Consider the following 61,079-nt stretch of genomic DNA (forward strand, 5'->3'; position numbering starts at 1 on the left):
TGTATCTTGGTGTGTCTCTGCATGTCTGACTGTTGTGTCAGTTGTATCTTGGCGTGTCTGTCTCTGCATGTGTCTGACTGTTGTCTGTGTTGTATCTTGGTGTGTCTGTCTCTGCATGTGTGACTGTTGTATCTTGGTGTGTCCGTCGCCGTCTGTTGTGTCAGTGTTGTATCTTGGTGTGTCTGACTGTTGTCTGTGATGTATCTTGGTGTGTCTGTTGTATCTTGGTGTTTATCTGTGTGACTGTGTTCGTGTTGTATCCTGGTGTCTGCTTGTGTTGCAACCGAAGTGGCCTATCCTATTATTATTCGATTTTATTTTCTACGCGACTTTGCCGAAAGAACGACCAGAGAGTAAAAATAAAAATCAGCAAAGTTTGCCACGTAAATGAAGAACGTGCCCACCTCACAGCGCGTGCAAGTAAACGTGGTACTGGAATCGCAAACGCGAGTTTAACTTTTCAACCTCGATTCAAAGCTTTCGGGACTGCAGGAATCCACGCACTTTTGATTATTTCGGGTAAAGTCCACGTAGGCAGACAAACTAACAATCACTACGTTTCGATCTCCACTCCTGGAGGACGACCACTCGCGTCGCGATTCATCGCCGTAACTCGTCTCGACACGGTCACAAGCGCCGAACTAGCGACCACAAGATTTGGGCCACGTTGACAAAACTCCTCACCCGATGTGGCCGTGCCGGGGTCCAGCGACACGCATTTTATATTGACGCCATCTCATCACCACCACCACCACTAGGCTCGGTAAAAATGGACAAAGTGAAGCCCCTGGCCAGGGGGGCGGGGTAACTGTGGGGTGGAGAGGGTGTGTGGGAGGGATGCGTCCCCCTAAGGTAGTGAAAACAAGTGGGGGGTGTAGGCATTTTGAATTTTATTTTCTTAAAAAAAAAGGTTGCAGTGTGACGAACACAATACTGGCAAAAATGGTTCGGAAATGTCCAAGGGAATGAAATTTTTTAAAATTCTTTTTCACCCTCCCAGCCCCCCCCCCCCCTCCCAGATTTAGGTAAAGTTCGGTTTAAAACATTTCTGGGACAAACTTATTTTTGCTTTGCGCTGCAAACTCATACCCCCACTCCCCCAAACCCCTGCCCCCCCCCCCCCAATTTAGAATCTCTTTAAAAAAAAGCCTTTCCATAACAATAAAAAACCACAACAACGACAACGGTAGAAACCGGTAAAATAACAGACCCGCTACAAAAAGCACGTTACGTTTTTTTACACACTCGGGACTTATTTATTATTCATTAACTTTCAAAATGCGGATTACGGGTCGGAGGGGGTAAAAAGGAACGAGTGGGGGGGGGGGAGGGATAGGAGGAACCGATGGCGGGGCGGGGCTTCGTTTTTGCTTAAAAAAATGAAAACTCTACCAAATCAAGACATTTCAATAGCGAAAAAAATAATGCAACTACACAAAAAAAACCACAACGGGCGGAGTGGGGAGTGGGTGGGGGGGGGTGTTGTAACGGACCACGGCGGAACACGAGAGGCAAAACGTCGTGCCGCTCGCTCGCCGGGGACGCAGACCTCCAGCCTCCAGCTGACGGGGGAGGGGGGGGGTGGGGGGGGAGAGGAGGGGAGGCAGAAAAGAAAAGTTAAAAACCACGACCTGGGCAGACGACGCAGAGACGCGCGGACCGCGGACACAGAAACGCGGCGGCGGCAGCAGCAGCGGCGGCAAGACTGAGGAAGTCCCGAGGGAGGGGAGGGGGCGTCCACATTGTTCCTGCCGCGGTGGTGGCTAGGGGGAGGGATGCCAACGACCTCGCCCGGTACGTAGGAGGTCGTGGGTTCGAGCCCCGACATTACAACCCTGTGGGCCGGGGTGACCCGGGGGGGCTCCCCGCGTGACTCGTCGCGACGGGCTGGAACGCGACCATTCAAGGTCGCGTTCTTATGCGGCGAGGAATTTTTTTCTTTCCTCAATGCCAATGTTTGGGATCGATTGCTGCAACACCCCCCCTGGGAAGAGCAACTAGACTTCGGTCATCACGGGGGGGGACCTTCCTTTGGCCAGCACCAAAATGAGAATCTGAGCACAGCCAATTTGTGCCCCGGGGTACCGACAAGTAAGGATTGGCTTGGGACGACGGTGTTCCAATTTCCACAGGGTAAGAAGCAGCAACTTGGTCGCTGGGCCAGCGATAGCCATGCGGCTTACGAGGACACGTACACTTCAGATCCGGTGACGGTGCATGCCTGCATTAAAAAAAAATCGGTAATAATTTCGCCAATTAAAATTGCCACCCTTTCAAGCAATTGCAATTTTTGTACGGACGGCTTTCTAATGACATATTCGTGTAATGTGGTCCCCCCCCAAAACTGTGGAATCGGCCTCGCGCAAAAAGCAGGCTGCGGTCGTGAAAAATAATGGAAAGGTTTTCATCATCCAACCTCCCCACCTACTAAAACAAGGTCTCGCCGAGTAGCAGCACAACAGGGGGGGGGGGGGCCCAATCGTCACCGGGTTGAAAATTAGCTGGGATCTATTTTTTTTAGACAACAGGAACGGGGGGGGGGGGGGGGGGGAAGGGAGGGGGACTTCCACATCCTTATCGCGTAATCAACACCACCACCATTCATATCATCGTCGCCATAAAGGCAGGGCTGGGCAGGAAAGCGGTAGCGCTAAAGCTCGGCCAGCTCTTTTGACGCAATAATTCCCTCGCCCCAAACCACGGGACGACCCCCGTGCCACACGACTTTTGGGAAAAAATAAATAATAACCACTCTCGCGCGCACAGCAAAAAACCAAAAACGACGTAAAGTACCGGCCCCTTCTCAGAAAACGGGCGTAGCGACAACTTTACGCAGACGATAAAAAAAATACAAAACGCATGAACTTTCGTCTGTTTGTGGTTGTAGAGAAGGGACGCGAGACAACAGAACAGCGTTAGTTAGCAGCAGGGGGGGGGGGAGAAACACCCCCCCCCCTCCTCCGCCCCCCACGACCCACTCTCCCCTTTAAGGGGGGGGAAAAAACCTGGAAAAAGTTTAACGTTAACATTACATCTCGTTAACATTACATCTCGTTAACATTACATCTCGTTAACATTACATCTCGTTAACATTACATCTCGTTAACATTACATCTCGTTAACATTACATCTCGTTAACATTACATCTCGTTAACATTACATCTCGTTAACATTACATCGACGCATGGTTAACACGAGGGGTGGGGAGGGAGAGTAATAGCATAGCAGAAACACACACACGTAGTAACCCTGGCTCTCTGTAAAATAGGGGGGGGGGGAGAATGGAGGCGATGGTCGGTAGCTTTAAAGTAGCCTTACGTCAAGAACCAAGACAATTACGAATCTGTCGACAAGTAACAATGGGGGGGCCCCCCCCCCCCACTGGCGCTTTACGGAGCAAACCGGGGGGGGCGGGATGGACTGTAAACGAGAAACGGGGGTTGGGGGAGGTAATCGACAGACTTGGGTTACCTCCAGACAAATCCGGAGTTCCACTTTTATACACACGAGAGAGTGAGAAAGAGGGGGGGGGGAGAAGTCTCCTTTGCCGCTGCTTTTTAACAACCAAAAAAAACAACACCGTGTACGCACAGAGCAAGCCCACGACACAAGTGGCACGGGGATCGTCACCGCGGGGTGTAAGGGGGATATACTGGGGTTCGGGGTTTTGCCCACTCGTTGCTTGAGACCGACACTACAGAAGGGGGAGAGCACGTTTGACACTCACGGAGGACACAGCCGACTGTGGGGGTTAATTCGCGGATGCGAAAGGTCGCGTGCGTAACCTTCACGATTTAGGGCGGTCCGCAAAATTCGTGACATGGAGGGTAAATATAAAAATGTAAATCGTTTTGGTTCTTTCAGCATCACGCCAGGGGCATCATATAGATCCGAGGGGGGGGGGGCTTTGTTGAGATCGAAAATCGTTGCCACTTTACTAAAAGAACCAAAGAGTATGGATTCCTGCATTCACAAAAGTTTCAAGTCAAGATTAAGTTCGTTTCCGAATCGCGCTTCAAACTTCGGGAAACAAAACGCGATCTCCCCCTCCTCTAAGCAAGCAAAAATAAAAACAAATTTAAAAGGCCTGGAAACTCAAACCAATTTAAAAAAAGAGGTTTTTGCTTGTTGGCGATTGTGTTTGGCAACTTTCCGAACGCCGTCTTGGCCACAGGGCGCGCCGCTTTCCTGCCCAACACGAGAGAACCTGCGGTGGTGGTTTACCAGCAAGCAAGCGGGAGGTTTTTTCCCAACGAGCTAAACGACAAATGGCACAACGGTGAACTAACGCTCCGCGACATTCCGCGACACAACACATTATTGCCAAGCAAAACGCGCAGGGTTGGCGCAACCCGGTTTGCCGTTATTAAACAAAAAAAACAGCGCGCCAACCCCATTTCACATTAAAGCCTTCGCAATTTTCAGCGCCATAAAAACAAACAGGCATTTTTTAGGTTTTTTTTGTGTGTCCCTTACAAAGCAATCAGAACGCATCGAGACATTTCATTTTAAGGGGAACGTTCATTCAAAAAAAAAGAGAGGGGCATGGGAGAGGTAAAGAGGGCAAGAGGGAGGGAGGTTGGGGAAAAAGGTCGTAAAAAAATAGTTATTATCCGACGTTTACGATCCTGGTAAACTTGCAGCGACGAGACATAGGAAGCTACATTTGGGGGAGGGGGGGAGTTTGTTACCTGCAAAAAAGTGCAAAAAACACAGCGCTTTTAACCGTTAACAATAAACACTTTGACGCCACACGATTTTCAACTTTTACAAGTTTCGTTTTTTCTCTCGACGTCAAAGGGGAGGAGGGGGGGGAAGGAAAAACATTAAAAGCTCCCCGGCTATTTAACCAACGATGCCCGCTTTGTATCGCGACGTAAAAAAAAACTACATAATCGCCTCAACTCCGCGCTAGTTACTCGTTATTTTTGCCCCGCGGACTGCAATTCCTTTCTAGAGGGCGGCACGGACGATCGATCACTAACGGTACGATCACTAACGGTACGGACGATCGATCACTAACGGTACGGACGATCGATCACTAACGGTACGGACGATCGATCACTAACGGTACGGACGATCGATCACTAACGGTACGGACGATCGATCACTAACGGTACGGACGATCGATCACTAACGGTACGATCGATCACTACGTCGAGAAGACGGGAGGGAGGGGGATAAGGGGGTGGGGGGTAGAGGCAAAAAGTAAAAAAAACGCAAAGCTGACGCTACGGACGGCTAAATCGCTTGCGCGCCGTCCGTGTTTGGGGGAGGGGGGTGTGGGTCGGGGGTAGAAATTTCAGAAGGGAGAGAAGGGACGAGGAGGAAGGGGGGGGGGTGCCCGTACCACAAGCGCACGGTTGGGGGGGTTTTTTGTGGTTCCGGGCCGAGCGATCGATCGAGCGAGCGCGCAGTGAGCCCTGCGTGGAGGGAGCGGGGTGGGGGAGAAAGGGGGAGGGGTAGGGGGGGGGGGCACAGCGGCAGGAGAGGGAAGGGCGGATTTGGGTCCGTGATGGGTTTCTCCGTTTGAGCTCATTCCCCTTAAGCCCTCCCCAACCCACCCCCCCTCTCACCTCAGCAACCACCACCACCACTCACGCCTACAGATTAAAACACTCCACCCCACCCTCCCCCCCTACTCTCTCCCGCCTCTCTTTTGGTTGTACATGTCGTGTGTATCGTTTATTGTTAAATTGGAATCGGTTCCTATCGCCACTACTATTACATTGCTTTCATAGCTTTGTTTTGGCGATTTTGAAAACGCACGGATTAGCCATGTTTGTTTGAAGTACAGAGTCAGCCTGATAACTTTAATCTGTCTCACGGTTGTTGTTATCCTTCAACGTGCATCCCGCTGGGATTTTTGCACGCAGCGTTGATACGCGGTGCTTTTATGCGGAAGATTCTGCCGGGTTTTTTTTTTCTCCCCCTGGATGTTTCCCTGTTGCGCGTCGTCACTTCAAAACACGCTCCGTCTGTCGCGGCTCTCGCCCGAATCAACAGCCGCACGGTTCGCGGGGCTACAGCTAATAAATACAACCTGACAAAACACCGAGACTCTCCCAAGACGCTTGCCAACAAACTTCGGCACCACGCAAGCCCAACCACCTTCGCCTGTCCCCTCCTCCCCCCCCACTCCAAGTGACGACAGATGATCAACCTACTGGCGCGCACCAAACTCAATTTTGGGGAGGGCCGAGTTGATCTAGCGGAGAGGCCGGCACCGCGGATAAAAGTCGCCAACGCCCCGATCGCCAACCACACTATGGCGCTCTACCCCCCCACCACCACCACCCCATGTGGCTAATGCCAACTTCACTAACAGAATGCCCTGCGCCTTCGGGCACGAAAACCCCACGTGCCACGTAGCCCTAACAAGACACACCCCCGTTGGGTGGTGCAAGCTCACGAGCACTTTCTGGAAGGTCAGCAGCAGGAGGCCAAGCGCTATCTACGCCTGTCCGTCCACGTCTCTCCCCCCAGCCCCCCAAACCCGGTGGCTTTGCCGCAGCTGCTGCTGCCTGTGGTGGTGGGGCCTGGTGCACTCCGGGGACCGGGGCTATCACGTCAAGTGTCCAAGGCTCTCCCGGCAGAAGCTCAAGGGGGGTTGGGGAGGGGGCAAGAGCTTGCAGGTGCCATAGGGGACCGGAGATGACTGGCCGATGGGGGCATCACCTGTGCCAACTTGACGCACGCACACACACACACACGACGGCACGCACACAATGTAACTGGGTCCCCCCCTCTCGTGTTAGGATTTACACGTTTGTGGCGGGTACGTAGACGGCTTTTCGCAACTGCTGTAAATCAATAAATTCTACTTTTCGGCGGAGTTAGGCGATTTACTTTCACCGTCAAAACGCCATTTTAGTAAGACACGCGGTTGTACTTTCAATTTACTTCGGCAACTTCCGGAGGGACGTTACTGTTTTTCTAATACGACCTCTGCTTTCGATATTTAAAATAAATACATTAATCCATCTGCTTTATGCGCTTTTTCCAAGCGAGGTAACGCTTTTCCGCCGCCGGCTTAATTTAAACGGGAGCACAAAAACGTTGTGACGAGAGACGCTCGTTTTTTTTACGCGCACGTAATAAAAAAACCGCATACGGATAGAGGAAATAAAAAAGGATGGGGCTTTCTTCAGCTCGGCCGTTATATATATAAACATAAAGACCTCAGACCACGGGCCAGCGATTCAAAACCCTGTATACATGGGGAAGGGGGGGAGGGGGTGGAACATTTCAAAAGATCGTCATCGTCGTCACAGGCGAGTCGGTCAGCCGTCGGTCGGTCACACAGAGCGGCCAAAAAATAAAACGTTCCAAGGCAAACGTTTCCCCAGATCAAAACCAGCGGGCGAGGGCCGGGAGGGGTTGAAGGATGTTACTCCCAAAACGGGCGAGGATTTCACCCTCGGGACGACCGACCGTGGGAAGTTGACCGTGCTTATTCTTGAGCACGGGATGGGCTTTGTGCGGTGCACCAACCAAGTTCCAATTCGACGTGACGATTGCCAATGAACCGTTTTCGTTTTGGCAGGCAAGGCAACAGTGGAGCTACGCAAACGCTTTCAGAAGCGGACCTGTCTACCGCAAAATGACAGGCTAACCGAGTGCGGCTTATCGACACATGGAAATTTATAAATAAATACTTAACACTTAAGAACGCGTTATGTAGATTCCGAAAATGTTGGGGGCGGGGGGGGGGGAGAAAAATCCCCGTGGCTTCGGAGGGAGAAGTCGCAAACTTTAAACACGGGCGTTTAGGGGGTCGGGATGGAAGCCACGACCTTCCTCTGTATGCCAGGCGAGGTAGTTAACCCATAGAGGTTCTGTTGGGTCAGATTGCCATGTAAAATGAGTCGTTAAAACCCACCACCACCCTACGTGGCCATGCAGTAAGGGTTGTCGCGTGAATAGAACGTGACGATTGCGTGCGTTGCCAACGGAACGTGGTGATCCACTATTCTTCTACCTACGTGGACTTTACCGAAAGAGTATGGATTCGTGCAGTCACGGATGCTTCAAATCAAGACAGAATGTGCCAATTCGTCACTGTTATGGATGACATTGGTCGCGAAAGCCGACGTTGTTAAACCGTAGGGGGTTTCGGGCGAAGCTAAAAAGGGTGAAAAACACCTTTCGAAGGATTTGACTCTGAAAAAAAATGTTTGTGTATACACATCCACTGGTTTGTCGAGATTTGTAATAATGTTACTCTTTGGCCGGTCAGTGAGGAAAGGACGGGAGAGGGGGGGGTTGGAGGTGGGGGTGGGTTAGGTTTGTTGAACAAGACAAACACACACGTGTGAATAAAAACGCATTTCAGAAACGACAGTTTTAGAATAACACAAAATTGTACAAATTCTCCCAGGAAAAATACGGAAGCTAAAAAAATGCGTTAAGTCTTCTCAAATATCAGAGAAATTTATCTGTAAACAAGGGAGGATTACGTTAACAAAGTTTCACTTTTTTACACGTTTACAAAATACGGATTAAGTTTACACTTTAACCCAACACAGGAGCAGCGCTGTTAAGAAACGAGTAATTGAAATTAGAAAAGCAGACTTACACACCGGTTATTACCCCATAAAACAATTAACCTCGAAATTCAAGAATCGCATCAATTACCGTGGCCCGATAAAACACCAACTCACTCATTGGCATTAGTTTAACAAAACACATCGCAACAATATCACCATAGTCGTTTAGACACACGCTCGCCCATCTTAAAAAAAATGTATCGGCAATAGAATAATATCGACAATCTCCCGCACGTCTCCTTTCTCGCTTACCGTAGTCACTTTGTGGGGCCTCCTCCCTCCACCCCCCTTCCACCCAAACCCTCCAGTGCCAGAGCTCCCTCCCCTCCCAGCCTACCTCAACCAGACTCCCCCCCCCCACCATCCCTCCCCTCCACTCATCATCATTACCCCCATCCCCCCTCCTCGTCCGCCACCCAGGGGCTATCCCGCGCCGTCCCCCCCAAGACTGCGGGAGAAGAACGCGGGAGCCCAGGCACGGACGAGGAGCCGGACGGGAAAGCGAGGAGCCGAGGGGAGGACCTTCTCCGGTAGGGGGGGCCTCCGGCAGCAGGGAGAGAGGGAGAGAGACTCTGGCCCGGTAGGGGGGGGGGGTCACCGCACGTCAGGGGGAGCGGGTACGGGAAGGGGGGGGTGCACGCGGTAGGGAGGAGGCCCCACGTCGAATCCTTTGGGGGTGGTGGCCGCTCAGTAGGGCCGGTAGCTCGTCTGGTGAGTGCCTCCACGGCGAGGGGCCTTGCCGTAGCCGCCCTGCTGCCCTGCTGGGGATGACGATGCCGGGACAAACACAGGGCACAGGCTGATGAGTATAACGTATAGGCCAGCATGTATAGTGTACAGGCCTGTGTGTAATGTATATGCCAGCGTGTGTACAATGTATCTGCCAGCGTGTGTGTACAATGTATCTGCCAGCGTGTGTACAATGTATCTGCCAGCGTGTGTGTACAATGTATATGCCAGCGTGTGTACAATGTATATGCCAGTGTGTGTAATGTATATGTCAGCGTGTGTAATGTATATGCCAGCGTGTGTAATGTATATGCCAGCGTGTGTAATGTATATGCCAGCGTGTGTAATGTATATGCCAGCGTGTGTAATGTATATGCCAGCGTGTGTAATGTATATGCCAGCGTGTGTAATGTATATGCCAGCGTGTGTAATGTATATGCCAGCGAGCATCGCGTGTAGCCCACAGCGCGTGGCTACACCACCCCCCCTCACCCCTGGTACCTCCGTAGTCCCCGTAGCTGCCCTGTCCGTAGCCGTAGTAGTTGTAGCCCGTGTAGTCGTAGCTGTTGGGGTAGCCCCCGTACCCGCCGTAGCCCTGCCCGTATCCGCCGTAGCCCCCGTATCCGCCCTGGCCGTAGTATCCGCCGCCCCCGCCACCGCTGTAGCCCTGCGTGTAGCCCTGGGCGGAACCTGCCAAGTCGCCGGGCACCACAGCGGGGCCGTTAAGAGCGCGGGACGTGGGCCGTCAAGCGGCGGACGGCACCACCGTTCGGGAAGGGGGGGGTGGTGGTGGAGCAGTCCGGTGCGTTGGTTGGTTGGGAAGACTTCCCCGGGGGGGTCAGGGCAACAACTGCCCACCAGAGCCGTTCGCGGGAGCACCATTTGAATAAAAGAGCGACCGTCACCGCCATCGTCGCCGTGTAAAACTTAAAGAGCAAAGCGGCAGACTGCTGCTCGACGGGACGGAACCCACGACCCCCCCCCCCCCTCGTGTGTGTAGCAGGCGAGGGAGCCGTGCAGGCGCTCGTCATCATCGTTGTGTGGAAATTCATAGCAGCAGTCAAAACTCTTGAGGAGCAGTGGTTTGTAGAACCTTCACCGCACCCACATCATCCCCCCACACTTTGGCTCGCCATCATTTATAAAAGTAGCTGTAACTTGCGTTGCACCCTGTGCCTCAACGCGCTTCGAGCGTTTACCTTTAATATAAGTATAAATCCAGCATGGCTGGCACCCCCAGAAAGGGGGGATAAAGACGTGCGCAGCACCCCAGGTGAACAACCACTGCTCTCCAAATTCTTTGGGGGGGGCACGCCACCTCACGACCTGCAGGGAGGGGGGCTACACAAGGGGGGCGTTGTGGTTGTGTGCGTGCGCGATTGCCGTCAGTGTCCTTCACCTCCTCGCCCTCGGCCTCCGCGCCCGCCGCGGCCGCTCTGCTGCTGCTGGTAGACATCCTTGGGCTGGGCCAGCTTGATCTCGCACTGCTCACGCGCGTCGAGGACACACGGCGGAAACACGCGGGGGAATGGCGAGGTTGAACGGTGGGAGGCGTGAGAGTAAAGTCGTTGGGCGGTGGGAGCCAAGCGGCGGAGAGACGAGTAGAGCAAGACGAGGGGGGAGAGGCGGGAGAGCCGCAAGGGGAAGAATGGGATGGCGAGATGAGGGGGAAGAGAGGGGATAGAGCAGACGTGGGCACAGCACGGTCCCCCCCGGGGCGGCGTACACGCCCCGTTGGCCTTTTTAATCCGGCCCGCCGAACTTGTCCAAATATTAAATTAAATTTTACCCTTCTCCTGTGATGCCCCCGTTTCCCCATTAGATGGCGCACTTTGACCGGGAGTTGCGACACGTTTTTGAATCGTCCATGTTCGTGCAATCTGTTAAATTGCCTTGCAAACAAATGCTGTGCTACCTGTTAAAAGGCCAAATCCTTTCACGTAATGATGTTTACACGTCATTTATATTTAGTTCACACAAACACTCCGTCCATCTGTTCCTGGCCCGGTTACCCCCGTCAAATTTTAGAACCCATTGTGGCCCACGAGTCAAAAAAAAGTGCCCACCCCTGGGATAGAGGCAGGAGAAAGAGGGGGATAGGCAGGAGAGAGCGACGAGAGGAGGCGGCGTGGGGGGGGGGGTCCCGCCCCTCACCTTGCTGGCGCCCACATCGTGGAACTTCTTCTCCATGCAGCGCTTCACCGACGACTCCTCCTTGAAGGTGATGAAGCAGAAGCCGCGGCGCTTGCTCGTCTTGCTGTCCATGGGCAGCTCGATCGCCTCGATCTGCGCGCGCACGCACGGGGAGACACGCCCACCCTATAGGCCCCAACACCACCACCACTCAGGCCCCAACACCACCACCACTCAGGCCCCAACACCACCACCACTCAGGCCCCAACACCACCACCACTCAGGCCCCAACACCACCACCCTACAGGCCCCAACACCACCACCCTACAGGCCCCAACACCACCACCCTACAGGCCCCAACACCACCACCCTACAGGCCCCAACACCACCACCCTACAGGCCCCAACACCACCACCCTACAGGCCCCAACACCACCACCCTACAGGCCCCAACACCACCACCCTACAGGCCCCAACACCACCACCCTACAGGCCCCAACACCACCACCCTATAGGCCCCAACACCACCACCACCCTACAGGCCCCAACACCACCACCCTAGAGACCCCACCCCAACACCACCACCCTACAGAGACCCCACCCCAACACCACCACCCTACAGAGACCCCCCCCAACACCACCACCCTACAGAGACCCCCCCCAACACCACCACCCTACAGAGACCCCCCCAACACCACCACCCTACAGAGACCCCCCCAACACCACCACCCTACAGAGACCCCCCCAACACCACCACCCTACAGACCCCCCCAACACCACCACCCTACAGAGACCCCCCAACACCACCACCCTACAGAGACCCCCCCAACACCACCACCCTACAGACCCCCCCAACACCACCACCCTACAGAGACCCCCCCCCCAACACCACCCTACAGAGACCCCCAACACCACCACCACACAGAGACCCCCAACACCACCACCACCACCCTACAGAAACCCCCAACACCACCACCCTACAGAGACCCCCAACACCACCCTACAGAAACACCCCCAACACCACCACCACCCTACAGAGACTAGAGACCTCCCCCCCCCCCCCCCAACCAGAGACCCCCCCCCCACGCCACCCCCGCTCAAGCGAGAGCTTCCATCCACAGCGAGCGCCGCTCCACGCACCTCCCCGTAGCTGCTGAAGTACTCGCGGATCTTATCCTCGGGCGTGTCTGGGCTCATGCCGCCCACGAACACCTTCTTGACGGGCTCGCGACGCATGGCCTTCGCACGCTTGGGGTCTATCACGCGGCCGTCCAGCTTGTGGTCTTTGTGGTCCTGGACCTGGGGGGGCGAGATGGAGGGAGGTCATCGTCCGTTAACGCAAGGTCTCCCGAGTACTTTTACACACACTTGGCATGCATCTCCAGCATTGTGTCTATTACACGGACAGTAATACGAGTTAGAAAAATAATAGATCGACGCCTCGGTCGCAGCACAAGCAATCTTCGTCAGGTGGGACAATCACAGCAAGAAAAAAACTGCAGTGGTTGTAACCCACCCGACGACGCGATCTATTATTGACAACCTTCTAAACCGCTCACGATTATTAACGATAGCGTTAAGAGTTGGCGTGCCATCAAGAGTTTTGGCTTTTTATATATTAATAGCAGTAAATAGTAATGTGGTATATAGTAGCGTATATACACACACACACAATCGTATAGCTACTCTTAACGTCTGCAAATTTGCTCTTATGCGGGGGGGTACACGGAATGGTCCCCACGCAACTCTTGAGACCTTACACCGTACGTATAACTTTTGGCACCATACATAGCTTACCCATGCCAACGTATGTACACGCAATGACAGAGCAAACCGTGACAACTCACGTTTGTTGAACTCTGTGGCACTATATGGAGCCGACCGTGCTAATGCCTCAACTTCTTTTTGAGCCGTACGGAGCCACGAGTGCTAAAAATAGAACCGTCGCAAGCGCACAGGGATCGCCCCCCTTACCCTGTCGACGCTGCCAGGGTCCTTGAAGAGGACGAATCCAAATCCCCGGGACCGCCCGGTCATTGGGTCCACTTTGATGGTGCAGTCGACAACTTCGCCAAACTTGCTGAAGTAGTCCTTGAGGTCCTTTTTGGAGGTCTCCCAACTCAACCCTCCCACAAACATCTTCCTGTTGTGCACAAAGACACCCACACAGACGCGACACGGAGTGGGGGAGAGACACGGACACAGAGACGCACACAGTGAGCTGACGAAGGGAACCTTCACAGTATATAGCAGCGGTCATTAGGGTTATACCATTAAGAGTTACACGAAGGATGTGCCCTGGGTTCGCGAAAATAAATCAGGGTTATTATTCAAACACTCCAAACAAACATTCCAATTAGTCCGTTAACGTATTCAATTACGGGGCGATACAATTAATTTGCAGTTGTGCAACTTGCTCGCTATTAATACGGCACACACACCTTTGAGTTTCTCAGATAAATTTTCCTGTTAAAAAGTTTTCCCCCCGGTTACCTCTTTTAATATACGTATAGTTTACGGTATTATAGATCCGGATATTTTTGTTTTAATCAGCAACGATAGTAAATGGTGCGTAGCAATGTATTTCAGCCGGTCGTATAGCGGACGGGCCTCATATCGCAACGACGCTGGCTATCGTTCGATACAAGCCAACCAATCAGGAGGGCGCAATGGGAGGGGGGGGTGGGTGGGCAGAGTAACGCAAGGCCTCACAGCAAGATGGGCCACGATTCGATGCCAGACCCAGGCGCCTCTGTGTGTGGTGGCGATGGACTCTGCTGTGTGGCCTCCCCCTGCTCTGACGCATTGGATTCCTCCGTGACGTCTGCTTTCTTCCCATTGCTAAACGAAAGGAAATAATGTATAAGTATAGAAACACAAGTCAGTTCTGCCGCATTGAATGAAGGATTCATCGACGCGAATTGGGACGTTATGTCAAAATGTATAGAACGCGGTGACGGATGCGTGCTTTGAAGGGGGGGGGGGTAAAAAAAACCACATTTTTCTTCCGTGAGAGCGCGGTATATGCGAATCGGGATAATGCGTATATAACATTATCGCGTTGACGAAGCTACGTCGGCGTAGCGCGAGTAGGAGAATAAGCCGTTCGCAAGCAGCTGCCTACCATCATTCATCGCTGCACGAGGCACTGGGGATACTGCTGGAGTCGGGCCCTGCGTGTTACGCATCTCTAATCGCACGAGATTGGCCTTTTCACCCCCCCTATATTGTTTATCGTTAGTGGTCATCATTATAAACGCAGATTTTTCCCGCAAGGAAGCATGTTCCTACTACCAGTAGTATCAGCACAGAAGTAAGTAGCTACTGCTACTGTGCTCACAAGCAAGTAGGTAGCTACTATGCTGATAGTAGCAGCAAGTGGCTGCTACCATCAGCACTGTAGCACAGAGGGGGTGGGGTTGTGTGCTTGGTTGGTAGTGGCTGGCCCAGCAGCACCACCACACAAAAACCCCGACCGCCTTTGTCTCTCCCTAGTGCCGATGTTTTACTGCTGCGTCACACAACTGCTGCTGCGTCACACAACACAAGTGTACCCGGTGGTCAGCCTTGCAGCGCTTTAACCACTGCTACATCAATTTTGACTTTTAAAAACTTTCCACTTACGCGACTTTATACTCCAAACTAAAAGATTATTAACTACCCCGTGCTACTTCAGCAGTTTATTTTCTCTTGCCGTGGCTGTCCCCCACCTGATGACGATTTGCTTGTGTTGCGATCAAAACGTCCTAGCGATGTATTTTTTTTTCTACCTTTTACGTGGGACTTTAACCGAGTTAAATATTAACTACCGCACAAGTTGGTGGCTGGGAGATGTCCACTTATCCCGGACCGCCACTTAAATGTAAAGAGGGATAACAGCTCGAGTAGATAGAAAAATAACACTAATCGCATCGGCGTTTCGATCCCAACGCCTCGGGCGGGAAAAAAAAAATAATCCAGCAAATCGAACTCCTGAACCAGCCTAGGAGGGCCCAAACGACATCCTCCAACAAAGTTTAATGGAAATTTTTGTTTTATAACCTCTTGCTTTAGGCCGAACCGACCTAGAGGATGGCCAGACCCCAAGGAACAACACGTGGAGGGGCGGTTCGGGGCAACACACGGGGAACATTTCAGCAGAGCTGAGATGTTGAGATGTCGTGTTATGTAACCCAAGTGGGGCCTCGCATTACCAAAAAAAAGACCCGACTAAGATTTTAAATAAACGTGGATATCAAAAAAATCAAGTGTAACGTAACAAACGAAAAAAAAATTAGGCGGTAAAAAATAATAATTTCACGCGGGTTGGAAGTGTGGGTTCAAGAATTAAGGGGATTAATAAATGTGGCTTCAGAAAATGTCCATTTAAAAAAAAAACCGACCGCGTATAAAATGGCTGCCGGCCGTGGTTTGTAAAAAAACAAAATAAACCCCTTCGCAATCCGTCTGCATCTGCCCTTAAAAACACCGCCATCGGGACCCCCCCAAGCGTTCCCGACGGACGCGCAAAAAATACGACGATTTGTAAACACGACCGCGTAATTGCGTTTAAGAGTAATGATCTGTAAGCCGCCCGATGCCGTTGTCCGCGAACAAGGGGGCCATCGGCGCCATGCCTTCACAACGACACGAAATCCGACGGCATCCGACCGTCAAACATCACCATCGGCCCCTAACATCGTTACGGCTCGCGAGATTAAACGGGGCCCGTTGTGGAATGGCGATTATTGAAACGTTTCGTTGTCGGCTTAAAGCCATTCTCGTCGTTAAAAGTAAAACAAAACAACCTCCTTCCCTTCTTCCCGCCATTAACCAAACGTCATTGGGGGCGGGGGGGGGAGAAATCGGTCGGCATCGTGCGTTTTAAAACATCGCCATCGATCGTTAAAATGTTTACAATCGATTAATAAAATAAACCACGCTACTATTAAAACGATTTATATTCCCTCTTTCCTCAAAGCGCGTTGAAAAACACAAAATAATAAAAAATCGCTTTCCCGCGCTAAAGCGCCGCCATTCTCAATGCGCGCGCGCGGGCCGCAGTTTTCAAGGTCTCCCATTCCCCCCCCCGCGTCATCTTATTTAAAAAAGCCTACAACATTAAATCCGTTCGCATCCGCCGTCGAAGCGACGCCATCGACGCGTACAAACGCCACCGTCCTTTAGCCCGAACCCCAGCGGGCACAACGACGTCCAACTTAACAGTCTAGCTCCCACGAATCATCGCCATTTATTCGAACGAAAGCGACGGGCCGGTTGCTGGGGATGGGTCGGTCGATAGCTAACATCAGTAATGGCGGCGCTTGCCCGTCCGTCTCCCTCTCTCTCTACCGACACCGCAAATCCGCGGCCATCCGCCCCGAAACCGTCCCCAAGCGCTCCCGCCACACCGCGCGACGCCACCGCCACCACCCCCCGCGGGCCCCCTCGCCTGCCTTTTGTGTGGCCGAGGCGCTCGCTGAGCGCGGCCTCGCTTTTTCGAGAGGCGCTCTCCCATCATCATCGCTGCCATCGCCTCCTCCTCCTCGGTCTCATCCTCATCGTCGTCGTCGCCGTCGCTAGCCTCCTCGGCTTCCGCCTCGTCAACAACCTCGTCAACAACCTCGCCCACAACCTCATTCTCATCCACCACCGCCGCCGCCGCCTCGACAACCTCCTCCTTCACCAACACCACTACAGCCGCGTCCGCCATTGCTCCTTCACACCCCCCCCCCACCGCCCTTGTCGTTTGTGTGCCACTTTACCCGTCATCCTCCTCGCCCCGGCTCGCGTTGATCTTCGCCCCCTCCTCGTCGACGATCCCTCCGCCGCCCGCGCCGCCGCCGCCACCGCCGCCCGACTGTTCACCGCCGTGCCCGCCGCCACCTCCGCCGGCCACAACAGAGCCGGCAGCACCACCAGCCGAGCCAGGCCCACCACCACCGCCGCCGGTGCCGCCGCCGCCGCCACCGCCGCCGCCATCGCCACCCTGATCCATCATCTGATAGTCGTCGGCCGTCAGCTCTGAGAAGTCCTGAGCGCCCGAGCCCGAGCCGGGCCCTCCTGCTCCACCGCCGCCACCGCCGACAGAGTCGTAGCCGGCGCCGTTGGACGAGTAGTCTCCGTAGTCCGCCATCGTGTTTGCTTGATTTGTTGTTTTAAAAAGCGAGAGAAGGAAAAGGGGTGGGTGGGGGTTGTCGCGGTGGTGATGGCGTTGATTTTGTCGAGAAGACAAAGGCGGAGGAGGATGGAAGCGGATGGAAAACCGTGGACGGGGACGGGTGGAGGGTGTTGCTGATGACCTCCGCTGTTGCTGAGCGAGAGGGAAGGGGAGTCGTAGGGGGCGGGCGGTCGTCCTTATATAGCAAACGGATTGGAGGGGATGGGGCGGGGCTAAAAGGGGGGGGGTGGTTGGTTGGGGGGAGGAGCTACGTAAATTATGTTAACGATCCGGTGGGGGTGTGAAGGAGGGGGGCGCGGTGCGGCGGCGGCCGCAGCCTGTCGGCCAATGGGGAGTCCGGAGCGCGTTGATTGCGTTGGCGCGGCGGCCCGATTCCACCCCCCCCCCCGTCGCGACCAATCGGGAGCCGGTTTCGTTAATTATTCATTAATTATGTTAATGAGGCAAGAGCCCCTCGGCCAATAGAGGAAAGGCGCGCGTGCGAGCCCACGGATTTTAATGAGCTCGAGCGTTGGTCACGTCCATGGATTGTAAACAGGTGGTGGGGGGAGGGGTGGCATAAATTATGTTAATGACACGAGATGAGAAACGACCAATTGGGAGCGGGTCGCAGCAATTATATTAATGTTCCGATTTAAAGCTTTCGTGACTGCAATGATTCATCTTCTTTGGTTCTTTCGGTAAAGTCACGTGACTTTACCGAAAGAACCAAAGAAGATGAATTATATTAATGCTCAACGCGCGATGGTTTCGTCCATGAATTGTAAGCAGATGGGGGAGGGAAAAGAGAGGGTGATGGTATAAATTATGCTAATGAGGTTGCGCGAGAGGTGGGGGCGCCTCGACCAATTGGCATCGGGCCGAAATAATTATGTTAATGACGCGTCTCGACTAATGGTGAGACGCGCGCACGCCATCGACGGCTCATGAATATTAATTTTGATGTGGCCAATGAGCGTTGGGCAGGACACTTCGTGCAGGATCAGGAGGAATCCGATAAGCTGTGAAGCTCTTTCGCTCACAGATTTGGAAAATAAAAATCATAAATTAAAATAAAAAAATCAAAACCGCTTTTGTTGCGATCGAAACGTCGTGGGGGTTTTTTTGCTTTTATTATTTTCAAAAAACTTTTAATTTTTATTTAATTATTAACTACCTCGCCTGGTCTACAGGAGGTTGTGGGTTCCATCCCGTGACCATGAAGATGCCTGCTGCTGCTGTGTATTTATAGTCTGTGTCTCTCTCTCTCTCTCATCATCACCACGTGACCTGTACCCCTATAATCACATTCATCACCACGTGATCAGTACCCCTATAATCACATTCATCGCCACGTGACCTGTACCCCTATAATCACATTTATCATCACGTGACCTGTACCCCTATAATCACATTCATCGTCACGTGACCTATACCCCTATAATCACATTCATCATCACGTGACCTGTACCCCTATAGTCACATTCATCATCACGTGACCTGTACCCCTATAATCACATTTATCATCACGTGACCTGTACCCCTATAATCACATTCATCATCACGTGACCTATACCCCTATAATCACATTCATCATCAGGTGACCTGTACCCCTATAGACACATTCATCACCACGTGACCTGTACCCCTATAATGACATCACGTGACCTGTACCCTTATAATCACATTCATCGCCACGTGACTTGTACCCCTATAATCACATTCATCACCACGTGACCTGTACCCCTATAATGACATCACGTGACCTGTACCCCTATAATCACATTCATCACCACGTGACCTGTACCCCTATAATGACATCACCACGTGACCTGTACCCCTATAATCACATTCATCACCACGTGACCTGTACTCCTATAATCACATTCATCACCACGTGATCAGTACCCCTATAATCACATTCATCGCCACGTGACCTGTACCCCTATAATCACATTCATCATCACGTGACCTGTACCCCTATAATCACATTCATCACCACGTGACCTGTACCCCTATAATCACATTCATCATCACGTGACCTGTACCCCTATAATCACATTCATCATCACGTGACCTGTACCCCTATAATTACATTCATCGCCACGTGACCTGTACCCCTATAATCACATTCATCATCACGTGACCTGTACCCCTATAGTCACATTCATCATCACGTGACCTGTACCTCTATAATCACATTCATCATCACGTGACCTGTACCCCTATAATCACATTCATCATCACGTGACCTGTACCTCTATAATGACATCACCACGTGACCAGTACCCCTATAATCACATTCATCACCACGTGACCTGTACCCCTATAATCACATTCATCATCACGTGACCTGTACCCCTATAATGACATCACCACGTGACCTGTACCCCTATAATCACATTCATCATCACGTGATCAGTACCCCTATAATGACATTCATCACCACGTGACCTGTACCCCTATAATCACATTCATCACCACGTGACCTGTACCCCTATAATCACATTCATCATCACATGATCAGTACCCCTATAATCACATTCATCATCACGTGACCTGTACCCCTATAATCACATTCATCGCCACGTGACCTGTACTCCTATAATCACATTCATCATCACGTGATCACCCTATAATCACATTCATCACCGCGTGACCTGTACCCCTATAATCACATTCATCATCACGTGATCAGTACCCCTATAATCACATTCATCATCACGTGATCAGTACCCCTATAATCACATTCATCGCCACGTGACCTGTACCCCTATACTCACATTCATCATCACGTGACCTGTACCCCTATAATCACATTCATCATCACGTGACCTGTACCCCTATAATCACATTCATCATCACGTGACCTGTACCCCTATACTCACATTCATCACCACGTGACCTGTACCCCTATAATCACATTCATCATCACGTGACCTGTACCCCTATAATGACATCACCACGTGACCTGTACCCCTATAATCACATTCATCATCACGTGATCAGTACCCCTATAATGACATTCATCACCACGTGACCTGTACCCCTATAATCACATTCATCACCACGTGACCTGTACCCCTATAATCACATTCATCATCACATGATCAGTACCCCTATAATCACATTCATCATCACGTGACCTGTACCCCTATAATCACATTCATCGCCACGTGACCTGTACCCCTATAATCACATTCATCATCACGTGATCACCCTATAATCACATTCATCACCACGTGACCTGTACCCCTATAATCACATTCATCATCACGTGATCAGTACCCCTATAATCACATTCATCACCACGTGAACAGTACCCCTATAATCACATGCATCGCCACGTGACCTGTACCCCTATACTCACATTCATCATCACGTGACCTGTACCCCTATAATCACATTCATCATCACGTGACCTGTACCCCTATAATCACATTCATCATCACGTGACCTGTACCCCTATAATCACATTCATCACCACGTGACCTGCACCCCTATAATCACATTCATCATCACGTGACCTGTACCCCTATAATGACATCACCACGTGACCTGTACCCCTATAATCACATTCATCATAACGTGATCAGTACCCCTATAATGACATTCATCACCACGTGACCTGTACCCCTATAATCACATTCATCACCACGTGACCTGTACCCCTATAGTCACATTCATCATCACGTGATCAGTACCCCTATAATCACATTCATCATCACGTGACCTGTACCCCTATAGTCACATTCATCATCACGTGATCAGTACCCCTATAATCACATTCATCATCACGTGACCTGTACCCCTATAATCACATTCATCACCACGTAATCAGTAGCCCTATAATCACATTAATCACCACGTGATCAGTAGCCCTATAATCACATTAATCACCACGTGACCTGTACCCCTATAATCACATTCATCATCACGTGACCAGTACCCCTATAATCACATTCATCATCACGTGACCTGTACCCCTATAATCACATTAATCACCACGTGACCTGTACCTCTATAATCACATTCATCACCACGTGACCTGCACCCCTATAATCACATTCATCATCACGTGACCTGTACCCCTATAATGACATTCATCATCACGTGACCTGTACCCCTATAGTCACATTCATCATCACGTGACCTATACCCCTATAATCACATTCATCACCACGTGACCTGTACCCCTACAGTTACATTAATCACCGCGTTATCTCCATATATATAAAAGGCAAAGGTGTGAATGTGTGTCCGTTCAAAATGTGGGGAGCGATAGTGTAGCGGTTAGCGCTACGCTGCGCTATGAACCTGGCGACCCGGGTTTGATTCCCACTCACGGCCAACACCGGTGACGATTATCTGAACCGGTCTCGGGCCTCCCCTAGGTCGACTCAGCCTCAAATGAGTACCTGGTGCGGTGTGTAAACATCGCCACTAAGGAGACAAAGGCGGTCGGGCGTGGTGCTGGCCACCACACTCGCTCCCCACAGTCTGTTAAGGCTATATGGGGGATCTGTCGTGTGTCTGTGTGTGTGTGACTGTGTGTGTGTGACAACCCCCTACCTCCTCGCCGTGCCGGACGGGCAACTCTCTCGTGGACAGTGCTGCGGGGGAAGGGCCAATTCCGATTGGCTCCTCCCCTCATGGCGTCTGTGACCACCAAAGGGGCTAAACGGGGGCTCTGGACGGGTGCGAGGGGCTGATAACCCTTCCACCTTCAAAAAATTACCAGGAAACTACGACTTAACTATGTAACTAATAAGCTTGTGCCGGAGGCCCCGGGGGGACAGGCATCTATGACGTCTCCTGGCCAAACCCCAAATGGCGGAGCCAGGAGATTGAATCTCAACCCTCGGGGCTCCTCCAGAAACAATGAAATGCCACTTCGTGTGGCCACGTGGAATGTTCGAACGCTCACTGCGGAGGAGAGGCTGCCACTCCTCTGTCGGGAGCTGGACCGGTGCCGCCTGGATCTCTGTGGCATTCAGGAGGTCCGGTGGACCGGTTCTGGCTTCTGCCACCATGAAGGGTGGACAGTTCTCTACTCGGGGCAGCAGACTGTCAAACAACAGGGTGTGGCTCTCCTTTTGAACAAAAGAATAAAGGGGGCGTGGGAGCGTGGCGGTGAGGTATGGGAAGCTGTAAGCTGTAAGCCCCAGGCTACTTTCCCATCAATCGGAGGCGAGGATTGGTGGTCGTGGTTACTTATGCCCCCACTGAAGACGAACATCCGTGGAGGGATGCAGGCAAAGCCAATGAGTCAGATGCCTTCTATGACCTCCTGTCACAGGTGCTGGCTAAAGTGGCCCCTTGGGATAGAGTCATCTTGTTGGATGACTTCAATGCCGGAATTGGTCATGATGCTGGCACCTGGTCTGGAGTGATTGGAGGGCATGGGCCGGATCAGCTTAATAACAACGGTAGGAGGCTGCTAGATTTTTGTACAGCCCATCGGCTTGTAATTACCAACACGCTGTTCCGGCATCGGCGCATCCACACAACATCATGGATGCATGCCGGGTCCAAGCAAGAACATCTGCTGGACTACATAGTGACGGACCAGCGGATGCGAGCCCATGGCCTTGCCAACAGGACCTACCGTGGAGCTGATCTGCCCTCTGACCATCGACCTGTCATCTGTAAGATGCGCCTGCCATTCTTCCGCTCCGGTGGTGGGTGTACACCCAGGACTCCATTCCAACCAAAAGTGGCCTGGTCTCAATTATCTGATGAAAGTTGCAAGCGAGAATTTAATCATCGCCTGTGGCTGGGGTTGGCATCGTTCCCCCACTCCTCCTGATGTCGAGGGTAAATGGGCGAAGTTTAGGACTGTGACTCATGCAGCTGCAATGGCTGCTTTGGGTACGTGGTCCAGACCTCCCCAGAGACCCTGGCTGACAGAGGAGGTGGTCAGGATGGTTGAGAAAAAGCGACAAGCCCACTGTCATCGGCTACAGAATCCCACGTCAGAGATTGAGGAGGCTTACTCTTTGGTTCTATTCGGTAAAATCTAGAAATGAGGAGGCTTACCGCAGCCTTCGCTTGGAGGTTCGGAGAGCCGTGAGGCGCTGCAAGGATGGGTGGTGGTCGCGGGTTGCTGAGGAGATGGAGTCTGCCTCAGTGGCCCATGATCACAAATCTCTATTTAACTCCATCAAAAAAGTAACCTGCAGCGCCATACCTATTACCATCATTAGGGGAATAAACGGTGATCCAATCTCCGACCCCCAGGAACAGGTTTGCAGATTTGCTGAGCATTTCTGTGAGGTCCTGAGGGAGGGAAAATCCCTCAGCCAGGAAAACATCGTGGCACAAAGTGAGGATGACACTGCTGAGGCTGCGGTGCCTCAAATATTGGAAGAAGTCATCCCCTGTGAGTGGCTGGCTGAAGTGCCATCTGTTGAGGAAGTACTGAAGGCAATCCGGAGTCTGAAACCAGGAAAGGCACCGGGCAGAGATGATCTCCCAAGCGAAATGCTGAGGGAGGGTGGCGTTTGTGCACAGACTGCCCTATATGACATCATAACAACAGTCTGGACCACTGGACGGGTTCCACAGAATTGGAAGGATGCCCTGGTGGTCCCCCTCTTTAAGAAGGGGGATCGCACAGACTGTAACAACTACAGGGGCAACTCACTCCTCAGTGTGCCGGGAAAGGTCCTGGCAAGGATTATTCAACATCGCCTTGCCAGGCACGCTGAGGAGAGGCTTGCAGAGCCCCAATGCAGTTTCAGGAAAGGGCGGTCCTGCACAGATGCCATATTTTCTGTCCGTCTGCTACAGCAGAGGTGTAGGTAATTCCAGCAAGATCTACATCTCTGCTTTATTTACCTGGTCAAGGCCTATGATACCATCAGCAGGCCTGGGCTCTGGGTTGTTCTTCGTGCTTTTGGAGTCCCTGACCCTCTGCTCACAATCATTAAGGACCTTCATAATGGTGACCGGGCCTGGGTAAAACTACGTGGCCGGGAGTCAGAGCCATTTCCTGTACACCTTAAGGTGCGACAGGGATGTCCTCTGGCTCCCATATTATTTAACATCTATTTTGAGCACGTAGTTCGTGAAGCCTTCAATAGCTGTACCGGGGGAATCTCCAAATGGTACAGATATAATGGGAGGCTGATCGATGCCTGGGCGCAGTCAAGGGATGGCTCCTTATTGCTCGACCACGTTATGTATGCTGATGATTTGGTAATAGCTGCTCATTCAGAGGAGGAGTTGGAGACGCTGCTGCTGAGACTGGAGCGTGCCACTAAGAGATGGGGCCTTACCATCAGCCCCACCAAAACTAAGCACCTGCCTGGGTATTTTGTACCATCGGACACTCCACCCCCACAACTCCCAATCGGTGATGGGGCAGTTGTGGAGAGAGTGGAGAGTTTCCCATACCTGGGCAGTGTCCTTATGACCGGCTCCAGTTTAACAGCAGAGGTCTCACTCCGAATCAGTCGAGCGGCAATATCTTTTCATCGGTTGCGTAACGCTGTGTGGAAGCTACCTGGTCTGTTGCTCCGCACTAAGCTTCAGGTCTTCTCGGCCACGGTCATTCCCTCCCTTCTCTACGCTTGCGAAGCGTGGACCCCCCTAATGGAACATCTTCGCCGGTTAGAAACATTTAGGCTGGCCTGCCTACGATCCATCCTGGGTTTAACCAGACTGGATTGTATGAGGAGCTCACAAATCCTTGAAAGATCTGGGCAAGGTCCCATCGGTGCGCTCCTCCGGCGGGCAAGGCTGCGATGGCTGGGTCATGTAGCCCGCATGCCCAGCCACCACATGCCCAGCCACCACATGCCGAAACAGTTTTTGTTCGGCCGGATCGAGGGGGCTATATGGGCGCGGCACGGGCTAGAGAAGAGATGGAGTGATGTGGTACAGGAGGACGTGGAGCTGAGTGGACTTGCCGATGACTGGTACCAGCGGTGTCAAGATCGGCCTCTGTGGAGGAGGCTCGTGAAGGACGCTTCTCTGCAGTTGGAGGCAGTCGCCCTCCAACAACAACGGAGGGCGGAGGAGCGACGCTCACAACAACCAGCGGAGCGCCGGGTGGCTAAAGCAGAGCAGGTTGGCACAGTAGGGGGCACAGGTGGTGCATCAGCCAGTTATTTCAGTCAGTCGACCCGTGGCACCTGGGTCTGCCCCGTGACCTCCTGCCAGCGGGCGTTCGACACTTCACGTGGCCTCAAGGTGCACATGGCCTGGCACAAGCGTCGTGGTGACGTCACCGCCACTTAGTGGCGAATGGCGGTTGTTGTTGTGTGTCTGTCTGTGTGTCTCTGTGTGTGTGTGTCTGTGTGTCTGTGTGTGACTGTGTCTGTGTGTGTGTATCTGTCTGTGTGTGTCTGTGTGTGTGTCTGTGTGTGTGTGTCTGTGTGTGTAGCGGTTAGCGCGCTGCGCTATGAACCTGGCGACCCGGGTTCGATTCCCGCTCACGGCCAACACCAGTGACGATTATCTGAACCGGTCCCGGGCCTCCCCTAGGTCGACTCAGCCTCAAATGAGTACCTGGTGCGGTGTGTAAACATCGCCACTAGGGAGACAAAGGCGGTCGGGCGTGGTGCTGGCCACCCACCCCCTCGTGTACCGTTCCGGCCTTCATAGGTGCTCGCTAACAGCACTTGCCCCTACAGTCTGTTAAGGCTATACGGGGGATCTTTATCTTTGTCTTTGTGTGTCTGTGTGTGTGACTGTGGGGGGAGCGATAGTGTAGCGGTTAGCGCTACGCCGCGCTACGAACCCGCCGACCCGAGTTCGATTCCCGCTCACGGCCACCACCGGTGACGATTATTTTAACCGATCCTGGGCCTCCACTAGGTCGACTCAGCCTCAAACGAGTAACTGGTGCGGTGTGTGAACATCGCCACTGGGGAGACAAAGGCGGCGGGTGTGGTGAATCCAACCACCCTGGCGAAGCCGGGTGAGTAGAGCTAGTACAGCTCACACAGCTAGTACAGCTCACACAGCTAGTAGAGCTAGTAGAGCTAGTACAGCTAGTACAGTTAGTAGAGCTAGAACAGCTGGTACAGCTAGTACAGCTAGTACAGCTCACACAGCTAGTAGAGCTAGTAGAGCTAGTACAGCTAGTACAGCTCATACAGCTAGTACAGCTAGTAGAGCTAGTACAGCTAGAAGAGCTAGTACAGCTCACACAGCTAGTACAGCTAGTACAGCTCACACAGCTACTACAGCTAGTACAGCTCACACAGCTAGTACAGCTAGTACATCTCACACAGCTAGTACAGCTAGAAGAGCTAGTACAGCTCACACAGCTAGTATAGCTAGTACAGCTAGTACAGCTCACACAGCTAGTACAGCTAGTACAACTCACACAGCTAGTACAGCTAGTACAGCTAGTAGAGCTAGTAAAGCTAGTACAGCTCACACAGCTAGTACAGCTAGTACAGCTCACACAGCTAGTACAGCTCACACAGCTAGTACAGCTAGTACAGCTCACACAGCTAGTACAGCTAGTACAGCTCACACAGCTAGTACAGCTAGTACAGCTCACACAGCTAGTACAGCTCACACAGCTAGTACAGCTAGTACAGCTAGTACAGCTCACACAGCTAGTACAGCTAGTACAGCTCACACAGCTAGTACAGCTAGTACAGCTCACACAGCTAGTAGAGCTAGTACAGCTAGTACAGGTAGTACAGCTCACACAGCTAGTACAGCTAGTACAGCTCACACAGCTAGTACAGCTCACACAGCTAGTACAGCTAGTACAGCTCACACAGCTAGTTCAGCTAGTACAGCTAGTACAGCTCACACAGCTAGTACAGCTAGTACAGCTAGTACAGCTCACACAGCTAGTACAGCTAGTACAGCTCAGACAGCTAGTACAGCTAGTACAGCTCACACAGCTAGTACAGCTAGTACAGCTCACACAGCTAGTAGAGCTAGTACAGCTAGTACAGCTCACACAGCTAGTACAGCGAGTACAGCTCACACAGCTAGTAGAGCTAGTACAGCTAGTACATCTAGTACAGCTAGTACAGCTCACACAGCTAGTACAGCTAGTACAGCTCACACAGCTAGTACAGCTAGTACAGCTTGTAGAGCTAGTACAGCTCACACAGCTAGTACAGCTAATACAGCTAGTACAGCTCACACAGCTAGTAGAGCTATTAGAGCTAGTACAGCTCACACAGCTAGTAGAGCTAGTACAGCTAGTACAGCTCACACAGCTAGTAGAGCTAGTACAGCTCACTCAGCTAGGACAACTAGTACAGCTAGTACAGCTCACACAGCTAGTACAGCTCACACAGCTAGTACAGCTAGTACAGCTCACACAGCTAGTACAGCTAGTACAGCTCACACAGCTAGTACAGCTAGTACAGCTCACACAGCTAGTACAGCTCACACAGCTAGTAGAGCTAGTACAGCTAGTACAGGTAGTACAGCTCACACAGCTAGTACAGCTAGTACAGCTCACACAGCTAGTACAGCTAGTACAGCTAGTACAGCTCACACAGCTAGTACAGCTCACACAGCTAGTACAGCTAGTACAGCTCACACAGCTAGTACAGCTGGTACAGCTAGTACAGCTCACACAGCTAGTACAGCTAGTACAGCTCACACAGCTAGTACAGCTAGTACAGCTCACACAGCTAGTACAGCTCACACAGCTAGTACAGCTAGTACAGTTCACACAGCTAGTACAGCTAGTACAGCTCACACAGCTAGTACAGCTCACACAGCTAGTACAGCTAGTACAGCTCACACAGCTAGTACAGCTGGTACAGCTCACACAGCTAGTACAGCTAGTACAGCTCACACAGCTAGTACAGCTCACACAGCTAGTACAGCTCACACAGCTAGTACAGCTAGTACAGCTCACACAGCTAGTACAGCTGGTACAGCTCACACAGCTAGTACAGCTAGTACAGCTCACACAGCTAGTACAGCTCACACAGCTAGTACAGCTCACACAGCTAGTACAGCTAATACAGCTCACACAGCTAGTACAGCTAGTGCAGCTCACACATCTAGTACAGCTAGTACAGCTCACACAGCTAGTACAGCTAGTACAGCTCACACAGCTCACACAGCTAGTACAGCTCACACAGCTAGTACAGCTCACACAGCTAGTACAGCTCACACAGCTAGTACAGCTAGTACAGCTAGTACAGCTCACACAGCTAGTACAGCTAGTACAGCTCACACAGCTAGTAGAGCTAGTAGAGCTAGTACAGCTCACACAGCTAGTACAGCTAGTAGAGCTAGTACAGCTGGTACAGCTCACACAGCTAGTACAGCTAGTACAGCTCACACAGCTAGTAGAGCTAGTACAGCTAGTACAGCTCACACAGCTAGTGCAGCAAGTACAGCTCACACAGCTAGTAGAGCTAGTACAGCTAGTACAGCTCACACAGCTAGTGCAGCAAGTACAGCTCACACAGCTAGTAGAGCTAGTACAGCTAGTACAGCTCACACAGCTAGTGCAGCAAGTACAGCTCACACAGCTAGTAGAGCTAGTACAGCTAGTACAGCTAGTAGAGCTAGTACAGCTAGTACAGCTCACACAGCTAGTAGAGCTAGTACAGCTAGTACAGCTCACACAGCTAGTGCAGCAAGTACAGCTCACACAGCTAGTAGAGCTAGTACAGCTAGTAGAGCTCACACAGCTAGTGCAGCAAGTACAGCTCACACAGCTAGTAGAACTAGTACAGCTAGTAGAGCTAGTACAGCTCACACAGCTAGTAGAGCTAGTAGAGCTAGTACAGCTAGTAGAGCTAGTACAGCTAGTAGAACTAGTACAGCTCACACAGCTAGTACAGCTAGTACAGTTCACACAGCTAGTACATTTAGTACAGCTCACACAGCTAGTACAGCTAGTAGAGCTAGTACAGCTAGTAGAGCTAGTACAGCTCACACAGCTAGTACAGCTAGTACAGCTCACACAGCTCACACAGCTAGTACAGCTCACACAGCTAGTACAGCTAGTACAGCTCACACAGCTAGTACAGCTAGTACAGCTCACACAGCTAGTACAGCTAGTACAGCTCACACAGCTCATACAGCTAGTACAGCTAGTAGAGCTAGTACAGCTCGTCTGTAACGCATGACACGAGAGACGTTTTTCAAAAATGTTTTTTAAAACACGATTCAGGTTTGGGGACATCGGGCTGTGTGAGTGAGTGAATGGCTGAGTGAGTGAATGACTGAGTGAGTGAATGAGTGCATGAGTGAGTGAATGAGTAAATGACTAAGTGAGTGACTGAGTGAATGAGTGAGTGAATGAGTGAGTGAATGCGTGATCGAGTGAGTGAATGAGTGAGTGAATAAGTGAGTGAATGAGTGAATGAGTGAGTGAATGAGTGAGTGAATGAGTGAGTGAATGAGTGAGTGAATGAGTGATTGAATGAGCGAGTGAATGAGTGAGTGAATGAGTGAGTGAATGAGTGAGTGACTTAGTGAGTGAATGAGCGAGTGAGTGAATGAGTGAGTGAATGAGTGAGTGAATGAGTGAGTGAATGAGTAAATTACCAAGTGAGTGAATGAGTGAGTGAATGAGTGAGTGAATGAATGAGTGAATGAGTGAGTGAAAGAGTAAATTACTAAGTGAGTGAATGAGTGAATGAGTGAGTGAATGAATGGGTGAGTGAATGAATGAGTGAATGAGTGAATGAATGAGTAAATGACTAAGTGAGTGAATGAGTGAGTGAATAAGTGAGTGAATGAGTGAGTGAATGAGTGAGTGAATGAGGGAATGACTAAGTGAGTGAATGAGTGAGTGAATGAGTGAGTGAATGAATGAGTGAGTGAGTGAATGAGTGAGTGAATGAATGAGTGAGTGAGTGAATGAGTGAGTGAATGAGGGAATGACTAAGTGAGTGAATGAGTGAGTGAATGAGTGAATGAATGAGTGAGTGAATGAGTGAGTGAATGAATGAGTGAATGAGTGAATGACTAAATGAGTGAATGAGTGAGTGAGTGCATGAGTAAATGACTAAGTGAGTGAATGAGTGAGTGAATGAGTGAGTGAGTGAATGAATAAGTGAGTGAATGAGTGAATGACTAAGTGAGTGAATGAGTGAGTGAATGAGTGAGTGAGTGAATGAGTGAGTGAGTGAATGGGTGAATGACTAAGTGAGTGAATGAGTGAGTGAGTGAATGAGTGAATGAATGAGTGAGTGAGTGAATGAGTGAATGACTAAGTGAGTGAGTGAGTGGATGAGTGAGTGAATGAGTGAATTAGTGAGTGAGTGAATGAATGAGTGAATGACTAAATGAGTGAGTGAATGAATGAGTGAGTGAATGAGTCACAGGTCCCCGTCGTAGATGAAACGGTTTCCCTCTGACTGCCTGCCCTGGTAGATGTAGCGGCAGTGAGCCATCACCCCTACACTCAGCACGGGGGAGGGGGGGAGAAGGGGGGGAGGGAGAGGGGGGAGGGGGGGAGAAGGGGGGGAGGGAGAGGGGGGGAGGGGGGGAGGGAGAGGGGGGGAGGGAGAGGGGGGGAAGGGGGGGAGGGAGAGGGGGGGGGGAAGGGGGGGAGGGAGAAGGGGGGGAGGGAGAGGGGGGAGGGGGAGAAGGGGGGGGAGAGGGGGGGGGGAAGGGGGGAGAAGGGGTGGGGTGGAGGTGAGGTAAGAACGGTGCACCGAGCCTGGCACCAGTAACATCCTTCACACAACTTGTCTCTCTGTGTCTCACTGTGTCTCTCTGTGTCTCACTGTGTCTCTGTGTCTCACTGTGTCTCTCTGTCTCTCTGTGTGTCTCTCTGTCTCTCTGTGTGTCTCTGTGTCTCTCTGTGTGTCTCTGTGTCTCACTGTGTCTCTGTGTCTCTCTGTGTGTCTCTGTGTGTCTCTGTGTCTCACTGTGTCTCTCTGTGTCTCACTGTGTCTCACTGTGTCTCTCTGTGTCTCTCTGTGTCTCTGTGTCTCACTGTGTATCTCTGTCTCTCTCTCTGTGTCTCTGTGTCTCACTGTGTGTCTCTGTGTCTCACTGTGTCTCTCTGTGTCTCACTGTGTCTCTCTGTCTCACTGTGTCTCTGTGTGTCTCTGTGTCTCACTGTCTCTCTGTGTCTCTGTGTCTCTCTGTGTCTCTGTGTCTCACTGTGTCTCACTGCGTCTCTCTGTGTCTAACTGTGTCTCTCTGTGTCTCTCTGTGTCTCACTGTGTCTCACTGTGTCTCTGTGTCTCACTGTGTCTCTATGTCTCTCTGTGTGTCTCTGTGTCTCACTGTGTGTCTCTGTGTCTCTCTGTGTGTCTCTGTGTCTCACTGGGTCTCTCTGTGTCTCACTGTGTCTCTCTGTCTCACTGTGTCTCACTGTGTCTCTGTGTCTCACTGTGTCTCACTGTGTCTCACTGTGTGTCTCTGTGTCTCTCTGTGTGTCTCTGTGTCTCACTGTGTCTCTCTGTGTGTCTGTGTCTCTGTGTCTCTCTGTGTCTCTCTCTGTCTCTCACTGTGTCTCTCTGTGTCTCACTGTGTGTCTCTGTGTCTCACTGTGTGTCTCTGTGTCTCACTGTGTCTCTGTCTCTCTGTGTCTCTCTGTGTCTCTCTCTGTCTCTCACTGTGTCTCTCTGTGTCTCACTGTGTGTCTCTGTGTCTCACTGTGTGTCTCTGTGTCTCACTGTGTCTCTGTCTCTCTGTGTCTCACTGTGTCTCTCTTTGTCTCACTGTGTCTGTGTCTCACTGTGGGGAGCGATAGTGTAGCGGTCAGCGCTACGCTGCGCTACGAACCTGGCGACCCGGGTTCGATTCCCGCTCACGGCCAAAACCAGTGACGATTATCTGAACCGGTCCCGGGCCTCCCCTAGGTCGACTCAGCCTCAAATGAGCACCTGGTGCGGTGTGTAAACATCGCCACTGGGGAGACAAAGGCGGTCGGGCGTGGTGCTGGCCACCAACCCCCTCGTGTACCGTTCCGGCCTTCATAGGTGCTCGCTAACAGCACTTGCCCCTACAGTCTGTTAAGGCTATACGGGGGGATCTTTGTCCTTATCTTTGTCTCTGTGTGTCTCACTGTGTCTCTGTCTCTCACTGTGTCTCAATGTGTCTCACTGTCTCACTGTGTCTCTCTGTCTCACTGTGTCTCACTGTGTCTCTCTGTGTCTCTCACTGTGTCTCTCACTGTGTCTCTCTGTCTCTCTGCGCGGTACCTTTGTGGTCGGAGGGTTGTCGCTGTGAGGCCGGCAGCGGTGAGTACGGACCGCGCTGTCTTTCTGTCCGTCTCTGTCTCTCTGTCTGCACCACCACCGCTGCCTCCTCCTCCTTGTCTATCCGCTGCACTTGCACCATGGCACAGAGACACAGACACACACAGACACACACAGACACACATACAGACACACACAGACACACAGACACACACACACAGACACAAACACACACACACAGACACACACACACACACAGACACACACACAGACGCACACACAGACACACACACACAGACACACACACACAGACAGACACACACAAACACACACACAGACACACACACACAGACACACACACAGACACACACACACACAGACACACACACACAGACACACAGACAAGCGCTTGGGGATCCCGCCGGTGTCTGTGTTACTGTATGTCGCTGTGTGTGTGTGTCTGTGTGTGTGTGTCTGTGTGTGTGTGTCTGTGTGTGTGTCTGTGTGTGTGTGTGTCTGTGTGTGTGTGTGTATGTCTGGCAAAACAACCTCCTACCTCCTCGCGGTGCCGGACGGGCAACTCTGTCGTGGACAGTGCTGTGGGGGGAGGGCCAATTCCGATTGGCTCCTCCCCTCATGGCGTCTGTGACCACCACAGGGGCTAAACGGGGGCTCTGGACGGGTGTGAGGGGCTGGTAACCCCTCAACCTTCAAAAATTTACCACTAAACCACGACTGAAATATATAACTAATAAGCTTGTGCTGGAGTCCCCGGGGGGACAGGCGTCTATGACGTCTCCTGGCCAAACCCCAATTGGCGGAGCCAGGAGATTGAATCTCTACCCTCGGGGGTCCTCCAGAAACAACGAAAAGCCACTTCGTGTGGCCACATGGAATGTTCGAACGCTCACTGCGGAGGAGAGGCTGCCACTCCTCTGTCGGGAGCTGGACCGGTACCGCCTGGATCTCTGTGGCATTCAGGAGGTCCGGTGGACCGGTTCTGGCTCCTGCCACCATGAGGGGTGGACAGTCTCTACTCGGGGCAGCAGACTGCCAAACAACAGGGTGTGGCTCTTCTTTTGAACAAAATAATGAAGGGGGCGTGGGAGCGTGGCGGTGAGGTGTGGGAAGCTGTAAGCCCAAGGCTACTTTGGGCTCGCCTTCCCATCAACCGGAGGCGAGGAGTGGTGGTTGTGGTTACTTATGTCCCCACCGAAGACGAACATCCGTGGAGGAATGCAGGCAAATCCGATGAGTCAGATGCCTTCTATGACCTCCTGTCACAGGTGCTGGCTAAAGTGGCCCCACGGGACAGAGCCATCTTGTTGGGTGACTTCAATGCCCGAGGTAGTCATGATGCTGGCACCTGGTCTGGAGTGATTAGAGGACATGGGCGAGATCAGCTCAATAACAACGGTAGGAGGCTGCTAGATTTTTGTGCAGCCCATGGGCTTGTAATTACCAACACGTTGTTCCCTTCTCTACGAAACGTGGACCCCCTTAATGGAACATTTTCGCCGGTTAGAAACATTCAGACTGGCCTGCCTACGATCCATCCTGGGTTTAACCAGGCTGGATTGTGTGAGGAGCTCACAAATCCTTGTAAGATCTGGGCAAGGTCCCATCGGTGAGCTCCTCCCGCAGGAAAGGCTGCGATGGCTGGGTCATGTAGCCCGCATGCCCAGCCACCGCATGCCGAAACAGCTTTTGTTCGGCCGGATCGAGGGGGCTAAACGGGCGCGGCACGGGCTAGAGAAGAGATGTGGTACAGGAGGACGTGGAGCTGAGTGGACTTGCCGATGACTGGTACCAGCGGTGTCAAGATCGGCCTTTGTGGAGGAGGCTCGTTAAAGACGCTACTGGGCAGTTGGAGGTAGTCGCCCTCCAACAACAACGGAGGGCGCAGCATAGCGCTAACTACTACACTCCCCATACTACCACACTCACACTACACTACACACTACACTACACAATACACTACACTATACTACTATTATACACTACACTATACACTAGACTATACACTACACTACACACTACACCACACTATACACTAGACTACACACTTCACTACTCACCGGCCCCAGCCTCTCCGCTTCCCTCCGCTCGGCCTTCGTCACGGGGAGAGCGTCCAAGAAGCGCAGTCCGGGCAGAGCCTTCACTACAGCACACCTAGAGACAGACACACACACATAGACACACAGTGATACACATACAGTGATACACACACAGTGATACACACACAGTGATACACACACAGATACACACAGTGATACACACACAGGGACACACATACAGATAGACACACACAGTGAAACACACACAGACACAGATACACACACAGTGACACACACACAGACACAGATACACACACATAGACACACGGTGATACACACAGTGATACAAACACAGACACAGATACACACACACAGATACACACACACAGATACACACACAGTGACACACACAGACACAGATACACACACATAGACACACGGTGATACACACAGTGATACACACACAGACACAGATACACACACACAGATACACACACACAGACACAGATACACACACAGTGACACACACAGACACACACACAGTGACACACACACAGACACAGCTACACACAAATAGACACACAGTGATACACACACAGTGACACACAGACACACACACACAGTGACACACACACAGACACAGATACACACACATAGACACACAGATACAAAAAAAGACAAAGATCCCCCATATAGCCTTAACAGACTGTTGGGGCAAGTGCTGGTAGCGAGCACCTATGAAGGCTGGAACGGCACACGAAGGGGTGGGTGGCCAGCACCACGCCCGACCGCCTTTGTCTCCCTAGTGGCGATATTTACACACCGCACCAGGTACTCATTTGAGGCTGAGTCGACCTAGGGGAGGCCCGGGACCGGTTCAGATAATCGTCACTGGTATTGGCCGTGAGCGGGAATCGAACCCGGGTCGCCAGGTTCATAGCGCAGCGCGCTAACCGCTACACTACCGCTCCCCACTCAGTGATACACACACACACAGTGACACACACACAGATAGATACACACACATAGACACACAGCCACAGATACACACACACAGATACACACACACACAGATAGATACACACACACAGATACACACACACAGTGACACACACACAGATAGACACACACACAGTGATACAACAACAACAACTGCCATTCGCCATTAAGTGACGGTGACGTCACCACGATGCTTGTGCCAGGCCATGTGCACCTTGAGGCCACGTGGAGTGTCGAACGCCCGCTGGCAGGAGGTCACGGGGCAGACCCAGGTGCCACGGGTCGACTGACTGAGATGACTGGCTGATGCACCACCTGTGCCCCCTACTGTGCCAACCTGCTGTGCTTATGCCACCCGGCGCTTTGCTCGTTGTTGTGAGCATCGCTCCTCCGCCCTCCGTTGTTGTTGGAGGGCGACTGCCTCCAACAGTAGCAGCGTCCTTCACGAGCCTCATCCACAGAGGCTGATCTTGACACCGCTGGTACCAGTCATCGGCAAGTCCACTCAACTCCACGTCCTCCTGTACCACATCACTCCATCTCTTCTCTAGCCCGTGCCGCGTCCGTTTAGCCCCCTCAATCCGGCCGAACAAAAGCTGTTTCGGCATGCGGTGGCCGGGCACGCGGGCTACATGACCCAGCCAACACAGCTTTGCCTGCCGGAGGAGCTCGCCGATGGAACTTTGTCCAGATCTTTCAAGGATTTGTGAGCTCCTCACACAATCCAGCCCGGTCAAACCCAGGATGGATCGTTGGCAGGCCAGCCCAAATGCTTCCAACCGGCGAAGATGCTTCACCAGGGGGGTCCACGCCTCGCAAGCGTAGAGAAGGGAGAGAATGACCATGGCCGAGAAGACCTGAAGCTTAGTGCGGAGCGACAGACCAGGTAGCTTCCACACAGCGTTACGCAACCGATGAAAAGATATTGCCGCTCGACTGATTCGGAGTTAGACCTCTGCTGTTAAACCAGAGCCAGTCATAAGCACACTGCCCACATATGTGAAACTCTCCACTCTCTCCACAACTGCCCCATCACCGATTGGGAGTTGTGGGGGTGGAGTGTCCGATGGTACAAAATACCCAGGCAGGTGCTTAGTTTTGGTGGGGCTGATGGTAAGGCCCCACCTCTTAGTGGCACGCTCCAGCCTCAGCAGCAGCGTCTCCAACTCCTCCTCTGAATGAGCAGCTATTACCAAATCATCGGGATACATAACGTGGTTGAGCAATAGGGAGCCATCCCTTGACCGCACCCTTGACACACACACAGTCATACACACAGTCATACATACACACAGTGACACACATAGAGTGATACACACAACAACAACAACCGCCATTCGCCACTAAGTGGCGGTAACATCACCACGACGCTTGTGCCAGGCCATGTGCACCTTGAGGCCACGTGAAGTGTCGAACGCCCGCTAGCAGGAGGTCACAGGGCAGACCCAGGTGCCACGGGTCGACTGACTGAGATGACTGAGATGACTGGCTGATGCACCACCTGTGCCCCCTACTGTGCCAACCTCCTGTGCTTTAGCCACCCGGCGCTCCGCTCGTTGTTGTGAGTGTCGCTCCTCCGCCCTCCGTTGTTGTTGGAGGGCGACTACCTCCAACTGCCCAGTAGCGTCCTTCACGAGCCTCCTCCACAGAGGCCGATCTTGACACCGCTGGTACCAGTCATCGGCAAGTCCACTCAGCTCCACGTCCTCCTGTGCCACATCACTCCATCTCTTCTCTAGCCTGTGCCGCGCCCATTTAGCCCCCTCGATCCGGCCGAACAAAAGCTGTTTCGGCATGCGGTGGCTGGGCATGCGGGCTACATGACCCAGCCATCGCGGCCTTGCCCACCGGAGGAGCTCACCGATGAGACCTTGCCCAGATCTTTCAAGGATATGTGATCTCCTCACACAATCCAGTCTGGTTAAACCCAAGATGGATCGTAGGCAGGCCAGCCTAAATGTTTCTAACCGGCGAAGATGTTCCATTAGGGGGATCCACGTTTCGCAAGCGTAGAGATACACACACACAGTGATACACACACAGTGATACACACACACAGTGATACACAGATAGATACACACAGTGATACACACACAGTGATACCCACATATGCACACAGTGATACACACACAGTGATACACACACACAGTGATACAACAACAACTGCCATTCGCCACTAAGTGACGGTGACGTCACCACGATGCTTGTGCCAGGCCATGTGCACCTTGAGGCCACGTGGAGTGTCGAACACCCGCTGGCAGGAGGTCACGGGGCAGACCCAGGTGCCACGGGTCGACTGACTGAGATGACTGGCTGATGCACCACCTGTGCCCCCTACTATGCAAACCAGCTGTACTTTAGCCACCCGGCGCTCCGCTCGTTGTTGTAAGCGTCGCTCCTCCGCCCTCCGTTGTTGTTGGAGGGCGACTGCCTCCAACTGCCCAGTAGCGTCCTTCACGAGCCTCCTCCACAGAGGCCCATCTTGACACCGCTGGTACCAGTCATCGGCAAGTACACTCAGCTCCACGTCCTCCTGTACCACATCACTCCATCTCTTCTCTAGCCCGTGCCGCGCCCGTTTAGCCCCCTCAATCCGGCCGAACAAAAGCTGTTTCGGCATGGGGTGGCTGGGCATGCGGGCTACATGACCCAGCCATCGCAGCCTTGCCCGCCGGAGGAGCTCACCGATGGGACCGTGCCCAGATCTTTCAAGGATTTGTGAGCTCCTCACACAATCCAGTCTGGTTAAACCCAGGATGGATCGTAGGCAGGCCAGCCTAAATGTTTCTAACCGGCGAAGATGTTCCATTAGGGGGGTCCACATTTCGCAAGCATAGAGAAGGGAGGGAATGACCGTGGTCGAGAAGACCTGACTAGTGAGTGTACTAGTGAGTGAGTGTACTAGTGAGTGATTCTACTCGTGAGTGAGTGTACTAGTGAGTGAGTGTCTTAGTGAGTGAGTGCACTAGTGAGTGTACAAGTGAGTGAGTGCACTAGTGAGTGTCCTCGTGAGTGTCTTAGCGAGTGTACCAGTGAGTGACTGACCTGTATATCCGATAGTCCGCATCTCCCCACTCCATCCCGGACAGCTCGTTGGGGCAAGCGGCGTTCCCGAGTAAGCTGAGGTAGCGCAGCGCCGGCGTTGACACCGCCAGCGTCTCCAGCAGGGGGCGTAGTTCCCTCACGTGCGGTAGCCACGCCCCCCGTGGGCTGTCAAGGGGGGTAACTCTGTGGGGGGCTGCGTGGGGGGCTGGGGTACAATGGGCAGGGCCGGTGACAGACTACGCCAGTGCGTAGGGAGGGGGGGGGCGTAGCTTTAGCTCTAAAGGGGGTCCATGAATAAATAAATGAACCCCCTTCTTTGGTTCTTTCGGTAAAGTCACCACGTAGAATGAGAATAAAATAATAAAATGAAACAATAAAATTCTCACGACGTTTCGGCCACAACACAAGTGGCCTTCTTCAGGTGAAAGGAACAGACCTGTCGGGACAACAGAGCTTCAATGAACGCTGCTAAGATTCGCAGCGTTCATTGTAGCTGGTTGAGAGAAGTGAGGCACCTTGACAAAGGGGTTTACATATCAAACAGGAGAATTTAGCATTGAAACAGTTGAAATTCTCCTGTTTGATATGTAAATCCCTTTGTCAAGGTGCCTCACTTCTCTCAACCAGCTTAAAAGACGCTGCGAATCTTAGCAGCGTTCATTGAAGCTCTGTCGTCCCGACAGGTTTGTTCCTTTCACCTGAAGAAGGCCACTTGCGTTGTGGCCGAAACGTCGTGAGAATTGTATCGTTTTATTTTATTATTTTATTCTCATTCTACGTGGTGGTGACTTTACCGAAAGAACCACGGAAGATGAATCCTTGCAGTCACGAAAGCTTTCAATCGAAAAATGAACCCCTGTCGCCGCCGCCGCCGTGAATCTTGACTTGAAGCGTTCGCAGCCGCAGGGAATTGGTGCCCTCTGAGGGTCTTTCGGTGAAGTCCGCGCAGATGGAAGGAGAAAAACGATCAAATAAGATCGACAAAAATCACGAGCTGATCGTCTCCAGGCGACTAAGATGAAACGTCGGAACGAGCGGATTTTGTTCCTTGCACGGCAGTAAAGTTATATACTTAGCTCTTTCGGTAAAGTCACGTTGAAGGGAAACAATAAAATAATAAAATATATATAAAAGCAGTAAAGTTGTTGTAATTTTTGTTAACCTGCGAAACGGCCGGGGACTTGCGACCAAATCGCGAACCTTAAACAAGCCGGTCGTTGGTAAGAGTCGAAGGCGGTGTAGTACTATAGTAATAGAGCAAGTGCAGAATCTTGATTGAAAGCTTTTGTGACTGCAGGGATCACCTCATCACCACCATCATGAACTCATCACCACCATCACCACCATCATCACCATCACCGTCATCAACTCATCACCATAACCATCACCACCATCATCACCATCATCATCAACTCATCACCATCACCAATGCGTTCAAACTTTCAATTCTGTTTCAGCGATTCTGCACTTATATTCTTGGTTCTTTCGGTAAAGTCACCACCAGGTAGAAGGGAAACAATAAAATAATACAAATATAAAACAATAAAATTCTCACGACGTTTCGACTGCAACACAAGCAATCATCAGCAGGTGTGAAAACCACAGCTATATATTTTTTTCTTTTTTAAAATTTTCTTTCTGTGGTTTTCACACCTGATGATGATTGCTTGTGTTGCAGTCGAAACGTCGTGAGAATGGTATTGTTTTATATATTTTTTTATTTTATTGTTTCCCTTCTACGTGGTGGTGACTTTACCGAAAGAACCAAGAATATAAGTGCAGAATCGTTGAAACAGAATTCAAAGTTTGAACGCATTGGTGATGGTGATGAGTTGATGATGATGGTGATGATGGTGGTGATGGTGATGAGTTGATGATGGTGATGATGGTGGTGATGGTGGTGATGAGTTCATGATGATGGTGATGAGTTGATGATGGTGGTGATGAGGTGATGAGTTGATGGTGTTGATGGTGATGATGATGATAGTGATGAGTTGATGGTGATGATAATGGTGATGATGGTGATGATGATGATGAGTTGATGACGGTGGTGATGTAGGTGACAGGATATCCTGTTCTTGTTCATGGTGAGCGTGTGGAGCGAGGGCAGAACAGGGATCTCAACGTGCTCCGTCAGCTCGTTACTGTCCAGGAGGAGCTCCTCCAGAGCCGGGAAGGAGTCCAGCCCGTGCAGGGAGCTGTCACGCAGCACACAGACACAGGCAAAGGTCCCCCGTGTAGCCTCTAAACAGACTAGGGGCAAGTGCTGTTGGTGGTAGTGGTGGTGCCGATGGTGGTGCTGTTAGTGGAGAGTAGCAGCACCTGTACACGGGCAAAGGTCCCCCGTGTAGCCTCTAGCAGGCTGTAGGGGCAAGTGCTGTTAGTAGTAGCACCTACACACAGACAAAGATCCCCCAGGTAGCCTCTAGCAGGCTGCAGGGGCAAGTGCTGTTAGTAGCAGCACCTACACACGGACAAAGATCCCCCGTGTAGCCTCTAGCAGGCTGTACGGGCAAGTGCTGTTGTTAGTAGCAGCACCTACACACAGACAAAGATCCCCCAGGTAGCCTCTAGCAGGCTGTAGGGGCAAGTGCTGTTAGTAGCACCTATACACAGACAAAGATCCCCCGTGTAGCTTCTAGCAGGCTGTAGGGGCAAGTGCTGTTAGTAGTAGCACCTATACACAGACAAAGATCCCCCGTGTAGCCTCTAACAGATTGTAGGGGCAAGTGCTGTTAGTAGTCGTGGTGATGGTGGTGGTGATGGTGGTAGTAATGGTAGTGATGGTAGTGATGGTGATGGTAGTGATGGTGGTGGTAATGGTAGTGGTGGTGATGGTAGTGATGGTGGTGATATTGGTGATGGTGGTGATGGTGATGATGGTGGTGATGGTGATGATGGTAGTGTTGATGGTAGTGATGGTGGTGATGGTGGTGATGATAGTGATGGTAGTGATGGTGATGGTGGTGATGGTGATGATGGTAGTGGTGATGATGGTAGTGATGATGGTGATGGTAGTGATGATGGTGGTGGTGGTGATGATGGTAGTGGTGATGGTAGTGATGGTAGTGATGATGATGGTAGTGATGGTGATGATGGTGATGGTGATGATGGTGATGGTGATGGCAGTGATGATGGTGATGGTAGTGATGATGGTGGTGGTAGTGGTGATGGTAGTGATGATGGTAGTGATGATGATGGTAGTGATGGTGATGATAGTGATGATGGTGGTGATGGTGGTGATGATGGTGATGGTAGTTATGATGGTGATGGTGGTGGTGATGATGGTGATGGTAGTGATGATGGTGATGATGGTGATGATGGTGATGGCAGTGATGATGGTGATGGTGATGGTAGTGATGTTAGTGATGGTGATGATGGTAGTGCTGGTAGTGATGATGGTAATGATGATGGTGGTGCTGGTAGTGATGGTGGTGATGGTGGTGCTGGTAGTGATGATGGTGATGCTGGTAGTGATGATGTTAGTAGTGGTGGTGATGGTGGAGATAGTGATGAAGATGGTGGTGATGATGGTGCTGGTAGTGATGATGTTAGTGATGATGGTGATGGTGGTGATGATGGTGATGGTAGTGATGATGGTGCTGGTAGTGATGATAGTGATGGTGATGATGGTGGTGATGTTAGTAGTGGTAGTGATGGTGGTGATGGTGGTGATGGTGGTGCTGGTGGTGCTGGTAGTGGTGGTGATGGTGGTGATGGTAGTGATGGTGGTGATGGTGATGTTAGTAGTGGTGGTGATGGTGGTGATGGTGGTGCTGGTAGTGATGATGGTGATGATGTTAGTAGTGGTGGTGATGGTAATGATGTTAGTAGTGGTGGTGATGGTGGTGATGGTGGTGCTGGTGATGGTAGTGATGGTAGTGGTGATGGCGATGGTGGTGATGGTGATGTTAGTAGTGATGGTAGTGATGATGGTGATGGTAGTGATGATGGTGATGGTGGTGCTGGTAGTAGTGGTGGTGATGGTGGTGCTGGTAGTGATGGTAGTTATGATGGTGCTGGTAGTAATGATAGTGATGGTGATGATGGTGGTGCTGGTAGTAGTGGTGGTGATGGTGGTGCTGGTAGTAGTGGTGGTGATGGTGGTGATGGTGGTGATGGTGGTGATGGTAGTGATGATAGTGATGGTGATGATGGTGATGTTAGTGATGGTGGTGATGGTGGTGATGATGGTGATGGTGGTGATGGTGGTGCTGGTAGTAGTGGTGGTGATGATGGTGCTGGTAGTGATGTTAGTAGTGGTGGTGATGGTGGTGATGGTAGTGATGGTAGTGATGATGTTAGTGATGGTGGTGATGGTGGTGCTGGTAGTGATGTTAGTAGTGGTGGTGATGATGGTGATGGTGGTGCTGGTAGTAGTGGTGGTGATGGTGGTGCTGGTGGTGGTGGTAGTGATGATGGTGATGGTGGTGCTGGTAGTAGTGGTGGTGATGGTGGTGCTGGTAGTAGTGGTGGTGATGGTGGTGATGGTGATGTTAGTAGTGGTGGTGATGGTGGTGATGGTAGTGATGATGTTAGTGATGGTGGTGATGGTGGTGCTGGGTGTCCCCACTCGATGAGGTTGAAGCTGACGTCGAGGCGCAGAGTGGAGGGGCCGAACCTCTCAGCCAGGAAGCTGGGGATCATCGTGCAGGCCTGGTGCAGGTAGCACACCTACAGTCACAGTCACACACAGACACACACAGACACACAAACAGTTACACACCTACACACAGTCACAGTTACACACCTACACACACAGTCACACACAGTCACACACAGTCACACACACCTACACACAGTCACACACTCTCACAGTTACACACAGTCACAGTTACACACCTACACACACCTACACAAACACAGTCACACAGTTACGCACAGTCACAGTCACACACAGTTACACACACAGTTACACACCTACACACACACAGTCACACAGTTACACACACACAGTTACACACACAGTTACACACACACAAAGTTACACACACAGTTACACACACACACAGTTACACACAGTCACACACACACCTACACACACAGTGACATACACACAGTTACACACAGTCACACACACACACCTACAACAACAACAACCGCCATTCGCCACTAAGTGGCGGTGACGTCACCACGACGCTTGTGCCAGGCCATGTGCACCCTGAGGCCACGTGAAGTGTCGAACGCCCGCTGGCAGGAGGACACGGGGCAGCCCCAGGTGCCACGGGTCGACTGACTGAGATGACTGGCTGATGCACCACCTGTGCCCCCTACTGTGCCAATCTGCTGTGCTTTAGCCACCCGGCGCTCCGCTCGTTGTTGTGAGCGACGCTCCTCCGCCCTCCGTTGTTGTTGGAGGGCGACTACCTCCAACTGCCCAGTAGCGTCCTTCACGAGCCTCCTCCACAGAGGCCGATCTTGACACCGCTGGTACCAGTCATCGGCAAGACCACTCAGCTCCACGTCCTCCTGTACCACATCACTCCATCTCTTCTCTAGCCCGTGCCGCGCCCGCTTTGCCCCCTCAATCCGGCCGAACAAAAGCTGTTTCGGCATGCGGTGGCTGGGCATGCGGGCTACATGACCCTTGCCCAGATCTTTCAAGGATTTGTGAGCTCCTCACACAATCCAGTCTGGTTAAACCCAGGATGGATCGTAGGCAGGCCAGCCTAAATGTTTCTAAACGGCGAAGATGTTCCATTAGGGGGGTCCACGTTTCGCAAGCGTAGAGAAGGGAGGGAATGACCGTGGCCGAGAAGACCTGAAGCTTAGTGCGGAGCGACAGACCAGGTAGCTTCCACACAGCGTTACGCAACCGATGAAAAGATATTGCCGCTCGACTGATTCGGAGTGAGACCTCTGCTGTTAAACTGGAGCCAGTCATAAGCACACTGCCCAGGTATGGGAAACTCTCCACTCTCTCCACAACTGACACACACCCAGACACACACACACACACACCTACACACACAGACACACAAAAACACAGACAAAGATCCCCCATGTAGCCTGTAACAGACTGTAGGGGCAAGTGCTGTTAGTGACCACCTATGGAGGCTACCGGCACTGTGACTACACAAAGGGAGGGGGTGGGTGGCTACCACCACCACCACCACGCCGTCTTTGTCTCTCCCCTGTGCTGGCAATGATTTTACAGAACCAGGTTCTCACTTGAGGCTGAGTCGACCTAGGGCATGCCCCGGACCGGTTTAAATCATGGGTTGTACTGCTGCTGTACCAAGCTAGGTGCATGAGGAGGAGGTCACGGGACAGACCCTGCAGGTGCCATGGGTTGTACTGCTGCTGTGCCAGGCTAGGTGATGATGGTGGTGATCATGGTGATGATAGTGGTGATGATGATGGTGGTGATGATGGTAGTGATGATGGCGATGATGATGGTGATGATGGTTATGGTGGTGATGGTGGTGATGATGGTGGTGATGATGGCGATGATGATGGTGGTGATGATGGTAGTGATGATGATGGTAGTGATGATGATGATGGTGGTGATGATGGTGGTGATGATGGTGGTGATGATGGTGGTAATGATGGTTATTGTGGTGATGGTGGTGATGATGATGGTGATGATGATGATGGTGGTTATGGTGGTTATGGTGGTGATGATGATGGTGGTGATGTCTCCACACCTCGTGACCACGTTCTGTCTTAACGACGGCCATGCCCCCATCCAGCTCCTCCACACAGGGCTCCATCCTGCAGTGACACACACAGTGACACACACAGTGACACAAACACACACACAGACACACACACAGACACACACAGTGACACACACACACAGTGACACACACACACACAGTGACACACACAGTGACACACACACACAGTGACACACACAGTGACACATACACACAGTGACACACACACAGTGACACACACACACAGTGACACACACACAGTGACACACAGTGACACACACACACAGTGACACACACACACATACATTCACAGTGACACACACAGTGACACACAGAGTGACACACACACAGTGACACACACAGTGACACACACAGTGACACACAGTGACACACACAGTGACACACACACAGTGACACAGTGACACACACAGTGACACACACAGGGACACACACAGTGACACACACAGTGACACACACAGTGACACACACAGTGACACACACAGTGACACACACACACAGTGATACACACACACAGTGACACACACACACAGTGACACACACACACAGTGACACACGCACAGTCACACACACAGTGATACACACACACAGCGACACACACAGTCACACACACACAGTGACACACACACACAGTGACACACACACAGTGACACACACACACACAGACACACACACAGTGACAGACACACACACAGTGACACACACACAGTGACACACACACACAGACACACACACAGTGACACACAGACACACACACAGTGACACACAGTGACACAGAGACACACACAGTGACACACACACAGTGACACAGTGACACACACACACACAGTGACACACGCAGACACACACACAGACACACACAGTGACACACACACAGTGACACACACAGACATATACACAGTGACACACACACACAGACACACACACAGTGACACACACAGTGACACACACACACAGACACACACAGCGACACACACACAGACACACACACACAGACACACACAGTGACACACACACAGACACACACACACAGACACACATACAGACACACACACAGACACACACAGTGACACACACACAGACACACACACAGACACACAGTGACACACACACAGACACACAGTGACACACACACAGACACACACACAGACACACACACAGACACACACACAGACACACACACAGTGACACACACAGACACACAGTGACACACACACGGACACACACACAGACACACACAGTGACACACAGACACACACAGTGACACACACACAGACACACACACAGTGACACACACACAGTGACACACACACACACAGACACACACACAGTGACACACAGACACACACACAGTGACACACAGTGACACAGAGACACACACAGTGACACACACACAGTGACACAGTGACACACACACACAGTGACACACGCAGACACACACACAGACACACACAGTGACACACACACAGTGACACACACAGACATATACACAGTGACACACACACACAGACACACACACAGTGACACACACAGTGACACACACACACAGACACACACAGCGACACACACACAGACACACACACAGACACACACAGTGACACACACACAGACACACACACACAGACACACATACAGACACACACACAGACACACACAGTGACACACACACAGACACAGACACACACACAGTGACACACACAGACACACACAGTGACACACACACAGACACACACACAGTGACACACATAGACACACACAGTGACAGCTGGCTACCTGCACCACCACCACCGCTCCAAACTCTCTCGCTCGCTCCACTTCCTCGCCCCCACGTGACCCACCCCCCGTAGCCCCCACCTTCCATCCCCCGTAGCCCCCACCCTCCATTTCCCCCTCCAGCCCCGATTCTCTAGCCCCCACCCTTTCACCCCCCCAGCCCCCACCCTACATCCCCCCCAGCCCCCAGCCCCCACCCTCCATCCACCCCAGCCCCCACTCTCCACCCCCCCCACCCTCCATCCCCCCCACCCTCCACCCCCTCAGCCCCCACCCTCCACCCCAAAGCCAACCAGCCTCACCCCCACGTGACCATCCACCCCCTCAGCCCCCACCCACGCCGGCACGTGACCCCCCTAGCCCCCCACCTCCAACGCTCCAACCCCCCCCCCATAGCACCCCCTCCTCCCGCATCATCCACGTGACCGCCCGCCAGCGCGTGACAGGGACCACGAGGGGGGCGGAGGCGTGGGGGGATGAGGGGCGGGGTGTGGAGGGTGACATGGGGGAGGGGTGGAGCGGTGGGGGCTGGGGGGGATGAGGGGCGGGGCTGGTGGTGGTGTTGCTGCTGCTACAGACTGCACTTGGCCCCAGAAGCCTGTTAGAGGCTACCCGGGGCAGCTTCGTCTGTCTCTCTCTCATCATCACGGTGACTATGAGATGTGGACTACCTCGCCTGGTCTACAGGAGGTCTGTGTCTCTCTCATCATCATCATCACGGTGGCTATGAGATGTGGACTACCTCGCCTGGTCTACAGGAGGTCTGTGTCTCTCTCATCATCATCACGGTGACTAGGGAGATGTTGACTACCTCGCCTGGTCTACAGGAGGTCTGTGTGTCTCTCTCATCATCATCACGGTGGCTATGAGATATTGACTACCTCGCCTGATATACAGGAGGTCTGTGTCTCTCTCATCATCATCATCACGGTGGCTGGGGAGATGTTGACTACCTCGCCAGGTCTACAGTAGGCCTGTGTCTCTCTCATCATCATCATCACGGTGGCTATGAGATGTTGACTACCTCGCTTGGTGTACAGGAGGTCTGTGTCTCTCTCATCATCATCATCATCACGGTGACTATGAGATGTGGACTACCTCGCCTGGTATACAGGAGGTCTGTCTCTCTCTCTCATCATCATCACGGTGACTAGGGAGATGTTGACTACCTCGCCTGGTCTACAGGAGGTCTGTGTCTCTCTCATCATCATCATCACGGTGGCTATGAGATGTTGACTACCTCGCTTGGTGTACAGGAGGTCTGTGTCTCTCTCATCATCATCATCACGGTGACTATGAGATGTGGACTACCTCGCCTGGTATACAGGAGGTCTGTCTCTCTCTCTCATCATCATCACGGTGACTAGGGAGATGTTGACTACCTCGCCTGGTCTACAGGAGGTCTGTGTCTCTCTCATCATCATCATCACGGTGGCTATGAGATGTTGACTACCTCGCCTGGTCTACAGGAGGTCTGTGTCTCTCTCATCATCATCATGACGGTGGCTGGTGAGATGTTGACTACCTCGCCTGGTCTACAGGAGGTCTGTGTCTCTCATCATCATCATCATCACGGTGGCTGGGGAGATGTTGACTACCTCGCCTGGTATACAGGAGGTCTGTGTCTCTCTCATCATCATCACGGTGGCTATGAGATGTTGACTACCTCGCGTGGTGTACAGGAGTTCTGTCTCTCTCATCATCATCATCACGGTGGCTATGAGATGTTGATTACCTCGCCTGGTCTACAGGAGGTCTGTGTCTCTCTCTCTCTCTCATCATCATCACGGTGACTGGGGAGATGTTGACTACCTCGCCTGGTATACAGGAGGTCTGTGTCTCTCTCTCATCATCATCACGGTGGCTATGAGATGTTGACTACCTCGCCTGGTCTACAGGAGGTCTGCGTCTCTCTCATCATCATCATCATCACGGTGGCTGGGGAGATGTTGACTACCTCGCCTGGTCTACAGGAGGTCTGTGTCTCTCTCATCATCATCATCATCACTGTGGCTATGAGATGTTAACTACCTCGCCTGGTATACAGGAGGTCTGTGTCTCTCTCTCATCATCATGGTGACTGGGGAGATGTTGACTACCTCGCCTGGTCTACAGGAGGTCTGTGTCTCTCTCTCTCTCTCATCATCATCACGGTGGCTATGAGATGTTGACTACCTCGCCTGGTCTACAGGAGGTCTGCGTCTCTCTCATCATCATCATCATCACGGTGGCTGGGGAGATGTTGACTACCTCGCCTGGTCTACAGGAGGTCTGTGTCTCTCTCATCATCATCACTGTGGCTATGAGATGTTAACTACCTCGCCTGGTCTACAGGAGGTCTGTGTCTCTCTCTCATCATCATGGTGACTGGGGAGATGTTGACTACCTCGCCTGGTCTACAGGAGGTCTGTGTCTCTCTCATCATCATCATCATCACTGTGGCTATGAGATGTTAACTACCTCGCCTGGTCTACAGGAGGTCTGTGTCTCTCTCTCATCATCATGGTGACTGGGGAGATGTTGACTACCTCGCCTGGTCTACAGGAGGTCTGTGTCTCTCTCTCTCTCTCTCTCATCATCATCACGGTGGCTATGAGATGTTGACTAACTCGCCTGATCTATAGGAGGTCTGTGTCTCTCTCTCATCATCATCATCACGGTGGCTATGAGATGTTGACTACCTTGCCTGGTCTACAGGAGGTCTGTGTCTCTCTCTCAACCCCCTCCAAACGATTCTTTCGATTGCAAAACAAAACCTTGAGCTCGAGGCGACAAACCACCCCCCCACCCCCCCCCCCCCCCCCAAAAGGGGGGAGAGGACCGCCACAGCCGAGGTAAAATCGCGACGATTCGCGAGGGGATCCTATCCCGACGTATCCACTGCCGGGGGGAAGCCATTACATCAGGGGGTCCCCAATCCCCGGGCCACCGACCGGTAGCGGTAGCGGTCCGTGGCCCTGTTAGGAACCGGGCCGCACAGCAGGGAGGAGGTGAGAGCGGTGAGCCCGCACGCGGCCTGACCATTATTTTATTATTTACCACTTTTGTCCGCGCCTCTTCCCCGCACTGAGCGCTTGTCTCAGTCACCTGGTGTTGGTGAGCCCCACGAGCTCTAACCCCTAGTAGCCAACATGAGTAACAAATAGAAACGTAGCCGGAGAGCTTCTTTGAAAAGGGGGAAAGACCAAATTATGAACCCCCCTCCCGGTCCGTGAAACAAAATTGTCTTCCACGAAACTGGTCCCTGGTACCAAAAAGGTTGAAGACCGCTGATCTAGACAATCATCTAGACCAGTATCTAGACAATTATCTAGACAATCATCTAGACCATCATCTAGACAATCATCTAGACCATCATCTAGACAATTATCTAGACAATCTTCTAGACAATCATCTAGACGATCATCTAGACAATCATCTAGACAATCATCTAGACAATCATCTAGACAATCATCTAGACCATCGTCTAGACCATCATCTAGACAATCATCTAGACCATCATCTAGACAATCATCTAGACAATCATCTAGACAATCACCTAGACAATTATCTAGCAATCATCTAGACCATCATGTAGACAATTATCTAAACAATCATCTAGACAATCATCTAGACAATCATCTAGACAATTATCTAGACCATCATCTAGACCATCATCTAGACAATCATCTAGACAATCATCTAGACAATCATCTAGACCATTATCTAGACAATCATCTAGACAATCATCTAGACAATCATCTAGACCATTATCTAGACAATCATCTAGACCATCCTCTAGATGATCATCTAGACCAGGGGTCGGGAACCTTTTTGACTAAGAGAGCCATGAAAGCAAAAAATTTGGAAATTTATTTCAGTGAGAGCCATATAATATATTTTAAAAGTGAATTCAACTAAATGTCAGTATAATAAGCCTCTGAATTTATTCTTTTAAATAATGTTGTTATAACACTCACCATTAATGCGACTTCTGGTGCTGCATGGATTTGCTGATGTCTTTGTAGTCGGGTTGGTACTTGGTGAGGTTAAGCTTCATGCAAGCGTTGAGGCTTTCATCCGTTAAACGTGATCGTAGGTTGGACTTGATGTTTTTAAGATGTGAGAATGACTGCTCACATGCATACGTAGATCCAAACATGGTCAATACAGCAATACTCACACGCTGCAGTGTGTGGTATGTGACAGGAAGCGCGTTCCAAGTTTTGAGAATCAGCTGGTCTTCGGGTTGGAGTTTTTTCATTTCTGTCCACATGTGCTTGCTCGCCAACTCCGCTTTCTGTCGTGTGATTCTTTCCAAATCTTCATTCAGTGACTTGAACTTATTCACCCACATGTCTGAGGCCTTCAGGTCAGCCACTTCTGCTTCAAAATCTCTGACGGAGACACCAGGGATGTAATTCAGGTCGGCTGTGTTCAGTGAACACTCGTTTGGATGGGTGATGAACTTAAAAAGACGAGTGTGCTCACGAAATTCTCCAAAGCGTGCTTTGAAGGACTGTAGGAGACTGGATGTGCAGCCAGCTAGCTGGTGGAGATCAAGGTTTTGAATGGGCTCACTTGCTGTGCATGCATCTTTAAATTGGCTCAGTTTTTCAAAATGTAGTAAACGACCTGTTTCAAGATCCGTGATTGAAAAGCTCCAGCTTGTTTTCAAAAGCAAATACAGCTTGTTGAAGGGATAACACTGTATTTCCAATGCCTTGCATTTTCACGTTGAGCTGGTTCAGATGTTCAGTCAGATCTACGAGATAGTAAAACTTGAGGAGCCACTCGGTGTCGGCTAGCTCAGGATGCCCGACGCCTTTCATTTCAAGGAAAGTCCGGATTTCGTTCAGGCAAGCCGCAAAACGGCTAAGCACCTTCCCTCTTGACAACCAACGCACATTGCTGTGCAAAAGCAGACCAGGATAGTTATTTACAACTTCATCCAGCAGTGTTTTAAACTGGCGATCATTTAAGGCTCGGGCAACAATAAAGTTGATCACACGAATGACCAGCGACATCACTTCGCCAAACTGCCTGTCACACATCTGAGCACAAAGTGCCTCCTGGTGTATAATGCAATGGAAACTTAGGATGGGTCTATTTTCATGTTCACGGAGAAGCGCCACAAATCCTTTGTTTTTCCCCACCATACACGGAGCACCATCAGTACACACTGAGAGACGTTTATCCATAGGTAGACTTTTTTCTTGAGCAAACTCCATGAAAGACTTGAATAAATCCTCACCTCTTGTGGACCCTTTTAATGGCAGAACAGCAAGACTTTCTTCGCGCAGTGTGTCACCAACAGCATATCTTGCAATCACGCTGAACTGCGACAAATGGCTCACGTCTGTTGACTCATCCAAAGCCAGAGAAAAGAACGGCGCTGCATTTATGTCCTTCACTTGCGTTTCCTCCACTTTGTTTGCCATCACGATGGTACGATCATGAACAGTTCTTGCCGACAGAGGCATGTCTTGTATCCGTTTGATTATCTTGTCTTTGTTCGGAAGATCATCAAAAAGTTCATTGGCTACATCCAGCATGAACGTTTTAGCATACTCGCCATCTGTGAATGGTTTTCCGTTCCTCACTATTGCTAAAGAACCAGCAAAGCTAGCCGAATTATAGTCACCTTGCCGGGTCCATACGTGGAGTTGCTGCTGGCTAGCTTGCACCCTGCTCAGAAGCTCTTGGCACGCTTTCTTTCTGCTGTCTCCCGCAGGGTATTTTGATGCCAAGGTAGCGTGGCGCGTGTCGAAGTGCCGCTTTACATTCGACCGTTTCAACGATGTAATTTTGTCATTGCAAATTAGACACACCGCAGAACCCGCTCTCTCCACAAAGGCGAATTCTTCGGTCCATTCGTCCTGAAATGTACGATACTCGTCGTCTTTTTTTCTTTTCGCCATCTTCTTCGTCGAAGGGTTAGCTTTGAGCTAATGACCGAGCAGACGCAGTCTCAGACTGATTCAAAAGGGGGCGTTTACCTGTTTTACCCAGCAACGGCAAACGTAGGCCAGTATCATCCAATTAAAATAATGGACAATTGCTCCTGCAGCCCTGAACAGGACATGCGCAGTGAAAAATCGATGGATGGATTAAAACAAGTGAGAATATTTTGTTTTATCTGCGAGCCATATGCAATCATCAAAAGAGCCACATCTGGCTCGCGAGCCATAGGTTCCCGACCCCTGATCTAGACGATCATTCAGACAATTATTTAGACGATCATCCAGACCAAGGGTGGGGAACGTCCGGCCCGCGGGCCATCACATCAGGGGTGAGTTAATTAAATCTTTGACCAAATATAACAGGCTAATCTTTAAAGTTGATCATTTTGTATGGCCCGCGAATGATGTTATTAATGTCCAAATGGCCCTTGGCAGAAAAAAAGTTCCCCACCCCTGAATCTTGACGATCGCCTAGACCAGGGGTCACCAAACTTTTTTGACAGTGGGCCGGATAACTGAAAGAATGACGAGCGTGGGCCGCATAATAAATAAATATTTCTGGAGCGTCGGACCTGCGTTGACAGCTGGAAAATCTGGGGGTGGGATAGATGCGTGTTTGTGTGTGTTGCCATGGAAACCATGGTAACGTGTTGCCATGACGTTGCTATGGAAACCACGGTAACGTCAGAGCGTAGGCGGAGCTACCACGAGCCGGGGAAGGACTTGGGATGGCGCGAAATTACCAAACGTTACAATAAACAAGAACATCTAGATACAATAATTTACAATTTAAAATAGTACATTTAAGGAACATAGCAGTCAGGAGGTCTCCGCACGCGTGAAGATCTCCTGGTATTCTAAACATAATATTTAAATTGTATCACAACGTGTCGTGTTCCATACGTTTTATCAACCAAATTCAAGTACCGTCGGCTGGCCTGATGGACTGACGTCGCGGGCCGGATCTGGCCCGCGGGCCGTAGTTTGGTGACCCCTGGCCTAGACGATCAATCTAGACGATCATCAATGATGAACCCCCCTCCCCCACCCCCCGGTCCGTGAACAAATTGTCTATCCACGAAACCCGTCGCTGGTGCCAAAAAGGTTGGGGACCGCTGCATCACACGACGAAGCTGTCCGGGGGAACTGCCAAGAGGCGGAGTCGCCTACCCCAGGGAGACCCTGGGATCGAGCGTCCGGCAAGACGCGCGACCCTGGAGGAGCCCCCGGGGAGGGGAACCGGTGGCCCGCCGGTGGAGTTTTACGCGGCCTTCTGCGGTGAGCTCGGCCGCCGCCCGCTCGAGCCGTTGACGGAGGGCGCCCGGGGAAGGGGGGAACTCCCACAGGGCTGCAGGGGAATGCGGGGGTCACTCTGGGGGGGGGGGGGGGGTGGACCTGCGGCGCATCGACAACCGGCGACCCGTTTGTCCCTCTTGCGCGCCGGCTGCGAAACATTCGCCAAGGTTCGATGTTGGCTCCAAAGCTTCGGTGACTGCGGGAAATCCGTACTCTCTGGTTCTCTCGGCAAAAAAGTCCACGTAGGTGGACAAGACGACAGGGTCACGGCGGCGTTTACCGGCCGCGACGCGGGGGAAGAACTCGGCCTGCCGAAGCAGCCTCCCGCCTGATGTCGACCGCTAGCGTTGCGACCGGGAAAGCGTCGTCGTGATCTGCTGTTTGTCTGCCTAAACCCACGTGGTGGCTTTACCGGAAGAACCAGAGGGTACGGATTCCTGCACTGCAGTCACGAAAGCTTCGAATCGAAGACTCTTTGGGTCTTTCGGTAAAGTCGCGTGGGTGGGTTCAAACGAATAGCGGTGAGAAGACGGTTTCCCCCTTTTTTCTGCCGGCAAAACAGCCACGTTAAGATGGTAAAAGGTTTCATTGTGGCGTTTTGACATCCTAACAAGAGCTGTCCTGTTGCCAGAAAACGGTGGAAGACCTCCTCTCATATTTTGGCACTGGCAAAGGAGGTCCCATGATGTGGAAATTGTCGGGTTTTTTCAACGATTTTACTGTTAAACTTCACTCGTGATTGTCGTGGTCAAATCTTGTGATCGAAAGTGAGTCCACTTCCTGTTGTCCAATCAATTCCAAATTTTGCACACCTATTCAGATCCCGTGACAATGCATGCCCGTGTCATCGAATCATCAATTAATTGCCTCATTTCAGGCAATTACAATTTTTGTATGGACGGCTTACTAATTTTGATTTAAAGCTTTCGTGACTGCAGGGATTCATATTCTTGGTTCTTTCGGTAAAGTCACCACCACGTAGAAGGGAAACAATAAAATAATAAAAATATAAAACAATAAAATTCTCACGACGTTTCGACTGCAACACAAGAAGCAATCGTCATCAGGTGTGAAAACCACAGCAAGAAAATTAAATAAAAATTATCTCACATTAACATAGCCACTCCCGTGCCCTCTAATTTCTCACATTAACATCACACTAATCTCTCACATTGACATCACACTAATTTCTCACATTAACATCATGCTAATCTCCCACATCAACATAGCCACTTCCGTGCCCTCTAAATTCTCACATTAACATCACGCTAATGTCTCACATTAACATCACGCTAAATTCTCACATTAACATCACGCTAATGTCTCACATTAACATCACACTAATCTCTCACGTTAACATCACGCTAATATCTCGCATTAACATCACACTAATCACTCACATTAACATCACGCTAATTTCTCACATTAACATCACACTAATCACTCACATTAACATCACGCTAATCTCTCACGTTAACACCACGCTAATTTCTCACGTTAACATCACGCTAATTTCTCACATTAACATCACACTAATCACTCACATTAACATCACTCTAATCTCTCACGTTAACACCACGCTAATTTCTCACGTTAACATCACGCTAATTTCTCACATTAACATCACGCTAATGACTCACATTAACATCACACTAATCACTCACATTAATATCACGCTAATCTCTCACGTTAACATCACGCTAATCTCTCACATTAACATCACACTAATCTCTCACATTAACATCACTAGCGCCGGCCACTTCTTTATGACCCTTGGGCTACACCCATTTCAAACCCTTTTAAAAACACTCCGCCTCAGCAGCAGACGCGCACTTCCCCCGCCTGATGATGGACGCGCGGTGTTGCGCCCAAAGCGTCGTGATTTATTTTATTTCGCACCGACTACGCGGACTTTACCGAAGGGCCCAAAGAATCCTCGCCAGAGTGTTGGCCGACCGTCTCCGGGGGCGGTGGCGTGGGGGCTCGGCCCGGTCCAACCCGAGCGATCGGATCGCATCCCTGGCCGGCGCCGTAGCGCGGAAACATCGGGACGGGGACGGGACGGGGGGGGGGGGGCACTGAGATCCCCGCCCCCCCTCGCGGGAGCCGCGCGACGCGGACTCGGGCCCTCCTCGTCGCGGGACCAGGAGAAGGCCTTCGACAACAGGGTGAGCCGCACGCGTGCCTGGCCCAGAGGTTTCGTCGTCCGACATCGCACGTGCAAATTAAAGCACTTACACGACGGCTGTCGACTCATTCTGGGTTCTTATCGGTAAAGTCACGTAGAATGGGAAACAATTTTATTGTTTTGTATTTTTATTTTATTTTATTGTTTCCCTTCTACGCGGTGACTTTACCGAAAGAGCCAGGAGTATGAATCCCTGCAGTCAAGAAAGCTTTAAATCAAAAAATTAAATACTCCCACCCTCTCTACTCTCTAGGCTCCTCCCACTCTCTAGACTCCTCCCACTCTCTCTTTCTCTTTAGACTCCTCCTACTCTCTAGACTCCTCTAGAGAGTAGGAGGAGTCTAGAGACTCCTCCTACTCTCTCTACTCTCTAGACTCCTCCCTCTCTCTCTAGACTCCTCCCACTCTAGATTCCTCCCACTTCTCTATCTCCTCTCTAGACCCCTCCCAGTATTTCTAGACTCCTTCCACTTTCTAGACTCCTCTCACTTTCTCTAGACTCCTCCCTCTCTCTCTAGACTCATCCCACCCTCTCTAGACTCCTCCCACTCTCTCTAGACTCCGCCCACTCTCTCTACTCTCTAGACTCCTCCTACTCTCTCTACTCTCTAGACTCCTCCCACTCTCTCTAGACTATCTCCTCTCTAGACCCCTCCCAGTATTTCTAGACTCCTTCCACTTTCTAGACTCCTCTCACTTTCTCTAGACTCCTCCCTCTCTCTCTAGACTCATCCCACCCTCTCTAGACTCCTCCCACTCTCTCTAGACTCCGCCCACTCTCTCTACTCTTTAGACTCCTCCTACTCTCTCTACTCTCTAGACTCCTCCCACTCTCTCTAGACTCCTCCCACTCTAGACTCCTCCCACTTCTCTATCTACTCTCTAGACTCCTCCCAGTCTCTGTAGACCCCTCCCACTTTCTAGACTCCTCTAGAATATGAATCCCTGCAGACACATAAAGACTGTTGACTTGATTCATTTATTAAACAACGACTGCACAACCTCGCACACTCTCTCTCTCTCTCTCCGGGTGGCCTCGCACTCTCTCCCGTTGCCGTAACGCGAGGACTCCCTCGTCCACCGTGGCGTCGCGTCACTCCCTCGCTCTGTCCACGCCCGCCGACGGCTGGCGACGCGCTGGGAGGAGAGAGAGGGCTTCACTGGCAGGGGCCCGCCACGTGGCCGGCGGTCGAGAAGGGGTAGGCGATGACGCAGTCCGGACTCCGTGCTCCCCACACCGGCCAAAGAGTCCTCTCGCTGCGCCTTCTTGCATTGCTCTCGGCCTCTAGCCACGCCCCCTCGTGGCTAAGCTCCGCCTCTAGCCACGCCCCCTCGTGGAACCTTCCAGATCAGGGGTCCCCAACCTGTTAGGAACCGGGCCGCACAGCAGCAGGAGGTGAGAGCGGTGAGCCCGCACGCGGCCTGACCATTATCTCATTATTGACCACTTCCGTCCGCGCCTCGTCCCCGCACTGGGCGCTTGTCTCAGTCACGTGGTGCTGGTGAGCCCCACTAGCCCTAACCCCTAGTAGCCAACATGAGTAACAAACACAAACGTAGCCCTAGAGCTTCTTTGAAAAGGGAAGAAAGACACAATGATGACCACCCCCCCACCCCGGTCACGTGAGAAAGTAAGTTGTCTAGATGGTTCCCGTACATGCCCACGAGCTGCGCCCGCTACCTTTGGCCCAGATGGAACCCTTCCTTCTGATTGGACATCAGTTACCCAGCAGAGATGGAGCTCTCTCATTACACGCTTAAGGCTCTCGTGATTAACACTGAAGCCTGTGGGAGCCTTAGTCTGGCTCTGTGAGTCTCGGTGATTAGCACTGAACCCTGTGGGAGCCTTAGTCTGGCTCTGTGAGTCTCGGTGATTAGCACTGAACCCTGTGGGAGCCTTAGTCTGGCTCTGTGAGTCTCGGTGATTAACACTGAACCCTGTGGGAGCCTTAGTCTGGCTCTGTGAGTCTCGGTGATTAACACTGAACCCTGTGGGAGCCTTAGTCTGGCTCTGTGAGTCTCGGTGATTAGCACTGAACCCTGTGGGAGCCTTAGTATGGCTCTGTGAGTCTCGGTGATTGACACTGAACCCTGTGGGAGCCTTAGTCTGGCTCTGTGAGTCTCGGTGATTAACACTGAACCCTGTGGGAGCCTTAGTCTGGCTATGTGAGCATCAGTAATTAAGACTGAACACTGGGGAGCCTCAGTCTGGCTCTGTGAGTATCGGTGATTAACACTGAACCCTGTGGGAGCCTTGGTCTGGCTCTGTGAGTCTCAGTGATTAACACTGAACCCTGTGGGAGCCTTAGTCTGGCTCTGTGAGTCTCAGTGATTGACACTGAACCCTGTGGGAGCCTTAGTCTGGCTTTGCGAGTCTCGGTGATTGAGACTGAACCCTGTGGGAGCCTTAGTCTGCTCTGTGAGCTTCAGTGATTAACACTGAACCCTGTGGGAGCCTTAGTCTGGCTCTGTGAGTCTCAGTGATTAACACTGAACCTTGTGGGAGCCTTAGTCTGGCTCTGTGAGTCTCGGTGATTGACACTGAACCCTGTGGGAGCCTTAGTCTGGCTCTGCGAGTCTCAGTGATTGAGACTGAACCCTGTGGGAGCCTTAGTCTGGCTCTGTCAGCTTCAGTGATTAACACTGAACCCTGTGGGAGCCTTAGTCTGGCTCTGTGAGTCTCAGTGATTAACACTGAACCTTGTGGGAGCCTTAGTCTGGATCTGTGAGTCTCAGTGATTAACACTGAACTCTGTGGGAGCCTTAGTCTGGCTCTGTGAGTCTCGGTGATTTACACTGAACCCTGTGGGAGCCTTAGTCTGGCTCTGTGAGTCTCGGTGATTGACACTGAACCCTGTGGGAGCCTTAGTCTGGCTCTGTGAGTCTCAGTGATGGAGACTGAACCCTGTGGGAGCCTTAGTCTGGCTCTGTGAGCTTCAGTGATTAACACTGAACCCTGTGGGAGCCTTAGTCTGGCTCTGTGAGTCTCGGTGATTAACACTGAACCCTGTGGGAGCCTTAGTCTGGCTCTGTGAGTCTCACTGATTAACACTGAACCTTGTGAGAGCCTTAGTCTGGCTCTGTGAGTCTCAGTGATTAACACTGAACCTTGTGGGAGCCTTAGTCTGGCTCTGTGAGTCTCGGTGATTAACACTGAACCCTGTGGGAGCCTTAGTCTGGCTATGTGAGTCTCGGTAACTAACACTGAACCCTGTGGGAGCCTCAGTCTGGCTCTGTGAGTCTCGGTGATTAACACTGAACCCTGTGGGAGCCTTAGTCTGGGTCTGTGAGCCTCAGTGATTAACACTGAACCCTGTGGGAGCCTTAGTATGGGTCTGTGAGCCTCAGTGATTAACACTGAACCTTGTGGGAGCGTTAGACTGGCTCTGTGAGTCTCAATGATTAACACTGAACCCCTTGGGAGCCTCAGTCTGGCTCTGTGAGTCTCAGTGATTAACACTGAACCCTGTGGGAGCCTTAGTCTGGCTCTGTGAGTCTCAGTGATTAACACTGAACCCTGTGGGAGCCTTAGTCTGGCTCTGTGAGTCTCACTGATTAACACTGAACCTTGTGAGAGCCTTAGTCTGGCTCTGTGAGTCTCAGTGATTAACACTGAACCTTGTGGGAGCCTTAGTCTGGCTCTGTGAGTCTCGGTGATTAACACTGAACCCTGTGGGAGCCTTAGTCTGGCTATGTGAGTCTCGGTAACTAACACTGAACCCTGTGGGAGCCTCAGTCTGGCTCTGTGAGTCTCGGTGATTAACACTGAACCCTGTGGGAGCCTTAGTCTGGGTCTGTGAGCCTCAGTGATTAACACTGAACCCTGTGGGAGCCTTAGTATGGGTCTGTGAGCCTCAGTGATTAACACTGAACCTGGTGGGAGCGTTAGACTGGCTCTGTGAGTCTCAGTGATTAACACTGAACCCCTTGGGAGCCTCAGTCTGGCTCTGTGAGTCTCAGTGATTAACACTGAACCCTGTGGGAGCCTTAGTCTGGCTCTGTGAGTCTCAGTGATTAACACTGAACCCTGTGGGAGCCTTAGTCTGGCTCTGTGAGTCTCAGTGATTAACACTGAACCCTGTGGGAGCGTTAGTCTGGCTCTGTGAGTCTCAGTGATTAACACTGAACCCTGTGGGAGCCTTAGTCTGGCTCTGTGAGTCTCAGTGATTAACACTGAACCCTGTGGGAGCCTTAGTCTGGCTCTGTGAGTCTCGGTGATTAACACTGAACCCTGTGGGAGCCTTAGTCTGGCTCTGTGAGTCTAGGTGATTAACACTGATCCCTGTGGGAGCCTTAGTCTGGCTCTGTGAGTCTCGGTGATTAACAATGAACCCTGTGGGAGCCTTAGTCTGGCTCTGTGAGTCTCGGTGATTAACACTGAACCTTGTGGGAGCCTTAGTGTGGCTCTGTGAGTCTCAGCGATTAACACTGAACCCTGTGGAG

At 51.6% G+C, this 61,079-nt stretch overlaps 3 protein-coding genes across 11 annotated transcripts; all 3 read right to left on the reverse strand.

Annotated features, from left to right (window-relative positions):
- Positions 1 to 873: 873 nt before the first annotated feature.
- LOC116956869 (heterogeneous nuclear ribonucleoprotein D-like) lies at positions 874 to 17,725 on the reverse strand. 7 transcript variants are annotated; one of them, XM_076054803.1, is made up of 10 exons: positions 17,155 to 17,724; positions 14,123 to 14,251; positions 13,385 to 13,553; positions 12,551 to 12,709; positions 11,433 to 11,564; positions 10,678 to 10,762; positions 9,780 to 9,968; positions 8,802 to 9,310; positions 5,351 to 5,423; positions 874 to 1,562 (listed from the first exon to the last, which is right to left on the reverse strand). In XM_076054803.1, the coding sequence occupies exons 1-8, from the start codon at positions 17,523 to 17,525 to the stop codon at positions 9,237 to 9,239; spliced, it is 1,308 nt and encodes a 435-aa protein (XP_075910918.1). In that variant the 5' UTR covers positions 17,526 to 17,724; the 3' UTR covers positions 874 to 1,562; positions 5,351 to 5,423; positions 8,802 to 9,236. The 7 variants fall into 7 exon arrangements, with proteins under 7 accessions (XP_075910918.1, XP_075910919.1, XP_075910917.1 ...); XM_076054804.1 differs by lacking the exon at positions 5,351 to 5,423 and having other exon boundaries at positions 8,802 to 9,307; positions 17,155 to 17,725; XM_076054802.1 differs by lacking the exon at positions 5,351 to 5,423.
- On the reverse strand, positions 17,539 to 29,682 carry LOC116956977 (uncharacterized). 2 transcript variants are annotated; one of them, XM_076054799.1, is made up of 2 exons: positions 19,868 to 29,682; positions 17,539 to 19,801 (listed from the first exon to the last, which is right to left on the reverse strand). In XM_076054799.1, exon 1 carries the CDS (start codon positions 29,680 to 29,682, stop codon positions 27,769 to 27,771), a length of 1,914 nt encoding a protein of 637 aa, XP_075910914.1. In that variant the 3' UTR covers positions 17,539 to 19,801; positions 19,868 to 27,768. The 2 variants fall into 2 exon arrangements, with proteins under 2 accessions (XP_075910914.1, XP_075910915.1); XM_076054800.1 differs by having other exon boundaries at positions 17,539 to 19,807; positions 19,839 to 29,682.
- LRMDA (leucine rich melanocyte differentiation associated) lies at positions 29,638 to 47,271 on the reverse strand. 2 transcript variants are annotated; one of them, XM_076054813.1, is made up of 8 exons: positions 47,211 to 47,271; positions 45,408 to 45,474; positions 43,382 to 43,434; positions 40,832 to 40,958; positions 38,761 to 38,900; positions 34,738 to 34,831; positions 32,663 to 32,786; positions 29,638 to 30,903 (listed from the first exon to the last, which is right to left on the reverse strand). In XM_076054813.1, exons 2-8 carry the CDS (start codon positions 45,471 to 45,473, stop codon positions 30,824 to 30,826), a joined length of 684 nt encoding a protein of 227 aa, XP_075910928.1. In that variant the 5' UTR covers position 45,474; positions 47,211 to 47,271; the 3' UTR covers positions 29,638 to 30,823. The 2 variants fall into 2 exon arrangements, with proteins under 2 accessions (XP_075910928.1, XP_075910927.1); XM_076054812.1 differs by having other exon boundaries at positions 43,334 to 43,434.
- Positions 47,272 to 61,079: the final 13,808 nt, after the last annotated feature.

This window comes from Petromyzon marinus, chromosome 68 (assembly GCF_048934315.1).
Source record: "Petromyzon marinus isolate PM22_M1 ecotype Great Lakes invasive population chromosome 68, UKy_Petmar_22M1.pri1.0, whole genome shotgun sequence".
NCBI classification, from domain to species: domain Eukaryota; kingdom Metazoa; phylum Chordata; class Hyperoartia; order Petromyzontiformes; family Petromyzontidae; genus Petromyzon; species Petromyzon marinus.

Coding starts and splice junctions, on each gene's coding strand:
- LOC116956869 (XM_076054802.1), bottom strand. CDS start 17,525: ATGGCGGACTACGGAGACTACTCGTCCAACGGCGCCGGCTACGACTCT. Junction 14,252..17,154: donor CGGGGCGAGGAGGATGACGG/GTAAAGTGGCAC, acceptor CCTTTCGTTTAG/CAATGGGAAGAAAGCAGACG. Junction 13,554..14,122: donor GAATCGTGGCCCATCTTGCT/GTGAGGCCTTGC, acceptor TGTGCACAACAG/GAAGATGTTTGTGGGAGGGT.
- LOC116956977 (XM_076054799.1), bottom strand. CDS start 29,682: ATGTCCCCAAACCTGAATCGTGTTTTAAAAAACATTTTTGAAAAACGT.
- LRMDA (XM_076054812.1), bottom strand. CDS start 45,473: ATGGAGCCCTGTGTGGAGGAGCTGGATGGGGGCATGGCCGTCGTTAAG. Junction 43,435..45,407: donor AGACAGAACGTGGTCACGAG/GTGTGGAGACAT, acceptor CTGTGACTGTAG/GTGTGCTACCTGCACCAGGC. Junction 32,787..34,737: donor AAGCGGAGAGGCTGGGGCCG/GTGAGTAGTGAA, acceptor GTGCAAGTGCAG/CGGATAGACAAGGAGGAGGA.